The 70,081-nt window shown below is 53.2% G+C and overlaps 1 protein-coding gene and 1 non-coding gene across 5 annotated transcripts; one reads left to right on the forward strand and one right to left on the reverse strand.

The window, feature by feature from the left end:
* The first annotated feature begins 11,993 nt into the window (after positions 1–11,993).
* Cdk18 (cyclin dependent kinase 18) lies at positions 11,994–42,374 on the forward strand. Of its 4 annotated transcripts, none has more exons than XM_028876530.2 (16): positions 11,994–12,626; positions 33,675–33,865; positions 34,032–34,111; positions 34,584–34,709; positions 36,015–36,071; positions 36,548–36,662; positions 36,819–36,913; positions 37,188–37,250; positions 37,886–38,009; positions 38,167–38,287; positions 38,824–38,921; positions 39,120–39,225; positions 39,332–39,374; positions 39,874–39,964; positions 40,221–40,298; positions 41,067–42,374. In XM_028876530.2, exons 2-16 carry the CDS (start codon positions 33,700–33,702, stop codon positions 41,099–41,101), a joined length of 1,398 nt encoding a protein of 465 aa, XP_028732363.1. In that variant the 5' UTR covers positions 11,994–12,626; positions 33,675–33,699; the 3' UTR covers positions 41,102–42,374. The 4 variants fall into 4 exon arrangements, 3 of the variants coding, with proteins under 3 accessions (XP_028732363.1, XP_028732362.1, XP_028732364.1); XM_028876529.2 differs by lacking the exon at positions 11,994–12,626 and adding an exon at positions 17,794–18,117; XM_028876531.2 differs by lacking the exon at positions 11,994–12,626 and adding an exon at positions 17,796–18,117 and having other exon boundaries at positions 33,675–33,823.
* Positions 42,375–55,244: 12,870 nt separating this feature from the next.
* Positions 55,245–55,351, reverse strand: LOC114698139. Its single transcript, XR_003735305.1, has one exon. It is a non-coding gene; the product is annotated as a U6 spliceosomal RNA (small nuclear RNA).
* Between the last annotated feature and the right edge of the window lie 14,730 nt (positions 55,352–70,081).

The raw sequence follows: 70,081 nt of genomic DNA on the forward strand, positions 1-70,081 counted from the left end.
AAGCACCTTTGGGTGGGTGTAGAGGGGGACGTTGGGAAGTTTTACCAGCTTTCCTCCCAATGTGGGAGCAGGGGCACAAAGAGAAGCTTTGGAAGATGGAGTCAGTCTCCTTGGAAACTGTGGTCAGTAAGCACAGCCTTGTGCATGGCATCACTACCCCAGCTCTGAGCCCCCACACCCTAGTCTCCAGCTCAGGGTGTGAGCAAGTCACTCAGTCTCTCTGAACTCCATTTCCCTCGCCCCAGTGAAAGTATCATGTCACCTGCCCTGCGGAATCCCAGGGCCACGGGAAGCTCCGGCAAGGTGAAGGAAGAAGAGGCTTTGCAAATTGCAAGCAGACCTGTGCAGGGAGCATTTACCTGGAGGCCTCACCTCAGTCTGTTCTGCGAGGTAGAAACCGAGAAAGGGCAAGAATGAAGCCCAGCCGGCCCCAGCGGGAAGCTCTCGGCATTAGCCTGGTCCTTGGCAGGCTGTGAGAGAGCCGGAGCGGATCAAAGGGCACGGTGGTAAACAGCAGGGGAGGGCATGTCTCCCCAGGCTGGGCACCTTGCAGACCTCCGGGCAGCCAGCAGGGCCTTCCTGCCCTCTAGTGGACGAGTTGGGAAGTGAATACACCCCACAACCTTGTCAGTCGATGGTAACACCGCCAAGGCCTAAGAGAGCTGGTATCTTACAGAAGTTGCAACAAGCCTTCAAGGTCGGCACTGTCGTCCCGTAGTACGGACAGGGATCTTCAGGCTTAGAGGTCTAAAACTGCCTTCCTAGTGGTGGAGCAAGCTGTGGGAAACAGGCCCGGGAAGACCCAGGTTCATGATTACAGGAAAATTTTTATTGTGGCCAAAGCTAGAAAGGCCCGTGGGGAACCCAGCCTATGCACTGCCCCTGTGCCCTCCACCTCCATCAGAAGCCTAAGGTCCCCCTTCTTTCCCATGGCTCTTCTCCAAGGCCCACCACCCTTTCCTTCTAGGGTATAGTACTGCAAGCTTTTCGGGAGAGGGACAAATAATAAATGCTTTAAGACTGTGAGGAGGCCTGAGTTGCAACTACCCACCTCTGCTCACAGGAAGCAGTCAAGGACAAAGTCTAACTAACAGCATGGCTATGTGTCAATAAAACTTTATTTACAGACATTGAACCTTGGAGCCCCATACTATTTTTATTCATTACCAAAAAAAAAAAAAAAAAAAAAATCTCTTGTATCTTTTTCAAGCATTTTAAAAATGAAAAGTCTTGCCCAAGGCCTTGGGTGCAATCCTTAGCATTCAAAGAAAAAGAGCAACCGCTGTTAGCTTGCAGGTGTACAAAAACAGGCCGCAAGCTGTAACCCCCAACCTTTGCTCTAAGATGTGGGAGTCTCCCCCATATTCATTCTGGTTCCGCTCTGGTCTGACGGCTCCTGCTTAGGCCCTTCCCATTGTTCCATTTCTTTCCCCATCCCCCTCACCAGAACCCCTCCACGGTCCTGCTCCCACTCCGTCTTCTCTTCATGGGACCCATTCATTTCCAGTTTCCACTGATTGGGAACCCCCTCGAGCACCCCTTCAGGCCACGCCCCAGCCAAGAGCCTGTGTCCAACCACTGCAGAAAGCTTGGGCTCACATTTCCATCGCTGTGTGGTTCAGGGGTTCGTGGGTCACACAGCATGCTAGAGAAAGCAACCATTTTATCACCTCTCCGATTTGGACCTAAACCCTGCCTGGCCACCAGTCCGCACAGGGTCTGTGTCATTTCCCTCTGGGGACTCCTGGTACAGTGACTACACAGTCCCTCGGCCTGCTTTACACTCAGGGGCGTGTTACTTGGTGAGAAATTATGGGGTGCTGGAGGGTTAGAGCCTTTTGCATGGGGATATGCCAACCTGGATCTCAGAAGAGAAGGCTGCTTGGGAGTCTAAGGGTCAATAGGCCCATAGACACCGGAAACGGTCCCACAGCTATGGGGAAAGGATGATGTCACTTAGAGAAAAAGAACTCTAAAACTCCCCAAGACCAGTAGGCCAGCAGGTGGCAGCAGAGGTCACCGAGGAGGGTACTTGGAGACTGGGAAGGGATGATAGATTTACCTCCTGTGTTGGGGGACTGTGATCCACAAGGCAAGAAAGCGGGACCCTGAATCTGAGGGACGTGGTTCTCCTGGGGCTTTTCAACTAAAAACCTACTGGATAGGTGCAATGGATACATGGACAAGAGGAACTCAAAGCCGCGATCGCCGGAGCAGAGCTGGGGAGAGTGGGCTACCCACTTGGTGGTTGCCTGCGCCCAAATCCCAGCTGGATGGGGCTGTGTGGCGTTGTCCATGTTTCAGTCTCCTCTTAGAGACAAAGATTCAGACATAGTGGAGCATGAGGTTGAGGCAGGAGGATTTTGAGTTTATAGGCCAGCTTGAGCTACATATTGAGACCTTGTCTGAAATAAAGAAAATTTAAGCCGGGCGGTGGTGGCACACGCCTTTAATCCCAGCACTCGGGAGGCAGAGGCAGGCGGATCTCTGTGAGTTCGAGGCCAGCCTGGTCTACAAAGTGAGTTCCAGGAAAGGCGCAAAGCTACACAGAGAAACCCTGTCTCAAAAAAAAAAAAAAAAAAAAAAAAAAAATCCACACTCTGGGGCTGAGGAGATGACTCCCTAATTAAGAGCACTGGCTGCTCTTTCAGATGACCCAGAGCCAATTTCAAACACCCACATGGTAGCTCACAACCATCTGTAATTTCAGCCCTAAGAAATAAAACTTAAAAATATGTATGGATGTATGATAATACAAGCAATGATTGAGTACATACATGGACAATACTGATGGCATTATTTCATGGAATTGGGTGAGTGCTGGATGTACGTGGAAGTGTTTGGGACTTGGAGAATGTTTAGAGACATTTAATAACAATTACTATGGTTATTTACTTTTTTATTTTCAATTTTATTTTGAGACTTTTAAGAAAGTCTCACTCAGTTACCCAAACTGAACTGGAACTCATTCTCTAGCCCAGGCAGGCCTTGAACTTGTAATCTTCCTGCCTCAGCATCCTGAGTTGCTGGGGTTACAGGTTCGGACAATCAGGTCCACCATATGATGATTATCTTCAAGATCATTCCTGAAAGGGAGCCCTCAGGTCCCTCCTTTCCAAGAGGAGGCCCCCCGGAAATCTAAGCCTGGGACTCACCTAAGCCACGGGCAGAAGCAGCCTCACCCTACTGCCCCAGGAGCCTCGGGATTTGGATGGCACGGTGGGAAGAGCCAGCTACCGGTCTGGGGCCAGCTCTCCCTCCACCAGCACCCTCTCCCAGCATCACGATCTGTTTTTGGACCCTTAGGGATGTTCTTCGCCCAGACTCCTTCCTGTTCTGTGAATCTCCAAGTGCACAGCATCAGACATGCGCTAACACACAGAGCTGGCTGGAGGAGGGCAGGATTTAGATCCAAGAGCAGTGACTTCCTGCTCGAGGAGAATTCCCTATGTGGAAGTACTGAGATGCCTGCCCCTAGGCCTGGTGGAGTCTCCTCTCTCAGCCCACACAGTGGGGAGCACTGTGAAAAGTGAAAGCTGGCACTCCAGTGTCCCCTAGAGCTGGAAATGGGTTAAAAACGGAAAGTAGCCCAGTCCCCAGCCTCTCGGTACACCTCCCTTCTCCCCTCTTCCAGGCAGTATTGCTTCTCAGAAATCAGGAGGCTCAGACTGCCGAATTAGCAACTGCAAGGACCCCTGGGAGCAGAAATCTAAAAACAACTAAGGGGCAACACAGGAGGTCAGAGGCCTGGAGCAGAGTAAGCCGAGAAAGGCAGTGGGCTAGCCTCCTGCAGGCCTGCAGCATGGCTCCTGACCTTGTGCTTTGGCTCTGTCTGCTGTTCCTGCAGCCTCAGCTGGTGCCGAGTGGGCCACAACACCCTGGGAACAGCAGGCTCCTCACTCTGAAAGGCACTTGATCCTTAATTGAGCTGGTGGCACCTGGGGAATGTCCCTTGATGGCCAAGTACCAAGGCTCAAGCTCTGGGTGAAGTCCCTCTCCTCGGAAGCATCCTTCTGCAGGGTCCAGAAGGCCAAGGAGAGATGCAATTCGATTTCGTGTAAGTGACAGAGTATACTGGGGAGGGGCAGAGGGATACTGCCTGCACCTGGGGCATCATGGGAAGGAGAGATGGCACCTTGGTTTTGAGCTGGGTACCATAATCCTTCTGGGTTCAGGGAGCTGAACCCAAAGTGAGATCCAGGATGAGCTAGATCATTTGGGGGACCCACAGGAAAATGAAAAAAAAAAATGCAGGGTCCTTTGTTCAGTGGTATTAAGAATTTAATCAGCCTAGGCAGTGGTGGCACATGCCTTTGATCCCAGCACTTGGAAGGCAGAGGCAGGAGGATCTCTGAGTTTGAGGTCAGCCTGGTCTACAGAGTGAGTTCTGGGGCAGCTAGGAATGTTACACAGAGAAACCCTGTCTCGGGGAAGGGGGAGAGAATTTAATCAGAAAGCTGGAGTTGGTGAGCACATCTTTAGTTTTTAATCCCAACACTCTGGAGGTAGAAGCCATCAGATCTCTATGAGTTTCATGCCAGCTGAGTCTACATAACAAGTTGTAGGCCAGCCAGGGCTACACAAAGAGACCCTGTCTCAGAAACAACAAAAACAAAAAATAATTTAGCCAGGTGTGGTGGTTACATCCCTGCAATTTCATAACTCCAGAGGCTGAGTCAAGGAAGATTAAAAGTTCAAGGCCAGCCTGGGCACTCTAGAGACTCTCATGGAGTCAGCAACAGGCCACTCAGCCAGGCATGGGACCGCTGAGGGACCCTGCTGATTCAGGGTCCAGGTGACTGCAGGATGAGTCACATACTCTGAGGCTGAGGACTCTTTCTTTTCTCTTTAAAGATTTTATTTATTTTTATTGTATGTGTATGAATGTTTGCCTACATGTATGTATATGCATCACATGTGTGTCTGGTATCTGAAGAGGCCAGAAGAGGGCATTGAATCCCCTGGAATTGAGGTTGAAAAGGCTGTGAGCTGCCATGAAGGTACTGGGAACTGAACCTGGGTCCTCTTCAAGAAATTCAAGTGCTCTTGCCTACTGAGCCATCTCTCCCGCTCTGAGATTTACTTCTTTTTTGTCATTTTTGGTTTTTTGTTTTTTGAGACAGGATTTCTCTGTGTAGTCTTGGCTGTCCTGGAACTCACGACGTAGACCAGGCTGGCCTTGAACTCAGGGATCTCCTGCCTCTGCCTCCTGAAGGCTGGGATAAAAGGTGTACCACCACCTCCTGGCAAGAATTACCATTTCTTAAGCAATCTACAATGTGGTGTGTGTGTGTGTGTGTGTGTGTGTGTGTGTGCACAAGGCCAAAGGAGAATGTTGGGTGTCCTCCTCTATTACCCTCCACCTTATTCCTTTGAGACAGCGTCTCCCACTGAAACCTGGAGCTAGCCAGAATATCAAAGGGATCCCTGTCTCTGCTCCACCACATCCCGAGAACTAGGGTCAGAGGCATGTGTGTGCACAGCCACAATGGCCTTTTAATGCGACAGCAGGGTTTCAAACTCAGGTTCTCAAGGTTGCACAGCAATGGACCTGCCCCCAGCCCATGCTAGACGTTTTATAAACAATATTTCACTTAACTTTCAAAAGACCCTAGAAGGAGTCAGACCACGTTTTCTTTATGGGAAGCAAAATTTAGGGAGTCAACCCAGTGCCCAAGGCCACAGGCCATCCTGACAGTATCTAAGCCAGACTCTCCTGTGCTCAGAGAACATTTCTTTCTCTAGTGGCTCTATGGTCTATGACTCACAGTCTCAGTGGGGTTGGAGCTGCACTCTGATGTGTGGCCGAGATCCACCACACACATCCTGGAGTTGGACCTGCCCCAGACTGCCTTGCAGGGGACCTACCTTCAGCCACAGATGAAAAGCACACCTGCTCTGGATAGACACATCCGCATGAAATGAGTGACTGAGGAAGTCGCTCACCTCTGCTAGCCCCCGTCTTCACATCCCTAAAAGGAAATCATAGCACTTGTCTTACCCTCGGGTTAAATGTGACCCGCTACATAACTGCCACGTGCTCCTCTCCAGGGCATCACTCGGGCTGGTCTTTGAGTCTGCGCTGTCCAGCCTTCCTCTGAAGCCGCAAAGACCTGTTCTCTATCTGCCCGGCTTCTCCTCCAGGTGCACTGGCCAGGGGGTTCTCAGCTGCCACTCCTTAAACAGCTAACAGTGTCTCCTGGATTTCCAGGGTTGCTTACTGCACTCACACCAGGGGGAAATAAAAGGAAGTGTCAACTGTGGGGGAAATCAGCCTTTGCTGGGTTCTTACCACAGTCCTCCCTTGTGAGGAGGCAGCTGGAACACAAGGCTGCCAGCTTGTGCTCGCGGAAGGTCCTCGTTTATTCCATCACACAACAAAGGTCTCGCCCAGGTCCCTGGCTTGCCCCTTGCCTCCTCTCAGGGAAGCGAGTCCAGCCCTCTCCTGTGGGGTGCCTCCCTTTCTGGAAGCTTCCATCTGGTACCTGGTCAGGACAGTTCCGGGTGCCTTTGGTCTCAAGAGGGCAGTTTGTGTCTCTGCTGAGTCCTGCCTGGATATCCCTCATCCTCTCAGCTTTCACTCCTCTCAAGGACAAAGATCCCCTCCAGGAAGAGAAGACAAAGGGTAGATAGAAGGAAACCTCAGGTCTGAGAACCTTCTGGTACTCCAGAGAGAAGCCTGGCCCACTGACCTCCAGGCTGCCTGGATGACGCGTGTTCCTTCTCTCTCTCTCCAGGAGTAAATATTAGATTAAATTCATCTACCAGTTGTTTAATTAAGAGCAGTCAGTCATGGCTCGTGCGTGGCAGGGATCCTGGGAAGAAATGCTCAGAGATAGCTGTGTCCACGGGAGCCAACAGTAGCTCTAGGGAAGCGCAAGCCACAGATTCCTTCCTTCCCCTGGCTACGTGAGCCTCTGTCTGTTGCCACCAACTTGCGAGGCTGGGCTGGGCACTTGGAATGCAGGCCTCTGGAGGGGGTAGTTTCTTGCCAGTCCATTTGGCACCTGTCCGATTCAGGACGGCCTGGTATTTTAGGTATTGTACCTGGTCACGCCACCACTGTTTGGTCACCTGAGCATTCACCTGTCAGTGACCGCACATTCAGACGTGCCTGAATCATTCAGGTATAAGGTCCCTTGGACCAAGCTGATCACTCAGACGGGTGCCAGTGGGCCGGTCTGTCATACCACATAGTCGGGTTGTGTTCCTGGGAGACTCTCGGGGCTCACAGTACTCGGGTCACAGGGCTTGTCAGGGAGGAAACCAGATATAAAGCTATGCCCCTTCCTCTTCCTCACTCTTCAGTGTCCTGTGCCTGTCCACAGTGACTCCTGATGCTGACGTCTGCTCGCCCTTCCCTGTGCTACCAGGCCCCACGATCAATCACTCAAGCCACACCTGACTGCGCTGGGGCCCCAGGGGCTCCTAGGCTGCAGGAAAAGGGGAAGCTGGCCAGAGAGGAACTTAGGGAAACCAGCAAGCAACTGCAGACGACAATCTTCCCAGGGCTGGGTTCACCTGATGTGACTGCAAAGGACACCCTGCCGTCCCCAGGTCTAGTGCCGGGCCTGGACAGTAGCGTTCCCCCTGGCCCTCGGGACATGTCAGGCCTGGCCCGGTCCCTGTCTAAGAGCTGGGACCTTGATCAAGTGGTAAGGGGGCACAGCCTGCCTAGGCATTTCTCTGGGTTGTGCTTACCCTCAGAGGCCATGACTCATGACCGACCCCAAGGCTGTCTTCATTCACCTCTGCATCCCCACATTGGGGGGGTGGGAGGGGGGATGGAGGACAAAATCAGTATTGGCACGGTGCCAGTGAGAGCCAGACTCACCTTGGGGAGTGGCAGGACTGGGGAAGGTTCTGGACATTTCCTGGCTGTTAACAGCAGAGGCGAGGTCTTGGGCTCTGTCTGGGAGCTGAGTGCAATCAAGCATTTGGCTTTAATATAAAGCGCCAGCCGAAGTCACAACTGTCATCTCTGCTGCAGAGGCCTGGAAGCCCTGATCCTGTCTGTCCAGTAAACTCACCTTCTCCCTAGGCTGGACAGTTTTCTTTATAGCTCTGTTCTTCCCACCAAATCCCGAGCTAGCCCGTGCAACTTGGCATCATGCAAAACCAGGAGGCTCAAATGGGACCAGAGAATCCTGGGGTAAGGATGGGGAAGAGGTGCTTCCTCTCCGGGCCCAGGCCAATGACCTCCCTCTTGTCCTCCAGCCCCTACCCTCTCTCTGGGCAGCAGTGTCTGCAGAGGATTTAGAAGCTGGGGTTGTCCATTCCTCTCTTCTCTGGCTGGTGGTCACGGCTGGCTGTCTGGCAAGCCGATCACTTGGTACCTCCCCTCTGTCTGGTCAGCCCAGCACTCTGGCTCTAGGGAAGCCTCTTCAGGGAGGGACACTAGCCTGCGAATCCATTTCTCCTCCCACACTTTTACCCGCACGCAGGACGCTCTGTAGGTCTGTCAGCCAGACACAGCTCACACAGCTCTGGCTAGAAGACCCTGAGAGTATCTCAACTGATTCTGTCAGTCACCTGGCATCCACACATCCTTCACTGGAGTGTGGGGGGCGGGGTGAGGTTGTGTGTGGGTGTGCTTAACTGTTCTAGGACAAACCTCGAGGCAGGATTACTCCTGCCCCTGCTCTTCCCCTTTAAAATTTACTTTTATGTTGTGTGTGTGTGTGTGTGTGTGTGTGTGTGTGTGTGTGTGTGTGCATGCACGCGCGCGCGCGCACGCTCTGTGTATGATGGGGGATACATGCAATTGCACTTGTGTTTTTAGGTAATGTGTATATGAGTGTATGTGTATATGAGTGTGTCCTGCTGCCTTTGGCTGGGTTCTGGATATCCGTGTGACAAGACGTAGGGCTCACTCCTGTTCTACATGACCTCCCCAAGTCTCCCTCAATCCCGTAGTCATGGGAGGGGGAGGGCCAGGCTGGAAGCTCCTAATTCACACCTCGACTTTCTCTTTCCTGGAGCAGGGGAGGCGGATGGCCTCAACTTTGTTGTTTCCTGAGAAGGGGTTAGGTGTGGGTGAGGTCGGGGATTTTGAGTTTAATTATGGAGCAGGAACTTGGCGGTCAGGTGCTCCCTTAGGGCATATGGCACCTTCTCCCAGCACCCGGCTAATGAGATGGTACCAGGCAGCTGGCAGGTGGGCTCTGTAATTTAGGGACCTGATTACAGTGGGTGGTGAGTGCCTTTAACTCCATCACAGCAAAAGCCTCTCTGGCTTTTTCTGACTCAACGAAGGGGTAGGGGTTGAGTTCTGGTCTTTCTCCAACGTGTTGCAACATGGCACGCTTCTCAGTGGCACTGGGAGGTGAGTCCCAGTGGCCTTTAATTCTGAGCGGCTGTTCAGAGCAGTGTCCTGTTTGGACGCTGTTTGGCACAGGATGACGCAGAAAGGAACCTCAAGGTCCTCGACTGCACCTCAGACAAGTCCTCATCAGCACCTGCCTCAGAAGCTGCCACATTGTACGTGGGGGGTGTCTGTCACCGACTGGGGGGGGATCTTAGAACCTTCTGAGACCCCCACAAAAACTTTCTCTCTGCAAACTGACAACAGCTAACGATTCAGCTCATTAGGCTGTCACTAAAAGCTAAAATTCCTTCCCTGGGGGGAAGTGTAAACGACACCTGCTCCCTCCTCCTAATGACACACCAAAGCTCAGTCCACCACAGTTCATCCAATGAGTTTATGGGTTCACTTGTAGAGAGCCCCGGTGAGGGCTTCCTGTCAGGAGCACAGGTGAAAAGCAGCTGACTAGGTCTGCCCCCAGCACGCATGATGTTTCCCCATAGCTGCATAGACGAACCCTAGTCCCCCAATCTTTCCAGCCTAAGTCCCTCCCTGAGACCCCAAGGCTACACGTGATTGGCTGAGAGGAGTGGTTATGCTACACGTGATTGGCTGAGAGGAGTGGCTATGACCCTCCCCACCTGTCGGTGGTCCCCAGGTACAGCGGATCTCAGGGAAACGGCGGCAGTTCGGCTCAGAGGCCAGGGCCTTACATACTCCAAGAACCACACTGAGTCACACGTTCCACCCACTATCATATGACCCTGTAAGAAGGGCACTCTTCTCCCCCATTCTACAGACTAAGAGACTGAGGCACAACGTAGCGATTCATCACATAGATAGACTGGAACCCAACAGAAGGACTGCTCGAGCATGCTAATGTGCGGAGACTCTCTCTTTAGCCGAGCAAGTCCCCTGTCCCTGTATTTCATATGTCCCTCTCTCATAGTCTCCAGGATGGGTTTGTAAACTGTTTGCGGAGGAAGTCACATCTGGAGCCCTCCTGCAGCTCAGGGGTGTAACATCCCTTCCCTTGGGAGGTCAGGTGGCTGGGTCCGGGGAAGTGCTGACCGCTGAAACAAGCAGCACTCAGTGCCCTACTAAGAGAAGAGGACAGGAGGTGGGGGAGAGGGAAGCGGGGAGGCCCATCCCCGTCTCCAGGCTGGGTCATCCATACAATGCCAGGGGTGTGTGCTTGCGGAGGCTAGGGACAGATGGAGCTCAAAGCCTTCAGCAGGGCAGGCAAGTGCTCTGCTGCTGAGCCACACTCCAGCCCCCAAGTGAGACTTCAGACGACACCTTCTACGGAGAAGAGCTGCCTTAATCCAAGCAGGAACCATGGTGCCAACTGAACAGAGCCCCCAGATGCCCGCCCAGCATGTCAGGAGACTCAGGACTGCTCGTCCTCTGGGGACTAGGGCAGCGCCCGCCCGGCAGGACGAGCTGAGTGACCCAGGTAGTGGGCTGGGGGCCTGGCGTTAAGGAGGAAGCCATGAAGTGTGAACAGGATGTCCTGCCAGTGACTTTGTTTGCTTTCTCGGCAGGGAGGAAGGCAGGGGATGGCCCGGGAGGCTGGCACAACGTCAGGCCCCTCCTCCTTTAGGTACAGTGGCTTAGCATCCACAGTCTCCCCAGCCTGCCTTCCCCGCCCTCCACTCACCGCTTGGACTAGCACCCAGGCTCCTGGCCTGCTCCTGACTCCAGACCTGCCCTGGAAGAGGTCACCAGTCAGGTGATCAGGCCCATCTCACGCCAGGACTGGGCAAGTCCTGGGCAAACCAAGACAGCAGGCCGGCTCCCCAAAGCTTCCAGGTTGTCAAGTTCAATGCTGCCTTGGGGTCGTTAACAGCCCGGATCTTCGGCGCCTCCGGACTCCCCTCACTACTTCCCCTCCTCTCAGCTCTGGTCCTACCTTCTCATTTGCTCCCCCTCTTCTCCAGTTAGCTCCTGTTCTTCAGTTCCACCATCTTGGTTTTCCAGACCCTGGAGAATCCCTGTTTGTTCTGTGCTGGATACTGGGGAAAGACAGAGTCTCTGGTCTTGAGCAGCTCACGAGCCAGTAAAATAGACGTGGAGACTCCGTGCCTGGAAGATGCGCAATGAGCACTCTGTGTAGAATACAAGTGCTTCAGGATGAGGAGTGACCAAGCCTGTCTACACAGCATCAGAGACCATGTGTGTCGGGGACACAGTAACTGAGCTGGGTTTTGAAGGATGAATAGGAGTTTACTAGGCCAGAGGTGAAGGAGAAAGCCTCTCTCGTGGGTAGGAATGCGTGGGAAGCATGAGAGTGATAAGTAGAGTTGAATAAAAGGGAAATGAACGTAATTTGATGCAACTGGGTACACAGCCTAAGAGGGAGAGAGTCAAGGTGAGCATGAGGAAGGCATGGCCAGGTCACAAAGGCCCTGCCTCTATGTCACGCCTCTATGACAAAGCCCCTTGCTTGAAGAGGCCCACAGCCCCTAAACATGAAAAGGCTGTGGTACATACGTGGGTTTGATTTTAGGAAGGGGGGGATCATCAGGTTCCAAAGACACACTGGGTGACCCCCAGCCACCACTGGAAGCTACTGGGCAGAGGAACTCACTGTCAGACTCTATTTTTAGTCACAGTCTCCGGTGGCCAGCCGAAGCAGGAGTTGTAAGAGGTCAAAGCGAGGGTCAGTTTCCAAGCGCAGCCGGCGGGGTCGGCCTCCCCAGGCAGCGAGCCGTCTCCAGCTCCCAGCTCCCGGCCCACCCAATACTCTCCTGGACATGTCCACAGGTTTCCACCAGGATGTTCTCCCAGTCTGCCTGACCACATCCGAAACCAATGCCCGGCTTCTTCACGGGGTAGACAACCGAGCAGATGTTTTTCACCTGGACTTGAGGTCACTCTACGATAAACTTAACACGATGAGATTTAGGGTTTGGCGTAGGTCTTTGTAGCAGTCAATCAACTCTCGTACCCAAAAGTTTCAACTTTTTTAAGGTTTCTCCGAGAAGGAAGTCTATCGCTCCCATCCCCATCGATGAGTTGGGAAGTGACTGTATACTCAGAGTACATGCTGAAACAGAGGGACGAGCCTTCAACCCCATCCCAGGAAGGAGCAAGCCCCAGACCCAGCTCCAAGAACTGTTCCTTTGGACCCTGCCGGGAGAGCCTCTCGGTGGCCTGCCTGCCCTGGCAGCCTCACCAGCATCCTCACCAACCCCTGCTCCAGGCTTGTTGCTAAGGGACACCTTCCCATTTACTCAGGCTCTGTGGGATGGCTTTGTTGCCATGGCAATGCATCAATCTGGAGAGGGAGAGGGAGAGAGAGAACAGACTCTTGTGTGTGGTAAGTGTTGGGACTACCGCCGAATGCAGGGGTGGGGTTCTAATTCGATGATTGCCAGGGTCAACAAGACAGGTGTGTCTACCCTGTCTTAAAGCCCTCTGGGAACGAAGCTGTCATTCCAATGAAGTCTAGAGTGGTTATGCAAGGTGTGTGTGTGTGTGTGTGTGTGTGTGTGTGTGTGTGTGTGTGTGTGAGCATACACATGCCTGGGCATTTAGCACACTGGGGAAGGCAGGATAAGACACCTGGTACAGCGGTAAAACCAAAAATCCTGAACTCAGCTGAAACCACACTGGAATGACGTTTTCCTGCATATTATTCCCTATCTCTATACATCATTCAAAAACAATGACCAGGGATTAAAATGGGCTCTGTCCTGCCAGGTCCTGTTGTCCCTACTGATTATTAGACCCGAGGCCACTTGGGCTGAGGCAGGTTGGTCTAGTCTTAGGTCTCTGCAGTCCATCTCTGTCCTCCCTGCCAAGGACATACCTGTTCTCAGGGTAAGCCGCTCTGATTGTCATTTCTTACTTTGGAGACCTTCACTCGACTCCCAAGCCTCAAGCAGATGGTTTCGCTGCTCGCCCAGCCTATGGGAGTCATGCCCCTTTAAATCCTGATGCCCCAAGACACGGACATTCAGACTGTGCCATTCTGGTAAAGAGAAAAATTGAGACTGAGGTCTGGCTAGCTAGAGCACCTCCTGCATTTTCATGGAAGACTCTGGGCTCTGGTCTTCCAAGGGTCCCTGAAGTGCTTTTGGAGACCACCTACCTGTGTGTGTGTGTGTGTGTGTGTGTGTGTGTGTGTGTGTGTGTGTACGTGTGTGTGTGTGTGTACACCAGAAGAGCCTCACAGCTGGCCAAGCTCTCCCTGTTGGATGCTGTGAGCCTTTGGGGAAAGAAGTGGAACAAGCTTGAACTTTAGGTTTACAGAAATTATTCAAATGTGCTGCCCACACAGTCTGTGAGGGAGAGCAGTTTCCAGATTCCCCACACATCCCTCGGGCACCTCAGGAGGCCGTCCTATCTGCAGAGCAGTGGCATGTTGCTGGGAACAGAGAGGGAGAAGTTGGGTTGCTCCTCACCCCCATTCTGTGCTGCCCAGGTCTGCCAGAGTCAGGCCACTGCCAGGACTGCCCCGGCCTCCCAGGAACACTCCCAAGTTCTCCCAGAGAGAAGGGAGGGGAGGCTGAAGGAAAGACCCCAGGAGCAGGGGTGCTAGGAACACCCCCATTGAGAACCCTTGTCCGATCCTCTGCAAAGATGGGGGCAGATGGGCTGCAGAGATGGGAAGGAATATCGATGGGTGTAAAGTCTGGGGTGCCAACTTTACATCTCGCCGAACTCACAGCAGCTCCATGAGACAGCGACGGTTACCATCCTGTTACTGTTACTGATGGGGAGCAGGTAGGGATGGCTCAAGCTTTACATGTCGGTTCATATGCCTGGAGGGACAGGACGTGCCCACCACATACTCACGACCCAGCTGGAGCCCTGCCCACATCAGACCTCCACTCTTACCTAGCTAACCCTTCTTCCCGCGTCTTTTCCTGGGAATGTTGACGCGCTGTGTGCCATTCTCTAGGCGTCATATAGATACCCATCTGCAGCCACTGATGCCTTTATTTAGGTTTATGTGGAGAGGAGATCTCACTAAGTGGTCCCGGCTAGCCTCCAGCTCATTATCCTCTTGCCTCAGCTCCCCCAGGGTTGGGATCACAGGTGCCACCATACCCAGCTAAGACAATGTCTCTATTTTTTTTTTAAATTATTTTTTATTATTGGTACTGGGAATTGAACCTAGGGCCATATGCCTGGTCTGCAAGCACTCTGCCACTGGGTTATATACCCCGGCCCTTTGCATTATTCAGATACCCAGACTGGATTGGACTCCATATGTAGAGCAGACACCCCTTGGATTTCCCATCCTTATGCCTCTGCCTCCTGAGGAGCAGGAGCTGCAGTCATAAGCTCCTCTAAGACAACGTCTTTAAAGGGAGTGATTTCAAAATTTTGAATGCAACTCCCAAGTGGAGATGAGATGATTTGACAGTCTTGTGCCAGGTAGGTGACCTTATACTGTTTACACTGTCATCTGTCCTTTGTCAAGTTGCACTGGGGCAGAGTAAGGCTTCTGTCCTCTGCCCCAGGCAGCGTTGTCTTGACGTGTGACAGTTCCTCTGCACACCTCTCCCCACCGTGGACAGTGAGCTCCATGAGAACAGGGGCTGAGCCCAAGGACCCAGTACCTTTGGCATACAACAAGCGCTTCATAAATGTTTGTTGGGTGAACAAATGATGGTAATTATCTCTGCTGCTTATTGAGTCCTTGTGAGCCAGGCCCTGGGCTAGGCCCTTAGCATACATTACCCCTGATGCACCACAACCACACCAGATTGACTTCAGTGTCTTTGTCCTGTAGACTGCAAAATTAGGCTCAGAGAGGTTAGGTCACTTGCCCAAGATCACACAGTGATACAAGAGGGTGCTGGGTATGAGGGCACCCTTAAGAAGCCTCAAGGCATTGTCCAGCTTATCACACGGCTGCTCCCAACCTTGACTCTCTTAACACTCTCTGATCTTGCGACACACACAGACACACAGTCCTGTGACTGTTCTAACCATCTCTCGAATCGGGTCCCCTCTCTCCATGGCCGGGGCTGCCAAGTCTGAGACTGCATCACTCTTCACTAGGATTGGCCCCTGGCTGGGAAGACTTCCATCTCTGGCTTTGACCCCCCAGCATCCTTCCACTCGGCTGCTGCAGTGTCCTAAGGTGACCTGGTGAGATCTCTTCCCTGAGATGCTTGCTCTACGCAGCTCCATGTCATCCCGGCTTCAGCATCAGCCAGGATGCTGATTCTCTCTCTCCCAGTGGCCCTCAGCTCAGACGGAGCACAGGGACTATCCCTGGGCCACCGGGCGCTGACCTCTGTGCCGTGATAGTGTCACAAAGGGCCATGTTCTGAAGGCGCGGTTGCCATCCTGTGGCCACACGGCAGGCTTGGTGGTGACTGAACGTGAACCCTGAGGGGACCCGGGGACCCCAGCCCGATTCTTTTCTCTCTTTGGCTTTCAAGCCCCGAGATGAGTGACTCCGATTTTCCACCTGCTCCCAACCATGACGTACTATGCTGCCATAGTTCTGAAAGCAACAGAGTTGTTTTCTCCAAAACCATGTTTGAACCCCCCCTCTCCCCCATCTCTCTCTTTCCTCCTCCCATGTTCTCTTCATAAGCTGGCTCTCTCAGGTATTTGATACAGCAACGGAAAGTGGACTTGACCACCCCATTTGCGTCCCTACCCCACAAGCTCCTGGAGAGTACGGTCTGGGTTTTATCCTCTGTGCTCAGAGGCCTGGCTCCGGCTTGACATGCAGAAGATATCCAGAACTGTTTGTGAGCCCTTTTGACCTTACCCCCTGGCTCTCTGAAACTCTACCCTTTGGTCCCATCATCTCTAATCCCCTAGATGCTTAGCCATAGTCCAGCCCTCCAACCCTCCCTGGACTTGACATTGCCTTCCTGCTCCCTGTTACTGTTCCCCTCCTCCTCCTCCTCCTCCTCCTCCTCCTCCTCCTCCTCCTCCCCATCTTCTTGTCTTCTTGAGACCGGGTCTCACTGTGTAGCCTTGGCCAGCCTGGAACAACTCACTCTGGAGGTCAGGTTGATCTGCCTTTTCCTCCTGTGTGCAGGATTTACAGGCCTGTGCCCGACACCTACCCCATTCTTTTTTACTCACGGAGCGGGAACAGGGTGTAACCTCTGCCCCAACCCCAGGCGTCTGACGGCAGCCACTCTCTGCAGGCCAGCTTGGAGCAGCCACAGTTTTATAAAGCCCCCATGCCCAGAAAAACTCTATATGCCCTGGTAGAGAAAACAGGCCAAGAGTGGGGAGGCCCTTGTGGGAAGTCAATCACCGGTAGGTCACTCTCATGCCTAGGCCCTGTGTGGTTCTTCTTCTATCTCCAGCTGTGGTTGTGACCCACGTCTTTTAGAAAACTGTCCTGTTCCCAACATTTCAGTCTCCTCAGTCAACAGTTTGGTTCAAAGCACTCTTCTCAAGGGCACCAGATGGTGGAAGCCATAGGACATAGACCTGCGACTGAGGACATAGGCCGCCTTCACCCAGTTCCCTCAGAGCACAGGAAATAAGGCTAGAGGGGCCCTACACGAGAGCACTGTCCTTCAAGCCACCCCAGCTTTTTGCTGTTGTGCGTGCTTTTAAAAATAGTTATTATTTTTAGCTCATGTGTATGTGTGTTTTACCTGCGTCTATGTGTGTGAGAACATATGTTCTCGATGCTATGGAGACCAGAAGAAGGTGTCGGATACCCCAGAATAGGAGCTACAGACAGTTGTGAGCTCTCATATAGGGACTGGGAACTGAACCTGGCTCCTCTGCAGGAGGACCGAGTGCTCTCAACTGTTGAACCATCTCTCCAGCACCCACCACCAGCTGGGGGGCAGGGGAGGTGGTTCTTTTGACCCCTGAAGTTAGATGGTGTGGATAGACTCATCCTCGACCTGGTTCTAATCCTGACTCCCTACGCATACCCTGCAGGACTTGGGGCCTCTTCAGTCTCCTTTCTGAGCCTCAGTTTCCTCCTGTGTAAAATGAGAACCAATCAGCATTGCTGTCTGCAAACGTCTTCGGCTCAGTTGGCCAAAAGGACAGCGCTCGCTCCTCTTCACAATGGAAGAGGAATGCTGTGTGGAAGGAGTTCTTCCTCCAGGCCATGGAGAGGCAGAGCTGGGGACGGGAAGGGGGTTCAGAGAGCCATTAGCCGATACCTGACCATCTTATATTTCCTTTAGAGAAGATAGGAGAACGGCCAACTGCCCTATGCCCCGTGCTTGCACATTAGCTCTTAGGTGCTAGGCGGTGTGTGTGTGTGTGTGTGTGTGTGTGTGTGTGTGTGTGTGTGTGTAGTGGGCAAGTTGGCACTCAGCAGGTTGGGTAGGGGCATTTAGAGACCTGTCCCGGTGTGGTCCCGGCCAGAGGGCCTCACCCTGTACTCAGGGACGGCTGTGAAGAGAACAGGAAGAAGTACCGGCCCCAGTTCTCAGAGTAGGAGAAAGGGGTGACCACAAGGACAGGAGGAGAGCAGGGGATTGGCAGCGGCTGTGGGCAGGGCCGGTCCGGACAAGGGCGGAGTCAACTTGTACACGTGAAAAACTCTGGCTGGGGCCGGGCTTTTGCCTTCCTCCTCCTCCTCCTCCTCTTCCTCCTCCTCTTACCCACCCCTCCCTCCTCCCTCCTCCCGCAGCTCAGGTGGCAGCTTCTTTGGGGGGGAACTGCTCACCTTTCCAGAGCCGGGAAGAGCCAGGGTCCCGAGGAGGGACCCCGGCAGGGCGCGGGGCGCGGGGCAGGGCACCCAGCCTTGGCAGCGCGGCCGCGGCGGGCGGGAGCCGGCTCGCCGCGACCGGGACACGCGCGGACTGCGCGGCGGCCGGAGAGGGGCACCGCGCCGGGCAAGCTGAGCAAAGGTAAGCCGGGCGGCCCTTAAAGGGGCCGTCTACCTTTGCTCTGGAGCGAGAGATTCGAGCAAAATTCCCTAGCTGCTGTGGGCGATGGGCGACAGCCGGGCGCGCTTGTGTTTGGGGGGGGGGGGGAAGGATGCCCTGGGAAAGCCACTCCCAAGTTCCAGGTGCTGAGGCAGAACGCGTGCCCCGCGGGGACTCCTGATCGGGGACTCCCTTTGGCCCTGGGCTCCGTCGGAGCCCTACCAAAGCAAAAGTTCCCACCCAGGCGCAAGCCAGACGCTAAGTACCTTCCTTATGGGAAGGACAAGGGTCAAGAGTCCCGGATAACGAAGGGACCCTGGAGTGTAGGGCCCGATTGCCTCCTTGAAGGGCTTTCTGGGCTTTAGAGAACTTTCCAGCTCCACAGGCCGTGGGTGGTAGGCCAGAGACCTGGGGAAAACCGAGGACAGGTGAAGCCTGGAGATCCCAGCGTTGGCTGCCTGCGTGGTGAAGAGGGTCTCTAGGGAACGTGTCTCTTATCTCTTGGGGAAGTCCAGAGAGGCAATGACCCTCCCTACTTCATCAGCTAGGGACAGCCGCTGATAGAGTGTGGGAAAGAAGGCGGGTGGATGGCTTGGCCTCGGAAGACCTGAGCTCCAAAGTCGTAGCTTGACTGCTGCGATCGGAGGACACAAACAGGACTCTGAAAACGGGGTGTGTGTGAGGGGGACAGGCCCCTGGCTTCTGCAGGCCCTGTGGTTGTTTTTCTGTGCCGAGGGGGTCGGCACCCCTCTAGGCCCCAGTGGCCTCATTTATTTCTCTCTAAGCCTTTCACGGGAGCACGGGGTAGGACTGTGGGATAGAGGCAGTCCTCAGAATCTTCTGCGCTCTGACTGCTGCTGTCAGCCCCGCTTGCCCAGCCCAGCTCAGCCCTCAGCAACCCTCCCCAGCCTACCCAGCTGTGGTCTGTGGCCTGGGCCCTGTGGTTCACAAACACTACCAGCTGGCCCCCCACCACATCAGATGTGAGAGTCAGCGTAGACACAGAGCACACAGTGGGGTGGGGGTGGGGTGGGGGCGCCGGGGAGCCAAATCCTTGCGTCCTAGAGAACTCTTGTCTTCATCCTGCCTTGGGCCTGGGGTATCTTCTGGGGTGTGGCCAACAGGCAGCTGTGGCTGTGAGTTTGGGCTGCATCCTGAAAGACCCAGAGAGAGGTTTCTTTTGCCCCAGCCAAGCTCTGGTCCCCAGTCCCCGCTGTGTGCTAAGCGAGGTATCACAATAATCTCGTGATATTTCCTGAGCGCCGTTATCACCGTTTCACTAGCCGGGGAACAGACCTTGGAATGAATGTTCCCAAGGCGATGTAGAGCTGTGATCAGTCTGCTTCTACCCCGAGCCTGCTCTCAACCCCTGCTCCACCTGGGCAGGGCCCGGCCTGTGCTGGAATCCTCAGGAAGGAAGGATTGGGGGAGTTCTCTAAGCAATCAGGCTCCCCTGTCCTGTGCCAGGCAGATGGAACCAGGCTTTTACCAGAGGGGCAAGCTCTGAGAAGCAAGTAGATTCCTCATCTGGGGTTGTGCAGGGAGGGGGTCCCTGCCCTGGGATCCAGAGGGGATGGGGCTGTGTTTCTCTACAGACTAGATGTTCTCTGCTCCCAGCGCCTGGCTTGGTCTTCTCACCCTACCTCACTTCAGGCCCTCCTTTTGCCTCTCTTCCCTCCCTCCCCCTCCTCTGGTTCCTTCTTTCCTCCCCTAACTGAGTCTGGGACCTGAAGGGGAAGAAGGATGGCCAACCCGAAGCCATTGTTGGAACCTATGTCCTGCTCCCGTGGACGCCGTGGCTCCCAGCAAACTCCTGTGTGAAGAGGGGCTTCTGAGAGGGAGGGTTGTTGTGTGAACTGTAGATACTCTTCCGTGAGGGGGGCGTGTGTGTGTGTGTGTGTGTGTGTGTGTGTGTGTGTGTGTGTGTGTTAAGGATTGGGAATCTCTCAGGGATGCCCTGGGCTGACTCTAGGGGTCAAAGACCATGAAGCCCCATCAAGCCAAGGCCTTAGCTAGAAGTTTTGTCCCTTCTGGTTGGAGAGGAAGGTTCCCTCTAAGAGAATTGGGGGAGCTTCATGGAAACACGCCAGGAAGGGCCAGCACTCTGTGCTTGGACCGGTGGGTCAGGTAGGCATGGAACTGCCAGACTGCAGCCCTCTAGCAGGGCCCTGCCCTGGAGAGAAAGGACCCCTCACTGGCTCTTCATTATTTGCATAATCTGAAGAGTCCCCGTGCCTTGCTGCCCACGAGGGACTGGCTGGCTGAGGTCCAGACCTCCCTGCTTAGCTTCACTCCTTTGGGGATAAGTCACGTTTCTTTCCCTGGGCTCCGTGTCCCCAGTAACCCTGTCTCTCTCCTTCCCTGGACCCTCACCTTCGCTCTCTAGGCTTCTGCTGCTGAGCAGACACTTTCCCATCTCAGAGGGCGGGAACACACCGAGGTTAGCCCTGGCTCCTACAGCGGCATGTGCTTATGGGTAATCACTCCCGCACCGGGGCGCATGTTCCCAAGGCGATGTAGAGGTGGGATCGGTCTGCTTCTAGCTGACCCCAAGGCGCGCGCGCATGCACACACACACACACACACACACACACACACACACACACACACAATGTAGCTCTCGGGTGGCCAGAGGTCCAGGATCACTTAAGGGCTGGTGGCCAGGCCTGGCGGAACTAGCCTGCAGCACAGCAGCAGGAGAAGGGGGAAGGTGTGGGTGCTTTTCAGCCTAACCTACGGCCTGCAGGAAGCATCTGCTCCTGATGTTCCCAGGGCCCTGTCAGCTGAGGAGGTGGGCTTGGGAGGCAGTCGGAAGTTTGGCTTTGAGCTGGAGAAGGTCGCAAAGCTACCTGACAGCCAGCAGGACCCTGATAAGTCAGGAGACTCTGCCACGGAAGACGTTGTCCCAACGTCTTCCACGGTGAATACACACCCTCGATATACTGAATCCCCCTATTGAGACGGGGTCTCTCTGCATAGCCCTAGCTGTCCTCAAACTCACAACGTAGACCAGGCTGGCTTTAAACTCACAGAGATCGGCCTGCCTCTGCCCTCCCAAATGCTGGGACTAAAGGTGTGTGCCACCATGCCAAGCTGACCCTTCTTAAAAACAAACAAACAAGCAGTATGTGTGTTTAGGCCAGAGATTGATGTCAGGTGTCTGCCCCATCTTTTTTTTTTTTTTTTTTAATCTTTTCATTTCTTGAGCCAGAGTCTCTGGCTGGGCCTAGAGTCTCAGGCTGACTGGCCAGCCACCTGTCCTTTGAGTCACCTGTTTCTGCTGCCTGATAATGGGGTTATAAGCCTACACTGCCGAGTTTGGCTTCTCCATAGATGCTGGAGATTTGAACTCATGTCCTCCCTCTCCCCGCCATCAGCTGGAGTCTTCCCTGGAAGACAGCTGAAGTGGAAAGAATGATCCAGAAGAGGCGACTGACTTGTTCATTCACTGTTTACATGTTCATGTCTTCTGCTGGCCGCTGATGCAGGCTGAGGCTTGGTATAAAATCCACCCCTGCCGCTCAATGTCGGGTTGCCTTTGGGTAAGCAGTCTGCTCCCTGCAAGCTTCAGCCCCCTGATCCACAGTGGTTGGTGTGGTTGGGAGGATCTCAGTGACGTTATGTCTTGCGTGTGCCTCACCTTCTTGCCTTACCTGATGTCATCACGGAGGGGTGATGGTGCATGGAGTTTCTGGGCCTGCACCTGAATCTTTCCTGGTAGGGACACAAGGCTCAGTCCCCGAAGTAGGAAGAGAAATCTCTGACAGGATTCCTTCCCTCGCTTTGAACACCTGCTCTATCTTGTTATCACAGGAAATCCTGAGAGAGCTCCCGGGATTTCTGCATACACACTTTACATCACTCCCTCTTCTGTCTGGGGAGTCCCTTCGGGAACCAAGCATCCTTTCCCCTGGTGCCAGCCACCCAGAAAAGGAGATTCTTGCAGGGTGAATAGACCTAGGGGACTTAGCTACCCTTTCCATGTGCTGATGGGATGCCCTGCCTGGAAGGGGGTGTGTGGTTGGAAGGCAGGGTCCCCAGACTAGGTACGGCCAGCCAGGGGGTCTCAGAGCCTCTCCCTGATCTAACTGCTGCATTTAAGCTGGGTGCCACGTTCTGAGCAGATTCTCTCCTAAAGCTTCATCGCCGAGCAAGGCAGACATAGGGCTGCTGACTTCCTTGACAATGGTACCCAGTAGCTGTGGGGAGCAGAAAGGACATTGAAATCTATGTCACACGCTCACTTCTGGTCTCAGCTCTGCTCTGTCGCTCTGAAGAGCCTTGGACAAATAACTGTCTTGTTTGAGACATAGAAGCACAGATTTCAACACCTCGTCAAGCCCCCGTCTTATGCCGCCATCTTTTGCCGGTGAGCTGTGTTGTGAGGCCCCAGGAGGGTCTCAGCCTTGCGATCCTCCAAACTTCACAGCCCAGAAACTTCTCTCCACTGAAGTCTGGGTACCCAGTCCTTGCCGTGGCTCAGAGGGGCAAGGAAACTCGAGGAGGCCTCACCCTCCAGTCGGGTAGGAGGAGAAACGTATTCCCAAGAAGTAGATGCAGGATTCAAATGCTGCGTAGATGCTGGGTAGTCAAGGGCGGGGCTGTGAGCTACGGCCCCTTTCAAATCTCGCCTGCTTTTGAATGCTATGAACTAAGAATAGTTTTGTTTTATTTATTTTTCCTTTGAGCTGGGGGTCTTAGGTATGCCCATGCTATCCTGGAACTCACTAGCTAGCCGGGGGCAACTTGGAATTCCAGTCCTCCTTTTTCTTGGCCTGTGTGACCATTTATAGTTCATGTAGCACAGGGATTGAACCCAGGGCCTCATGCATGCTAGGCCGGAACTTTGCCCACTGAACTATATCTGTAGGCCTGTTTTGACCTTTCAAGACGGTGTCTTGCTATGTAGCCCTGGCTGACCTGGAACTTGCTGTGTAGACCAGGTTGGCCTTGAACTTGTGGCAATCCTCCTGTCTCTCATTCATGAGGCATGCACTACCACTCTAGGCCAAAGAGCAGCTTTTATATTTTTTTTAAAGTGGTTGGGAAAAACTCAAAAGAAGAGAATAATATTTTGTGGCATTTAAATCTGTAAAATTGAGATCTTAGTGTCTTTAAGTAAACGTTTCCTAAAACACAAGTACTCATCCTTCTCAAGGTTGGCATTGCAGGGCTGCAGCAGAGAGTGTCAGCCACAAGCCTGGGAATAGTGGCTGGCCGACTTTTTACAGGAAAACCTTGCTGACCCTTGCTCAGAGTAATCATACTGTTCTCTTGGCCTTGCACTAAATCATTCTGGAATCTCACGCTAAAAATACTTCTTATTTACAAAGAGGTATTGCTGTTTTCTTACTAGGTAAGCGTTAAGTGTTCAGTATGGAGATGTTATAAGATGCAGATGAGGAGAAATGAAAACCACCCACAGCTCTAGAACCCAGGTGACCACTGATGGCATTTAGACCAATTGCCTGCTTTACGTCTGCTGCGATGGTGTTTATATGTACATGGCGGGGGGGGGGGGGGGGGGGGCGGGGGGGGGCACGCATCTGTATCCTGACGTGCAGCTTCCCAGGCTGTACACAGCTGCCCTTTTTACTTGAAAATGGCTCTCAACCTGGACTCATGGGAGACATTCAGCCAGAGGTTCCTGGTAGATAGCCGGCCCTTGCGTGCTAAGGCCCAGGGCTCGGGGGTTCTGGAGCTGTGGGTCTGAGAGTCACCAGCACGGGGTTGTGGTTTCCACCCCAGGAGAGGATGAGATCACCCAGGAAATCTATTGTAGAGAGGAAGAAGAGCCAAGAGCCCAAGAGGGAACTTGGAGTGTGCTGCCATTCAGGGACAGGTGAGGAAGTGAGTTCACTAGACATGGGGGGAGGGGAAGGGAAGAAATGGAGGAGGCCCAGGAGCTGAGGGCTTGGGAGAGGGCCTGGAGCCGACCACGTGCTTGTGAGCTCAGGAAGTGGAAGGGAGCCCTGGAGGGGCATGTGCCCTGGATGGTGAGTGATACTGACAGAGATATTTAGAGAAGAGTGGACCAGCCAGGGCCACCCAGAGGCTCTCTCTATGGAGGAGCGGGAAATGGTCACCTGGGCCAGTCCCCAAGGGGAGGCTGTGTGGAGCTCAAGAAGGAGAGAGGGTTGGTGTAATTACCCAAAGCCTGGGCTAGGCAGGAGAGCCTGGTGGTGTTTGTGGGAGTGTGACACACTGTTGTTTGGGAGCAGCCACTCTTGATGGGAACAAGGGAGGTTAGAAGAGAGGGACCCATCAGAAGGTGGGTAGGGGTTAGCGGGGGCCAAGCTGGTGGGTGGGGGGTGGAGACTAAATAGGACTCTGGTTGAAAGAAGCCAGGAAATTCCCATCTACACACACTCCCTGCTCGTGGGACTACGAGGTCCCCCGAGACACGGTGTTTAAAGGCCCCTGCAGTACTGTGCTAAAGTTAGGCATGGAGACAAAGCGTGAGATGTGATGGGCCACCGAGGAAAATCAAAGGGGCCTGAACTTGACATCCTACATTCCTGCTGTTTGTTGTGGTGGTGTCTGCAGATGTGGAAGGAAGGGAAACAGATGCTCCTTTAGGATTTAAAGAAAACCCCAGATAAGGTTGCAGAATTTGGATTTGAAAAAAAAAAAAAATACACAGATTTATTTTTAGTTGTCTAATAAGAATTACTCATAGTTTGAGGACAGGGTGATGTTTTGTTACATGTATCCGTCACATAGTGATCAAATCTGGGGATTATCATTACTCCGTGGTAGGAAGGCTCCCCTGTCTTTTCTAGCTAGCTCTAGCCTCCGTCCTGTGCACGACAGCAGGATTTCCATGCCCTGTTCCAGCTCTGTCCTGCTGGCTCTCCCTTTTCCTACCGTCTGTCTGCCCCAGCCCCTGGTACCCATCATTCTGCCGTCCACTTCTACACGAGCAGCTTGCTGTTTGTGTCTGTGTCTTGTCTTATTGCACTGAAAAATGTCATGTCCACTTGGTTCTTCATGGCATAAACAGCAAGGTTTCCTTCTTAATGGTTTCAGAGCCGTCCCCATTTTAAAATCCACGCATGTGCCCCGGGCTTTCTTGGCTGTCGTTATTTCGTGGGCACTGAGAGCAATGTGTCAGTGAAGAGGTTCTTCGGGCAGGGTTCCCTTCCTGTGGGTATCTACCCTCCCGGCAGGATTGCCGAGGACCTTGAGGGTGGAGGGCCAAGAGGAGCAGGGGAGAAAAAAGGGGCCTCTGAGTGGGAGCAGAGGAGATGGGAGACGGAGCCTGGGCCTGGCCTGCCCCTGCTCCAGGCTGTGGTGTGGTCATGTACCGGCTGCTTCTCGGGGAAGTGGCACTTTCGTTGAGTTTGGGAGCGGTTTTGCCAAGGGAAAGATGGAGGAAGGCCCTGCCAGCCCAGATAGATGGTTTGTGACAGAGGAGAGGAGGCAGTTTGTCCTAACTCATCCCCGGGAAACCCAGAACCTCCTGGAAAATGACAGGTGGACCGTAACCAAGGACCCGGCCCATCCCTCTCGCACAAGGAAAAGCTATTGGATCCCGTATGTGCAGCGGTCCCTGAGCTCCAGGAAGCCAAGAGGTACAGAGGGTGGCTATCAGGAGGGCTGGTATGGTGTCCACAAGGAGGGCTAGCTAGAGGTGGAGTTGTAGCTAGGTCTGTGCCTCGTGGAGCACCTGCCCTGTGAGCCTCTGGTACACTCTGCCTGTGAGTGATGGGAATCCAAAAAGCGGCCCCAGAACAGCACCAGCCCATCCCACAGCTCTGGAAGCAGCCAGATGCGTTTGGTTCTTTTCACTGTCCGCCCACACTGGCACGCCTCCAACTCCGACGCTGTGTGACTTCCTGTGAGACTGTCTACTGGCCAGGATGCTGTCCCTTCTGCCCCATCTTCCCATATGAGGAGGGCTAGGGATAAGGGGAACCTTGAGCCTAGCCTTTGCATGTTCACCCATGGCTCTGGGCAGACCATGATCATGGGTGGTGTGATGAGTTAGCCCCACCTCCTTGTCTATGCGTGGGCAAACAAGGGAAGTGAGCGGGTTCAGGTGTCCTGCCAGGTGTGCCAAAATGATATGGCTGGGGACCCCGGAGCCCCAGGCTGGAGGAGATGTCAGAGGCATGGGGAAGGTCACACTTGATGTGCGTCTGGGGGGTGAGTAATTGGCTCTCCCCTGGTCCCTGGCCCACCCATTCACTACAATCCAGTTCCCTCTGAAGTCAAAGAGAGCCAAGGGAGAGAATCCAGTGTCGGGGGGCTGTACAGCTTGTTCTAGGGTACCCAAGGAGAGAGCAGAGCCAGACGTGCCCTCCTATGGCCCTACCAAGGGGAAGATAAACCCAGCCACAGGTCTCTGGCTGCCTGAAGAGGTAGGAAGGACGCCAGTCCCTGACCACACGTGCCAGTGGGTCCTGGAGCTCACGTTGACCAAGGTGACACCTTTGTCCTTGAGGAGTCTAGTGCTTGTGTCCATCTAAGAAGAAAGAAGCCCGAAGCTGCTGTTTACCTGGGGGCCCAGCGGCCTCCTCAGCCACTTGTGTGTAAGGCAATAGGGCCACACAGTGAGTAAGGAGGACCCTCTCCTGGTCCGGAAGGACATCAGTTCTGAGCACATGCAGGCTGTGCAGGTGGCGGCAGGAGAAAGCCTCTCGATTCACCTGGAGGCAGGTGTGCCTGTGTACAGCTTCCCCAGGCGGCGGCACCAAGGGGGGGGGATGAGGAAGAACATTCCAGAAGGGTGCTGTGTGCAGAGCAGTGGGGTGTGAGGATGGCGGGGGTGGTCAACCGAATGGGACCCTCCTGGAAGGGCGATGAGCAGACCCTCAAGAAGACAAGAGGGCTGGGTGTGGCAGCGCACACCTTTCATCTCAGCCTCGGAGGCAGAGGCAGGAGGGTCTCTGTGAGTTCAAGGCCAGGCCGGTCTACAGAGTAAGGACTCCAGGACTACATAAAAGACTCTGTCTCAAAAACACCACCAAAAGGAAAAGAGGAGGAGGAAGGGGGGGGGGGGAGAGACAAGGGATCCAGACACCAGAGTCCTGTGTGCTGGGCCCTGGAGTTTGGGCTTCCTGTGAAGGCTGGGCTCACTTGAGGGATTGTCAGCCTGTCAGGGCGTCATGTTGGAAGGAAGCATACGGAGGTGGAGCATAGGTGTCCATCACAGTTGGATTAGAGGCTAGGCATTACTTCTGCCAACAGGCATGACTACGACATGGGGTAGCTTCCAGCTCACACTGCCAGGACGTGTACATGCTTTGTCACAGACGGGGAACTTTGGTGAGTGGGGCTCACAGCATGAGGCTGCCACCATAGGATCTTTCTGGTCAGAATGAGACACTGTGCACATCTGACCACTGAGCTACATCCCAGCACCAAAGCCGGACAAAGATGCTGCAGGGCCCAGAGCCCGGCACTTAGCCTCCTGGCCGGGCTTCCTGTAGGTTTTGCCCAGCTTGGTCACAGAAGGCCTTCTCCTGCTTCCTGCATTCCAGAATCTGCAGGAATGTTCTCCGAGTTCAGTCACTGTCCACAGCATCTGTTCCTTGGCGCCGTGACTGCAGGCCTGTCTGTCCTCCTCAGCCCTGGCCCCCCTGAAGGACCCAGGCCCACAGCCTTTCTCATCCAGCTGGGATAGGGTGTCCGTGAGGCGAGTTCCGGCTGCTGCCGTTGCCCCAGGCAGCCAGGGCAGCCAGCTTCCCTGTGCCTCATCCTCCAGCAGGGTCAGGTGGCGGGCAGAGGATGATGGGATCGGCCAGCTCCCTGAAGTACAGCTCTCCCTGAAGGTGAATGTGTGTTGAGGCCCTGCTTATGATGTCTGCAGAGTTGGTCAGCTGTTGCCTGCAGTTCTAGTTCAGTGGCTGGGTGCCTGAGATACGGACAGGGCAGGGGAAGCAGAGAGCGTCGGGGACGTCCCCAGATGTTGGTTGTCTGCCTCTGGGCCTTCAGAAAGTGGGCAGCCCCTAATATCTTTCAGCCTCTGGCTGCAGGCCCAGAGACGGAGGCCAAAACAAAGCCTCGCCCCCCAAACGCCACACACGGGGAAGGTGTCCACACGTGGCTGCTGTCTGGTGCCATCAAGGCACAGGAACCACAGTGCCCTGGTGTGGGGACAAGCAGTAAAGTCAGGCCCCACTGGAGGCATGGCACCCAGCTGTCCTGGGTTGGGGTTGGCAAAACCTGAAGACCCAAAGCACCATGTGTAAAGCCCGCTGGAGGCAGAGCCCTGTGGAGCAGGGGGTGGTGAGGCGGGAAGCCCGTCAGGAAGGCCCAGATCCCGACAGTGCTTGGTGCAGGCTGGGTAACTGCCGTCCTGTCTAGGGGGAGGCCCCGGAGTGCCTGGAGCGGATTCTCGGGGCTGGCCTCTGAAGTTAAGAAGAGATGCTCACCTGACCCCTTGGCTCCTTCCCAGTGCCCTGTGTTCTGCCAGCCTCCTCATCCTCTATGTTCTCCTGGCCAGAGTCCCAAGCTCAGGACAGGGGTAGGAGGTATCTGAGGTTGTCCTGGGCCGGGGGACAACAGGCTAAGTGTACCCTCCATCTGGACCATGGGCCTCTACCGCTGGTCTGAGCGACTGCGTGGCGCTTGCCTCCTCCTAAGAGGGGTGTAAGACCCTGTCCCCTGCTTGGCATGGCCCTGTGTGACCTGCAGAGTGGTCTGAGGAGGAGGCCTGCTCCTCAAGCACCCACTCCTCAGTGTACCCAGTGTACCCAGACCTGTTGTCCCTAGGGCCTGCCCTCTTCCCTGCTGGCGTCTGGGCCAGTGGGGAGACAGTGCGGGGGCGGGGGGCGGGCACTGTGGGGCTACGCTGATATTGCCCAAGTGATGCCCGCTCACCCAGCCCTCTCCACTCAGAGGTCATCTGATATCAAAAACTTACCTGCTCCATCCAGCTCCTGGTCTTTCCACATACACCTAAGTTCCCAGGACTCCCACCGCCCAAGGGTCTCCTCCTTGCTCTAACTGCTCGCCACACGTCCTTGACCACTTTCTCGCCCCACATAAAATCTACCCCGCCCCCCCCCGTACCCCCAGCCTCTACTTCCCTCCTCCACTGCCGCCGTGTGGGGTCCAGGCCACTGTCTCTCACCTGGGTTTCTGCTGGAACCGCCTGACGGGACCCCACCCCAACCCCACCCACCACCGACTCCCTAGTACAGCTGAAAAGGCCAGCACTCAGGTCCGCCTTAGGCCTTTGCCCCTGCTGCCCCTCCCCCAACCTGCCCCCCCTGCATTCTACTCTGAACTACTTCTGAGGCTTCACCTTCTTAAGAAGCCCCTTCATTTTAATAATTTATTATTTTTATTTTCTGTGCACTGGTGTTTCGCCTGCGTGTATGTACGTCCGTGTGAGGGTGTCGGATCCCCTGGAACTGGAGTTACAGGCGGTTGGGAGCTGCCACGCTGTGAGGTGCTGGGAATCGAACCCGGGACCTCTGGAAGAGCAGCCAGTGCGCTTCACCACTGAGCCATCTTGCCAGCCCCAGGGAGCCCTTTCTGATCACCCTGTTTAAACCCACGCCTCTTCCCCTGTCTCTCCCTCCCACTTGATCTTCCTGGGTTCACTTGTGCCTCTACAACTCGGCCCATTTTCCTGGCTGTTTTATCTCTTCACCCCGTCAGAAGGCGCGAGGCCAGGCTGGAGTGTGGCTAGGCGGGAGAGTGCTTGCCTGACTGTTGACTGAGCTGGGAAGGAACAACCTAGGTCTCAGGGAGGGGACAGGACTGCGGGGATGGGGGGATTGGGGGGGACCTCAGCTGGAGGGGAGGGGGAGTGATGTGGTCACTGTCATGCGCTTGGCAACCAGGAAATCGCTGCCTCCGTTCGAGCAGGGCGGTCCCGTCTTGCAGTCTGTGGATGCTGACCAAGCACCCCCTAAGCACCTGCGCCTTCCTTGCTGGCTCCCCGCTGGCCTCCGAGTCTGGCCTTTCTCGAGATATGCAGTGGCCTCTAGCAAAGTCTTCCTTTCCTCCAGGCCCGGCTCCTCCTCCCTCCCCCTGCGACACCCTTGTCTCTGGCACCAACAGGAAGTGCTGGCAGCTGGTGTGTGCCCCGGAGACAGAGGCTTACCTGGGCAGGAAGGAGGTGGGAGGAGGGCTGGCCAGGGTCTGCCTACCCAGCCCACAGCTCCAGAGGGGCCTCTGCTGCGACCTCCCCCATGCCACCCTGCTGGGTTGGCACCCCCCCACCCCACACTTCTCTTCCCCTGGCACCAGTTGCACGGGACAGACCCAGATGGCTCTTTGGCCTGGGGGACAAAGGCCACACTGTGCCTGGCCCTGGGCGGGCCTGAGGCTGGGTCACACTGGGCCTTTCTGTCCCTAGTTGGGGACGAGGAGCAGACAGCACCAAGGTGACAGGCCCTTTTCCTGTCTCCCTTCCCCCTCGGCCCCCAGATACCAGGAGCTGATTCTCCCAAGGCGAGGGTGACAGAGCGTCTTATGTCTTGAGTCGGGGAACAACAAACCGTTCACTGCCCCGACTGTCCTGTCACACCCAAGACCCTGTTGGCTTCAATGCCCTAATTGTCCCTAGCAGAGAGAAGTGGCCACTCTGCTGTGGTCACCATTCCTGCCGCCTGCTCCATGTCACATCAGGAAGTCCATCCTCACGTCTGACCTCGATTCCTCATGCTGCAGTGACAGCCATTTCCTCTTGGCCTCTTCTCCGGCACAGAGAACAGCTGGTTGCTGTTGCTACGCGGTAGTCTGACACGCTGCTCAGGTCAAGCCTGGAGCCTAGAGCCTCGGTTCCATCCTGGAGTTCCAGCCCTTCCTCCCTCTTCTGCCCTCCACTCCATCTAGGCCAGCTCTTGGCTCTCTACTCCCCACTGAACCTAGAAAGAGCAGATGGGATTTCGGCTTGATCTTGTCTTGAAGAAATTATCTGCCCTGAACAAAAACCGGGGTGTAAATCACAGCAGCTCCCGGGAGATCCCGAGCCAGCAACCCGTCACACCATCCCATAAGCCCACACTGTAGGACGGCCTTATGGGAGAGTTGTTTTTGGACAGGGTTAGTCCGTCTTGATAGAGCTGAAACCATGAAGAGCCAAGTGTATGTGTCCTCTGAATCCCTTGAGAGCCTTGGCCATGTCCCCTCAGGAAGCCATGGTGGTGTGCGCGTGCACACACCATTCCCCTTGGCTTGCTCCTAGTCTCTATGTGTGGTCCCCAGTCATGGCCGCTCCCCTGTGGGGCTCCTGAAGCTGTGTCTGTCTCCTCCTGCATCCTCTGCAGCTCCAGCTCCAAGGGTTCCCCTCCTAGCCCAGATGGTAGATTGGAAAGGTGGGGTGACAGTCAGCCCTCACCTGAACCCCGGATACGGCCAGCCTTGTCTTCCCCTGCTGATGATTGGAAACCCTGTTTTAAATACATATCTTCTCTGCCTGTCTTTCCAAGACAGGCCTGTAATCCTAGCCCTTGAGAGACCGAGGCAGGAAGCTTGGAAATCCAAATCTAGCCACGGCTGCATCGAAATACCCATGGCCAAAGAAGAACGGGCCGGGACGGTGGCTCAGTGGTTAGGAGGGCTTGCTGCTCTTGCAGAGGACCTGAGTTCGGTTCCTAGAGCGCATTTTAGGCAGCTCACAGATGTCTGAAATTTCAACTCCAGAGGACCCCACTCCCTCTTCTGCCCTCCCTAGGGGCACGTGCATACATGTGGCATATACATACAACACACACACACACACACACACACAAACACACACAAACACACACACAACACACACACACACACACACACACCACAAAATTTTTAAAAATCCTGAAGGCGTTTTCCTTGCCTACCACTTGCAAGGTCCTGGGTTCAATCCCAAGCCCTTTCCCAGGCCCTAGTTCCAGAAGCTGGTAGTTAGAATGTGTCCGATGTCCCTGGTCACCCTAGCCTTCAGCGGGACAGCGATGGACGTGTACACAGAGTGATCGCTGCCCTCTAGTCTTGCTGGGAATGAGTTAACCAGGGAGGGTGTGTGGCGCATCTGAGCCTTTTGGTCACCGGAGCCCATCTGTCCTGTCACCACCCCAGAGCCTCTGTGGGGTCCTTTCAGCTGGCTGCCCCACACAAGGGCGTGTAGCAGGGTGACTATCCTCTGGGAGCCTTCAGAGTCCTGCAGAAGGCAGGCCTGTGACGTCATACAGGCTGAGGCCATGTGGGAATCCAGGGTGGACCCAGGTGGGCCAGGCCATCCTGAACTGACATGGTCTGCAAGCTTCTCAGCAGAGGAGGTCTCAGCTGGCAGTGCAGGCCTGGGTCAGAGAGCCCGAGGGCCTGGCTCCGTAGTGGTAGGGGCAGCCAGGAGCATGGAGTGCCAGGGAGAGGACCTTTTCCAGGCTCACAGAGGATATGATCGTTAAGCAAAGCAAACATGTTACTGACCCATAATCCTTTAAACCAGGAGGATTCAGGAGGGGCCTGGTTGCCTTGGCAACTGGGTGCTGGCCTGCCGCAGGCCTGAGCATCCTCCAGAAGTGGGTTATAAGTAGGCCTAGGGAAGAGTGCAGATGGCCCCTCCCAAACAGGGTTGGTCCTTCTGAAGCCTTCCTGGCCAGGGTGGGGAGCTAAGGGGGGCTTGTGTGGCCTCTGGTGCCTGCAGCCCATTGCAGCTGAAGGCAGTATGGAGCCTGGGAGGATGGCCGTGTGGCTGCGCACAGTGCTTTTGCAGCCTGCGGAGGGTGGGGCCCTCGGGAAAAGCATGGTGGCGCACGCCTTTAATCCCAGCACTCAGGAGGCTGAGGCAGATGGATCTCTGTGAGTTCGAGGCCCGCCTGGTCTATATTAACAAGTTCCAGGCCAGGCAGAAATACACAGTGAGACTCTGTCTCAAAATAGAGATAAAGGAGAGAGGGAGGGAAGGAGGGGGGAGGAGGGAGGGAAAAAGAGAACGGAGCATCCGTCTGTGGGAAGCAGCAGTAACATTCGTGGTGCCAGCCGGAGGTCAGAACTTAGAGGGAAATAGAACAGGGCGGCTCCCGCTCCACTGTGTCCTCAGCCCAGGGCACCCAGGCCTGCTCAGAGGACCGAGGCAAGGGAGGGGCCAACAACTCCAGCTTCCCTTTTCCTGGGCTGCCTGAGTTTCCCACGCCGCTCCTGACTGGCATGAAGCTGGAGCCGAGGTTAGGCTGGGACATGCTCTCCCTTGACCTCCTTCCTGAGGATCCAGGATGAGAGAGGGGGACATTCTGGGATCCGTGTCAGGTGTCATGGAGTTTGAAACCTATTGACAAGTGGGCACCAACCAGTTAGGCTCTTTCAGAGAGAGCCAATGGCCTGAGGGCCATCCAGTTCTGGCGTCCTGTCTCAGCGATCTCCAGACACCCCAGCTGAAGGCTGAGTGTCTGGAGTGGCGTCTTGCAAACCTGTGGCTGTACCCGTTGAGGCTGTGATGGCCGGGGAGGGAGGATTCATGGACAGAAGAGACACTGGAGGAGGAAGGAACAGGCTTAGATCCTGCCATCATAGAGCTCTGGTCGGGGTGACCTAAAGTGTGCCTGGCTCCCACGGGTCTAGAGTGGCCACATTGCCTCGTTCTCTCCTCTCTGTCCTAGGACTCACAACGGGCCCCTGCTGACCATGAACAAGATGAAGAACTTCAAGAGAAGGCTTTCCCTGTCCGTGCCCCGCCCAGAGACCATTGAGGAGTCCCTGGCTGAGTTCACTGAGCAGTTCAACCAGCTCCACACCCAGAGGAAGGAGGGTGAGGGTCAGGCCACCTCGCTCTTTCCCACCCAGACTCCCTGTGAGCCCCGCTGACTGGCTGCCCCACGACATGACAGGGTGGTGGGGTGGGGTACCCTGGGCTGCGGACAGACACCGCGGAGTGGGAGGGAGGAGCCCGACGCCTGTCCTCCTCAGACATGCTGCTCAGTCCTGTGGGCTGACACCAAGCATGCTCTCCCCCACAGATGGCGGGGACGAGCCTGGGCAGCTGTCCCCCGGCATGCAGTATCAACAACGACAGAGTCATCGCCGCTTCTCCATGGAGGTGAGGGTGCCCCTCAGGCTCCAAGGTCAGGCGCATCCTCAGCGGCAGTAGACAGAGCAGGGCGGGTCCTGTAGAGTCAGTCACCGAGGGCTCAAATTGGAGGAGGTTATGGTGGGGATTCCGTGAGAATATATGCCAAGTGCTAGAACATTCCTGGCTAGACATCGACTGTTCTTATGACCCAGTTACCTACGCCAAGTGTAGGAGAAATATGCTTACAGAATTACATTGCGAGGGTGTGAGGCGTATGTTCTACAGTCAGTGCTACTGTGGCCCAGAGAGGGGAAGGAACTTCCTAAAGGTCACACAGTAATCCCCGTAGGGTTCACATATGTACACCCTCCAGGTAGCTGTGAGCCTGAGGCCACAGCCTGTGGCTTGGCCCTGCTCTACAGGGACAGATAAATCCAGGGCGAGGGGCAAGGGCCTCCTGGGACCAACTCGGGTGTTCCCCTCCTCTCTGCCACCTCAGGACCTCAACAAGAGGCTCTCCCTGCCCATGGATATCCGCCTGCCCCAAGAATTCCTGCAGAAGCTACAGCTGGAGAACCCAGGGCTGCCCAAGCCACTCACCCGAATGTCCCGTCGTGCCTCCCTGGTGAGTCCGAGGAGGGTCAGCGTTGGCTGAGCGGGAGACACCAGTGTGGGTAGAGCACTACTGGCCTTGTTCATCCCGGCTGAGGACTAGAGTGATTTCCAGAAAGATTCCTGTGCCTTTGGCGCCCCCTGCTGGCCTCTGCGGATTCCAGTAAATCGTCTCCTTGAGTCAATGACTCACCTGAGTACCAACGGCGCTAAGTAGGCCCCAGGGTCTCCCAGGTTAAGACCAATAAACCAGTGTTGGGACTCATGTCTGTACTCCCAGCATTCCTTGGGAGGCTGATGCAGAAGGAGTTCCAAGAATTCAAGGCCAGCCTGGGCTATATAGTTCCCAGCCAGCCATGGGTACACTCCAAAACCGTGTCTCAAAAAAACCAAAACCCGAGGAACCAGATAGGGATCAGGTTGTGTTTCACTGTGTAGAGACATGGTTCGAGACTCCCCCTGGCCTCGCTGTTGTGGGCATGTGTTTCGTCATCCCCGTGTGCACCCACACGTTCACTAATGCACTAGTGGGAACCCAGACTAGAGAGTTTCCACTTGCTCACCAGTGGTCTTTGGTGGAAAGAGATAGGCACATCTCTGGGGTCAGTCACTACCGTGTGTTCAGGGGCTTGGAGCACACTGATTAGGGAAGCCTTATCCTGGCTGGTGAGAAAAACAAAAAACTCAGCCATGGTCATCTATTCCTGCTGGAAGGCCATGCATTCTTTATATAGCACACATATGTCATGGAATGCTTAATAAGAATGAAAGACCTCTCCAATAAAATAGAAAAAAAAAAAAAAAAAAAAAAGACCGACCCATCAGATCACCCATCCTCACATGCTGTCAGGTCCCAGCTTCCTGTGAGGCGCTCCTAGGAGCCTCTCTGGTGAGTGGGTCTCAGAACTCTGACGTTTTAAGACACGTCCTGTCCTGAGCCAGAAGAGATGAACTGAGGGGAGATGACCTGGGGTGGGGTCTGAAGTTAACTCCACATGGGGAGAATGGCAGGCCCGCCCCGGAGGAGTCAAGAGAGCCAGGCAGGCGGTGAGGTGGACCCTGGGAAGACAGTGTAGCTCAGTGTGTCCATCTGTGACTCATGGAGGAAGGAGCCCCCCATGGAAGGGGTCCCTCACCTCTCATGAGGATGAAGGGAGAGGAGAAAGCGAAGGCTCTGAAGTTGTCCTCCTTGGATCCTCTCTGTACGGTGGATGTATCACTTCTTCCCTCCTGAGGACGGGGAGGAAGCGTGGCCTAGAAAGATCTAGAAAGATCTGCTGGGGCGTTGACTCTCACAGCCTCCCTGTCTCCTTCCCAGTCAGATATCGGCTTTGGGAAACTGGAAACATACGTGAAACTGGATAAACTGGGGGAGGTAAGGCCGGGGTGGCTCCGTCTGGGCAGCAGGTAGGATGGTTTTGACTCTCCTTTGCCCCTCACGGCTCCGGACAGAGTCACACTGTCTTGGGCAGGCAGCCTGGCACACAGCAAGTGCCCTGTAGCTAAACTGCTTGTACATCGCCGTCAGGCTTTGTGGCCTGGAGTGGGTATAGGTTTGCGAAGAGGAAGAAGGCCCTGTCTTTCAAGAGCCCTATGACCATGACTTAGGAGCAAGGCTGAGCTATAACAACAGAGGGGCAGCCGGCATGGGAACAGAGGAGTGGGCGGTCCGTTCCAGCCGGGGAGTTGATAGGGAGATGTTAAGGAGAAGCAGACTTTGGAGCCAACAGAATTTGGACAGAGGGAGTAGGGCTTGAATCCTCACTCACGCAGAAATGCAAGGGGGTGGAGCTGGGAGGAGAGCAGGAGCAGAATACTCCCGGGGCTGACGAGGGATGCTCTCTGCCCCAGGGGACCTATGCCACCGTCTTCAAGGGGCGCAGCAAGCTGACAGAGAACCTCGTGGCCCTGAAGGAGATCCGGCTGGAGCATGAGGAAGGGGCGCCCTGTACTGCCATTCGAGAGGGTACAATGTCCGGGTCTGCACCCCGGGCCTCTGGGACGAGGGCCTCGACAACCCACACCTGGTGGGAGCCTGGGTGGGGGGCCATTGCTGTCCCCAGGAAGGGAGACTGGGAGGTGTTTGGTGGGCCTGGGGACCCAGGTGGGCCTGTCTCCCCAGTGTCTCTGCTGAAGGACCTGAAACACGCCAATATTGTGACCCTGCATGACCTCATTCACACAGATCGGTCCCTCACCCTGGTGTTTGAGTACCTGGTGAGCTGGCCTGGGGCTGGCAGCCTCTGCCCCTGTGGTGGGTGAAGTGGGGTAGTGAAGAAGAGGGAGAGAGGGACTGGGAGGGGTGGGGGGAGGGGAGGACCCAAGCCTTTGTTTGCCAGTTCAATTCCCATGCGGAAGTGGGCCAAGGGTTCGGAGCCAGGGCCTTGGGCCGCCAGCAGGCATGGACCCGACTGAAGAGGCCTTCCTCTCAGCCTGAGTCCAGACCACTGGCCAGGCAGGGGGCAAGACTGACCCTGACTGTCTGTTCCAGGACAGTGACCTGAAACAGTATCTAGACCACTGTGGAAACCTCATGAACATGCACAACGTCAAGGTGAGGGCCTCTGAGGCAGGGACCTCAGCATGGCCAGCCCAGGGCATCATCATCTGTCATCAGGCCCAGTGTGGGATGCTCCTCTCGGCACCAGCTGCTGAGGTTGCTCGGAGCCTCAAATACTGGAAGGGAGGGAAAGGCCACTCGGCTAGTCTAGAAGCCATCCTGAGCATCCCAGCCAAGAACGGACTTAGCCTCCACTCCTGACTAGCTACGGATACAGATCCGTCTCTTAACTCTGAGTGCCAAGCATGCATGAGTTACCTGCGAGAGTGAAGGGAGGGCTTCTGAGAAGCCAGGAGGATAAATGACCGGCTCTGCTGATTAATAACCAAGCACATACATCCCCACCTATGGGACCCCTACTCACTGTACTTTCATACTTCACATCTGGAGACCGCACCAGCCCCCTCACGCTCCCTGCCTCCTCTGCATACCTGGCCTCTGCCTCCATATGTGATTCCCCGGTGTGTACAGGTCCCAGGTGGCCTGCAGGGTGGGCAACGGAACCAGGGAAGCCTTCCTAGAGACTTGTGCTGATCCTCCATTCCTCTCCAGCCTGAGACAGAGGTGCAGGGTCTCCCACGCGGGACCTCATCCTGCCACGCTTCTCGTTCCTCCTCTCTCGCCTCCAGATTTTCATGTTCCAGCTGCTCCGGGGTCTAGCCTACTGCCACCGCCGCAAGATCCTGCACCGAGACCTGAAGCCCCAGAACCTGCTCATCAATGATCGGGGCGAGCTGAAGCTGGCCGACTTTGGTGAGGCTGACGCCCCGGGGTCAGGGGTCAGGGTTGGCAAGTGGGTCTCACCGCTGGGGTACACAGCCTCTTCAGGATGTAGGGATTCTGCGGGGTGCCTGAATACCTGGTTCTTCGGGACCCTTTAGCAGAGGTTCAGTGACTTGTCTGTTCCTAGGCCTGGCCCGGGCCAAATCAGTGCCTACAAAGACGTATTCCAACGAGGTGGTGACCCTCTGGTACAGGCCCCCAGATGTGCTGCTGGGATCCACAGAGTACTCCACCCCCATCGACATGTGGTGAGTGAGCAGAGCAGCAGAGGGGTGTAAGATTGTCCGTGCCTTTAGACTCTGCCCGGGAGGACCCTGACCTTGCTCAGAGTTCCACGTCTCCTTGCTGCGCTGCCGTTAGCAAATTAAGTCTGAAATGCATCAGGGTCTCCGAGCTTGTAGACCCCTCTCATGCTGTACTTCTGAAATGTTTCCCCAGGGGTAGAGGTGGGAATTGCCAGAGGGTAGATGAGTCTTCCCCCAGAACATCTTGGAAGAGACATGCTGTTTTATTGTTAAAATCGACAAATGTATGGTCTGGTGTCAAATGAAAACCAACTCTACTTGAAAGCCAGCACAGAGTGTGAGAATATGCACCTGTCTTTCCGCCTAGCAGAATTAAGGGGACCCAGGGCTCACAGAGAGGAGAGTCTCACTGTAGCGGGAGTCTGATTGGTTCTAGGAGCCTTTTTCAAGTCCCAGATGTGACCTCTCAGGCTTGTGTTAGGGTGTCATTGGAGGGGTGGTTGTGCTTCCTGGCCTCACCGTTGCCCTTGCCTCCCCAGGGGCGTGGGCTGCATACTCTATGAGATGGCCACCGGGAAGCCCCTCTTCCCAGGCTCCACCGTCAAGGAGGAATTACACCTCATCTTCCGTCTCCTGGGTTAGTTTCCGTCTGTACCCTCCACCTGGCCACCAGGGGGCGCCAGAACCCTGTCCACCCAGGAGCATGGCGGACCGGGCAGGGTGGGGAACCAGCTAGCTCTGGCTACTCCTCTTTGCTGTCTCCTTCAATGCTGCACCCTCGCCGTATTGGCCTCAGCCCTCCACTCATAACTTCCTACCGGTCCTGTGTCTCCAGGGACTCCTACAGAAGAGACGTGGCCGGGCGTGACGTCCCTCTCCGAGTTCCGAGCCTACAACTTCCCCCGGTACCTGCCGCAGCCGCTGCTCAGCCACGCTCCCAGGTAGTCCCTTGCCAGGCCCCTCGCTCCCCATTGTGGTCTCCCTCCCAGAGGTTCAGGTCCCCAGGCTGCCCCTGGCTGCGCCTGTGCCAGCGCCTCCTCCTTGCAGGTTGGATACGGACGGCATCAACCTCCTGACCAGCCTCCTCCTGGTGAGTTTCCTCCCATCCTCCCCGGGGAGAGACGACCAAAGACAGCCAGGCCGGTAGCTCAGATACCACCTGTGACTCCCAAGTCCGACAGGGACGCTAGTCTCTGGGCTTGGCCTGGTTGGGCATTTCCTGAGGACGGAAGGATTATCAGTTCGTCCTTGAGAAGATGCTGGGGATACACCGAGATTATGGGGATGGCGCAGCGCCTCCCTGGGAGCAAGCCCAGGATGAAGGGTAGTTGACTGCGAATGCGCCGATGCTCACCCCGGTGATGGTTGTCATGGCCTTGTCATGGATGCCCATCCCAAGAAGCAGTCGCTCTCCCATGAAGCCCCATTTCGGGTTTTCTCTGGTATCTGGACCCTGGTATCCTAACTGAGGCTGCCTGGTTTGGGTCAGGTGGGACCTTCTCCCACCTTGGCTCTCTAACTTAGCACGGGAGTCCCGTTTTCTAGAAGGCTCTCCTGCAGGGCCCAAGAGCCTATCCTGTGCCTTTCAGTACGAATCCAAGAGTCGCATGTCAGCGGAGGCGGCCCTAAATCACCCCTACTTCCTGTCTCTGGGAGAGCGTGTACACCAGCTTGATGACAGTGAGTGTCCCAGGGCTCAGGGTCGGCCAGAACAAGGGGAGGGGGCCGCGGACATAGGTGGGGCGATAGCAGAGGCTGGACCCTTGGGTCCAGGGGAGTGGTCTCGGACACATGGCTTCCCCTCCACAGTTCTCATTTGGAGAACTGAGTCTGGACTAGAGGGCGCCTCGGCTCTGTGGATTTAGTGAAAGTGGGGTACAGGAGCGAGCAGCGTGGCTCCACCCAGGCCCCACCCCCACCCTCTTCTCTTGCCCAGCCGCCTCCATCTTCTCCCTGAAAGAGATCCAGCTCCAAAAGGACCCAGGCTATCGTGGCCTGGCCTTCCAGCACCCAGGTAGGGCCACATGCTCTCCCTATACCTTTGTTAGAAGTAGCCAAGTAGGCCACCTTTTCCAAGAGGGGGAGTGCGGGGGGGGGGGGCGGGGGTGACGCGACATGCTCCTTTAAGAAAGAGATGGGGCGGGCGTTGGTGGCGCACGCCTTTAATCCCAGCACTCGAGAGGCAGAGCCAGGCGGATCTCTGTGAGTTCGAGGCCAGCCTGGGCTACCAAGTGAGTCCAGGAAAGGCGCAAAGCTACACAGGGAAACCCTGTCTCGAAAAAAACAAAACAAACAAAAAAAAAAAAAAAAAAACAAAGAGATGGGCCCAGCAATCTACTCTTGGGATGGGGAGTCAACACCCCACATACATACCTTATGGGAGGTTCCACCCCGACCCAGATGGAACACTGCCTTTTACAGAAGCCCTGGCAAGGGTGGGCCCTGTGCCTGGTGTGTTCTCGGTGAAGACCCTGAGCTCCTGGCCAGTCCGAACTTTGTCCTTAGCACAGCCAAGTGGCCTTGGACTGACAGTGGTCCCCATGCCTTGTCTCATACAATCTTTAAAACACCCTGTGGGGCTGGCACTCCAAATGTTCTCCGCTTCGGTAAACCGAGGCCCCTGGAAGTTAAGGCACGGTTCCACACAGCTCACCAGCAACAGAGACGAGACCTGGATCCCAGGGCCTGCCCTTGCTCACTGGATCGGAGCATGGGAAGGGCAAGTGCCCCTTTGATCCCCGTCCCCTTCCCCTGTTCCTTCCTGCCCCCCTCCGTTCTCCAGGGCGAGGGAAGAACCGGCGGCAGAGCATCTTCTGAGCTGCGTCCACCCTGCTGCAACTCACGGGGCGAGAGGCCACACAGAACATGGATTCAGGAAGTATGGGGCCTGTGTGGCCATCCGAGGGCTGAGCAATGAACGCCTGTGGCCAGTCTGGAGGACCACTCGGCAGCCCTGGTGGTAGCAGTCGCTTCCTTTCCTCGCTTGTCACACACCTCTGGGATGACCTCTGCCTGGACACCGACCCCTTTGCCGTCCACTCTGGGATGGGGCGTGAGCTACTTCCCCGGGAGGAAGGGAGGGCCGAGGAGGGACCTGGGACCCCTTCCCGTAGGAGGTGCGGGGGAAATCTGGGGACCCTGGGCTTGCCTGGCTCATCAGCTCCACAGACCCCTCTCTTATCCTCTGGACACTCGCTTTACCTTCTTCTCCTCTGAGAACAAGGAAGAGTCCAGGAACAAGGCACCGGGCCGGGAATTGTGCCAGTGTGTGTGTGCATAGCCCACCCAAAGGCAGACATCCCTAGAGCATCAAAAAAAAAAAGTATGCCCTCTTGTCTCCATCCCCAACATGCTAAGGTCCCCTCCTTGCCAGGAGCCCTGTACCCTCTGGCTTGAACCAAGGCTAAAAAGCCCAGCATGCTGCCCACGTCCAGCTGCATCTGGAGGGCATCTGGGACTCCCAGTTGTACTCCTGCCGCCTCGGCCGTCCCCCTGCCCATCCCCCAGACTGGAAAGGGCTGCCTTAAGCAGGCAGGTGGTAGAGTGTACACTGTTCTCGGAGCCCTGACCTAGCACCTCTGTCCCTTCCTCCCCAAGCCACTCCCACACGCGGGGGTTATCAGCCCCGAGGTTGTCGATAAGTCGACCCTGTCTCAGGGTCCTGAGGCTGGCACCCAGATACGCAAGGTCGCCCTGACACTGGTACCAAGGTGGCTTTGACTCTTTGGGGCTGGTGCAGCCTCTCCCCCATCCCCCACCTCCTTCCTAGCCCTGTCCACCTGACCCTGGCACCAGCCTCCAGAGAGGCTGGTCCTGAGCGTAAGTGTGCTGTTGGCATTACAGCCTAACCCGGAGAAGGCACACCCTTCCTCAGCACCCATCTCATCTTCCAGGGTCTCCCCGACACTTGGCTGAACGTGAAGGGCAAAGGCCAAGGGGAGGTCAAGCCCGTGTTTCCTCCACGGGCCCCACGCCCATCCCAACCCCTTGGAGCCTGGGTTCTCCCCAACCCCCCTCCCCCCACTGACTGTGAATGTCCTGTGACTCAGAGCAAAGACAGAGAATATATTTAATTCATGTTGTACAGAAAGCAGTGAGCAGTCTCATTCAGAAAAGGTGACTAATAGAACCATACCGAAGACAGAGGAGCTCAAGACCCAAGTGTCTGGGCTTGCCTGTGCATACATACAGACCGGTGAAGAGAGTCTGGTCTGGGTACATCTCTGAACCTGCCCTGGGCTGGAGAAGGGGGGATTTTGTAGCAGAATTACCTTCCCCACGCCATTTCACACAGTAGTCCCCATCAGAGCATCAAAGTGCAGAACATTTGAGGCCATTTCAACTCTGGTAAAGCAGAAAATGCATAGGTCTGGGCATCGGTGTTCTGTGTCCTGTCCTTGGCCCAGGGTGTGTCTATGAGGTGGGACCAGTGAGGATAGCCCAGAGAGAGCCCTGAGGAGGGCCATGGGGTCTGGCTTCCGTGGATCACTCTGCTTTGCCAACACCACGTGGCTTCTTGAGACAGAAGGGCACAGAGATAAAAAGAGAATTGGGCCAGGGGTAGTGATGTACACCTTTAGCCCCAGGACTGAGGGAGGCAGGTGGGTCTGTGTGTGTGTGTGTGTGTGTGTGTGTGTGTGTGTGAGAGAGAGAGAGAGAGAGAGAGAGAGAGAGAGAGAGAGAGAGAGAGAGAGAGAGAGAATGTGTGGTCAGTTGGTATTGAGGTAGTCACGGCCAGGGCAGTGGCAAGCGCAGCCCTTACTAGTTCTGGAACCCACTTCCTGCTGCTCTCAAATGCCCCCCTCAGATCTGGCCCTCCTTCCTGTCACACAGATCTTAAGTGCTGAGAACCCAGCTGTTTTCTAATCCACTGCTCAAATCTGCTCCAAGACCATGCAGGATGCCAAGCCCGAAGGCAGGCCTCCTGATCTTTCTGTGTCTTTGAACTTGAGGGGCTCCTGCTTCCTCACCAAAGCCATGGAAGTTGGAGTAGGCCAGGACTTGGTCCTTGGCCCCACACCATTTCCCACAGTAGTCCCCGTCAGAGCATCAAAGTGCAGAACTTCTCGGACAATAATTAACACTTCCTATAAGGGAAAGGCCTTATCCAGGCTGAGATCCAGGGAGATGACGACTAGGACAGCCCATGCACGAAGCTGCCTTCCCTGTGCCCACCAACAATGCTGGGGTCCATCTCACCGAATCTCCGCCACAATCTTCCTCCCTGATCCCACAAGCAAACACCGCAGTTCCCAGGGAGGAAGTGACTGGCCTCAGGTCACATAACAAATTAGAATCCCAAGTCTGTTAGGACCTGGGGGTGGGGCTCAGAGGCAGGGGCTCTGCCTACCACAGACAAGGTCCCTGCGTTCCAGGGGTCCCCAAGTTCCATCCTCAGCACCAGGAAAAACAAAATCGGCGAAAAACGAATCCCAGAACTCCAGGTCTGTGCACAGCCCAGCCCTCCTTGGTCTTTAAGGAGGGGAGAGAGAAAGGGATCATGTGAAGAGCGAGACCCGGAAAGCAGGTATGAGGAGGGCCCAGGAAGATGCAGCTTCCTGGAGCAGCAGTGCCGTGGAGGCCACCCTTTATCTCCCTGTGGACCCATCGTGAGCAGAAACCGCTGCGTCTTCCGGAGTCTTCCTATGCAGCTGCCCCTGTGCTGTGGCTGTGGCTGTGGCTGTGGAGATACAGGGAGGGGTGTCTGGGTCAGGGAACTTTCGCCCTAGGAAAGCCGATAATGCTGAGGGATGGGAGCTAGACCCTGCAGGTCAGGCTTAGCCAGGTTTGCACGTACCGGGAGAGATGCTGGCTCTGGAGAGGAGAGCTGGATACAGGAGCGAGGCAAGGCTGAGGGACCAGCCATGAGCGGCCAGGCCTGCTGGGCTCCAGGAGCCAGGGCTAGTGCCCTAGGGACCAGGCTCAGCCCCAGACCCTGGAGCCCTGTTTCCTGGGTATCCAGAAGTCGTTTCCTGATGATGTGCAGCTCTCCTAAACAGACGCCTTTCTGCTGGTGTTCCTGGTGAGTCATTGTCCCCTCTGGCATCACATTTACTGTCCTCATTCCTGGGTCAGGAGCGCCCAGGGCCCCATCTGACCTCCCCCCCCCCCCCAGTGCCTACTTAACAGCTGCCGTCAGCCGCTCCCACTGATGGGACCTAGGGTTGGCTCTCCCCTGCCCCACTCTTCCAGGTACCACAGGCCTCTCCTTCGGAATCCATCCCTAGACCCTGTCAGCCTTCTAAACCAGCTCCTTGGGCGTGATGATTCCTCGCAGACTCATGTCTGTGAGACTCACGTCTCTACACCCACAGCCGCACAAAAGGCAAAAGGCGGCCCCACAGGAAGGTTCTGGAAGATGCGGGGGCTTCTATACCTTGCTCTGAAGCCTGGAGCTGCAGGTCGGGCTGACGCCTGGCAAACCACCCTTGTTCACTGCTCTTGGCCTCTGTGGCCAGCCACCTGTCAGTCCTGCTATGAGACCTGGTCCCCTTCTTCAGTTCCTCGAAGTGTTTGGTTGGGCTGCTTGTGGTCCGTTTCTTTTCATCTTTGTTTGGACATTTGCTTCTGGTATGAGACTCCATGACACCCTTTGAGTCCTCTGTATGCAAAGCAAATCATCAGTATAGGCATTGGTCACAGCGTCCGTGCCCTGGCCCTGGGCTGGGCACCAGGACAGTCAACCAGGTGCACGATACTCCTCCTGGATTCCGATAACTCCGACCCGCAGGTCAAGCTGGCCTGTCTTCAGACAGATTTCTGTGCGCCAGGCGGTGTGCTTGGCTCTGGGGATAGAGCAGTTGGGCAAGCAGGGAAATGAGCTTTGCCCAGCTGGACACTGGCCAGAAGTCCAACGAGGGAAGCTGGAGCAGCAGCAGCAGCAGCAGCAGATGTGAGGGCCGGCATGCTGGTGAGGTCAAAGGCCTCCGATGGGGGCAGGGGTAGGAACGGTAAGGGGGGAAGCTGGGTGCACAGCCAGGGAGAATAGTCCAGCAGAAGTCCTGAAGAGCATGTGCTCCAGACTCAGCAAGACACCCAGGCCGAAGCGGAACCAGCCCACCAGTGGCCAGAAGTCACTGTGCCCTGCTCTATCAAGTGTCCCTACCTTCACCCGTCCCTCCCCTGGGTTCCCGGGCCCACTGCCCCTCATCCACATAAAAGGGCAGCAGGCCCTGTTCCTGTTCCAGCTGCAGTGACGCTGGCTGGTGGCACGCACCGCTGGTGGTCAGTGGCTCGCTCCAGATGAGTGTGCTGACCTTCCTCCTACGGACAGGCCAGCGTGCACTAGCACCGCAACGTGACGTGACGCCCCCAGCCACTTCCCTCCATCTCAGACGCTTGCTCTTGTCCCTTTGTGGCTGCCTTTCTCTCGCGCTCAGGGCTGCTAGGTCCCTACCCAGTGAGTGACTGTGGCACTCACAGCCTGACTCAGTTTCTTCTCCCGTTACTGTGATAAAATACGCGGACAGAGGGAAGTCAAGTTAGAGACAGCTTCAGCTCACGGTTCAGTGACACCGGCCATCATGGCAGGAAGGCCAAGGCCACGGAGCTCGAAGCAGCTGGTCACGTGGCACCTGCACTCAGGAAGCAGAGGGATGAGTGCTTGTGTGCGACCCAAGCCCACTTTTAGGGTGGCTCTCCCTCCTGCATTAACCTATCAGGCACTGCCAGGCATGCCCAGAGGCTGAATAACCCATCACAGGTGTGCCTGGAGGCTTGTCTCCCATGCGGTTCTAGATCATGCCAGGCTGACACCACCCGCCACAAGCCTCCCCTTCGTGAAGCTGACACAGACACATCACTTAACTCATAACCTTCCATAATCTCATGACTTTTATAATACAAAAAACCCCACCGCCGCCAGGCGGTGGTGGCGCACGCCTTTAATCCCAGCACTCGGGAGGCAGAGCCAGGTGGATCTCTGTGAGTTCGAGGCCAGCCTGGGCTACCAAGTGAGTTCCAGGAAAGGCGCAAAGCTACACAGAGAAACCCTGTCTCGAAAAACCAAAAAAAAAAAAAAAAAAAAAAACCCACCATTTAATTCAACTTCAAAAGCCCTCCAGTCTTTAATAATTTTAACACCTTTTAAAAGTCTAAAGTTCAAGTCTCATCTGAGGCTCAAAACAATCTCTTCCATGTGAGTTCTTATAAGAAATGTTACATACCTCTAACACATAATGGCACAGAGTCCGAATGTCTATCCAGAAAGGGAGGAACCCGGGCACAGCAAGGAATGATCGGAACAAATGCCCAAACCCAAACAACAACCTCTAAATCCTGTAGCTCCATGTCTGGCACTTGGGGCTCCTAATGAAATCAACTGGACTCCTAAAGTTGAGTAGCCCTTCACCCCTCCATCTCTCTTGAGTCAGCCCAGCTCTACACATAGGTTTCCTCGGTGGACAGCTCACATTTCACACATTTCCAGGAGCCTGTGATCTCCATGGCAACTCAGGCTTCACTTCACAGTTTCACACAGTCGACTAGCAGGAACTTTGACTCTGCCACACATCTCCTGGTCTTGGCTGCTCTCTGTAACAATGGAGCAAGATCCCACGGCTCCCCCAATCTTGTACCTTGTACGCAAGGGGCACAGTGAAGGAACTGCCGATGTGACCGTCCCATGATATGGTTAAGACTTTTATTGTAGATAAAGGGGGGGGGATATCCAGAAGTTTCTGGAGAAACCAGAGCAGAAAAGACGTAGACGGAACATGGCCGAGAGCTAGGGAAGTGGGAGAGAGTAGTGGAGATAGAGATAGCAAGAGATGGAGGCTAAAGCATAGTGAGAGAATAAGAGAGCAAGATAGGTAGGTAGATAGATAGATAGATATAGATAGATAGATAGATAGATAGATAGATAGATAGATAGATAGGTAGATAGATATAGAGAGATAGACAGACAGACAGACAGACAGATAGATAGACTAGCAAAAATAGAGACTAGCAAGGCTATAATGGCTCGGGGTAGAGAAGCCCGTGAGCTGGAGGGAGTTTAGGGTACGGGAGGAGGTAAGAAGGGCTGGGATGCTAACATGGACTTTGAAATGTGTGACAGCCGCTTGTGACTCTGAGGGAACCTGGAGGTCAGCATGAGCATTGATATTCAGAAAGGTGCCACAGCCGCCATATGTTCCTTACACCAGGGGTAAGAGAAATGCCTCCTTTCGGCAGATGGGAACTGGTTTCACAAGTTTCTGAGAAATTTTTGCTTTTATCTAACTGCCAGAGATCCTCTGGTCCATCTTGAGCTCCCTTCTGGATATATGGAGTGCCTTTTGGAGTTTGCTCTGGAATGGCACCTTTCATGCCTGCAAAAGCTGGACCATGTGGATAGTGCTACTAAGCTCGGCCATGGGCTCAGGATGGAAGCTCTGATGGGTGGGTGGGGTCTGCCCTCAGGACACCTTTTATTGTCCCAGTGCAGTACAGAAGGCTGCCCTGCAGTGGTGCTGACCTCCATGACAGCTGCTTCCCCAGCGCCCGCCTGGGAGCTCTTCTTGATGTTCTCTGCCAAACAGATTGGTCCACTATCTTTAAATTCAGTTTCACCCACATTTTCATGACACAGGTAGAAAGACACCGGATTCTGGGTCTGAATATCGAATGAGCCTCAGCTGCGCTGATACAGTCTTTGTCCCCTCAGAAACCGCAGGAGCCAAGACTCCATGGCCAGGGTTTCCGGCGCCATTCATGCCTTCCAAGCTTCCACAAGAATGACCCATAAGCTCCGCTTCCTCCACACTAGGGTCTTTTAGCTAAACTCCGAGACTGTTCCACATTCCTCCCACAAACCAGTTCCAAAGGCCTAAGAACCACATGGTCAGGCTGGTCACAGCAGTGATAATCAATCTTCTGTCCATTCCCATTGCCATGATAAGATACACACAAGCACACACCCCTGTCTCACACACAGTAGTAATAATAGTAATTAATAAGTACTTGTTTAAAGTACCCTAACAAAGGAAAATCAATGAAGAAAGGGTTTATTCCAGCTCATAGTTCAAGGACCAGTCCAACACAGCAGAAGTCACATCTCATCCATCCACAGTCACAAAGCAGAGGGTGATAAAGGCTTTTGCTTGGCTTGCTATCTCCTTTTTATACAGCCCAGGGCCTAAGCTCACTTTTGGTCTGGGTCCTCACACCTCAAGTAATCTAATCCCAGGTGTGCCTGGAGGCTTGTCTTCCCGGGTGATTCCATCACAGGGCTTCTCAGCCTTCCCAATGCTGCCACCCTTTAATACAGTTCCTCATGTGGTGGTGACCCGTCCCCAACCATAAAACTATTTCATTGCTACTCCATAACTGTAATTTTGTTACTGTTATGAATCATAATGTAAAACATCTGTGTTTTCTGATGGTCTTAAGCAACCCCTGTGGAAGGGTCAGTCGACTCCCAAAGGGGTCGCAACCCACTAGTTGAGAACCCCTGTCCTAGAGGATATCAGTATGACAACACCAGCCATAGCAAATAATGTCACCCACCTGGGTGCAGTGGCCCAGGTCACAGTGCCAACTACTTGACATGCAGAGGCAAAAGTCAGAGCCTGGACAACATAGAGCTTGTCTCTAAAATAAATAACTAGCCCAACCCAGGTTCTTCCCCAAAGAAGAAGCCAGTAGCTACACCTCTCTATCCATCCCACCTCCACTCCTAAGAAGCCCCAAATGTATCAACCCTTTCAGTACCCAGTCCACTTCCCAGTGATGTCGGCCCATGACTTAGTAGGTGTGGGCTACACAGCTAGAGCCAGGCAGGAGGACACCTGCCCCTGCTCCCTGCTGGACTGGAAGCTCCACAGACAGCCCTCCTCTTCCCCCAGCATCTCCCTAGTTCCCTGATTCTCTGTCACCACTCCCAGATCCTGCCAGGCTGTCCTCAGTACCATGGGTAAATGTCACTCTGACTTAGCCCTGCCTACTCTCAAGAGCTCTGTCGCCTGTGGCTTTGGGATGGGGTTTTTGCCTCTTCTCATGAGGTTTCAGTCCTTGAGGGATGAGGAATTGCCCATCAGTCATTGTTTGACAAGACCTGGCCTGTATATAGCTCATTGATAGGATAATTGGTAAGCATGTGTAGAGCTCTGGGTTCCATTCCCCATACCACATAAATAATACAAATAAATCGCCAAAGACTTTCTTCTTTTGATGCAAAAGAAACTTTTGGTAAAGCCTGTATGTTCCTTGAGGAGACTATAGTCCCAGCTTCCGGGTTCAGAGTTGCAAACGTAGGGTACCACAGCTTCAAACCCCTCTCCTATCCCCAATGCTGGGTCATTGTGGGATGTCACATGACCGCTCTGCGCCTTCATTGCCTTCTCTGGGAAACAGCTAATGATGGCGCTCTTCACAAAGTCCTCACAAGGGCCCCGCACCCGGAGACCTCCATGCAGCAGTGGCTTTGCTGCCTCCTTACATGCATGACTCTGCATGTCACTGCCCCTCCTTACACCGGGAACTCCAGCTTGCTCTCTTCCCAGGGGATCCCAGCCCAGGAATTACAGCTGGAAATCACGTTCATTTTTCTTTCATTCTTCACCCATGACACAATCTCAGGAAGAATGTGTTAAGTAGAACCTACTTAAAATAATCTTGTGAGGGGGGCTGGAGAGAGGGCTCAGGGGTTAAGAGCACTGGCTGCTCTTCCAGAGGTCCTGAGTTCAATTCCCAGCACCCACATGGTGGCTCACAATCATCTGTAATGAGATCTGGTGCCCTCATCTGTCCTGCATGGACACATGCAGGCAGAACACTGTATATGTAATAAATAAATCTTTTTGCCGGGCGTTGGTGGCACACGCCTTTAATCCCATCACTGAGAAGGCAGAGACAGGCAGATCTCGAGTTCTAGGCCAGCCTGGTTTATAAGGCAAGTTCCAGGACAGCCAGGGCTACACAGAGAAACCTAGTCTCAAAAGACCAACCACCACCACCACCACCCACAACAATAACAACAAAACTAAAAAAGAGATGACTCTATCTGAGTTCTTTAATTTCAATTTTATTTTATGTGTATGAGTGTTTTACCTGCACGTGTGTCTGTGCAACACTTAACATGTCAGGTGCTTGTGGAAGCCAGAAGAGGGCAATAGATCCCCTGGAACAAGAGCTGCCATGCAGGTACTAGGAGAATAATAGAAGATGCATGGTGTAAAAGTGGGAAGGGGGATTCTGGAGGTGGAATGATATAAGCCGGGAGGTGGGAAGAGGAAGTGGAGGGGGCACCCGAAACAAATCATGTATGAAAATGCCATGGGGGCTGGAGAGATGGCTCAGCAGTGAAGAGCACCAGCTACTCTTCCAGAGGACCTAGGTTTGATTCCCAGCACCCACATGGCCGCTCCCAACTGTCTCTAACTCCAGTTCCTGGGGATCTGATGCCCTCTTCTGGCCTCTGCAGGAACTGCATGCACATGTTCCACAGACATCCAGACACATGAAACAAAAATAATAATCTTAGAAAGTGCCTTAGGGGCTTGAGAGGTGGCCCAGTCAGTAAGCTGCCTGTGGCATACGCCTGAAGGCCTGAGTTGGGTTCTCCCACTCAGGTAAAAAGCCAGGATCAGCACTGGGTGGGGTGCACAGCAGGGTAAGGGACACCCACAACCACAGGCAGAATCTCATCCCTAGTTTATTGGCCAGCCAGTGTAGCCAATCACAGAGCTCCACATCCAGTGAGAGACCCTGCTCTTCAAAAAACAAGGTGAGAGCAATTGAGACAAAGGTGATGTTGATATCTGGTAAACACACGTGTGCCATACACAAACAAATACCTGTACATACATACACCGCACGCACGCGCACACACACACACACACGCACGCACACACGCACACGCACACACACGAAAAGAATGTCATAAGGACATCTGTTACTTTGCATGCTAATTAAAAATTAAGTTAAAAGCATTAAAGTGGGGCAGGCAATGTAGCTCGGCAGTAGAATACTTGTCTAGCATGTGCAAATCCCTGGGGTAGTGCCCAGTGTAGGGATAGGTTGGCAAGCTATTCAAGACAGGGAGGGCGTTCTGAAGGCACCTGGAGCCCATCTTCAGGAACCGAGGTTGTATATTAGTGGTAGAGCACACGCTCGGCATGCGTGAGTTCCATCCGCAGCACTTCCGGGACAATGAGGCATCTAGGGCCCATTTTCATGATTGGGATGGGAGCACTGAGTCCCAGCGCATGCAAGGGGCCTGACCAAGGCTCACTGGGATAGAGGTGCTGCAGAGGGGTAGGAAGGGCATCCAGGCGAGAGGTGCAAAGGCTCGGAGAAGGTGGCCCCTTCCTGGTACGTGGACCTTGGATTAGTGAGACCGCAGAGCGTGCAAAAGGGAGCAGGACAAGGCGCCTTACCGAGGAGTGGGCACAGCCCCTTCCTGATGCTAACCGGCCAGCCAGCAGCATGTGCTGAAGCTCCCCAGAGCCTCTCTGTGACTAGGAACACCTGCGGGCATAGAGCAGGGAACAAGAAAACACACTGAAGTCTAAAGAGGTTGAGCTCAAGGGAGTGGGGCCCCTGGGGGCAGGGCTTGGCAGAGCTGGTGGGTTCCCGTGTGGGGCCCCAGCATGCTGCTCGGAAAGGGGGGCCTGGCAGGGTAGGTGGGTTCCAACAGGTTCCCGGTATAGCAGATGCTTCCTGTTTATGGTAATCCATTTAGACTTTCAGACACCTTTGAGCCTGGAGGTGGAAGTCGCGTTCAGTTCAGGAGACTGGAAACACCTGCAGCGGCGGCTGCAGCGGCTACCGCGGCACTGTTGCAGTCTCCTGCAACAGGGCTCCCCCTGTTTATGTCTGCTCAAGTCTGTGAAACGCAGATGCAACGCCCACTTGGAGCCGTGCTTGTCATTTCTGAAACAGTTGCTTTCTTCTTGATCGGACTAGAAGGAAAGATTTCTGTACTTACTTTTTAACTTCTAGTGTTTTACCACGCTGGGCTCTAAAAAAAATTTTCTAACACTCTTGTTTTCGTAAAAATGATTTTGAGCAGGTGTTGGGGCACACACCTTCAATCCAGCATCGAGGCGGCAGAGGCAGGTGGATGTGTGTGAGCTCCGTAGTTCTAGCATGTAGGAGGCGCAGGCCTGTTGCTGGCAGATCCAGACTGGCTGGGACTCTGGCCACTGGTTTCCGTCAGCAATGGCAGGTGACTGAAGGTGGCCACTTGAGGATGTCTGCCTGAGGCAGGAAGAAAGAGCAGGTCTTTCTTCTCGCTCCTCCCTGGCAGCCTCCTGCTCTCATACACTCTGGCTTCAGGAATCCCAGAACCTCAGATTAATCCGTGGTCCTCAAAGGGCATCTGGTTGAAAGCCAACGGCTGGCTGCATCCTGAAGTCCAGGGAGGAGGGACTTGGAAAAGCACAAAAAGCTCCCCAGATATCCCTCCCCAGGCTCTGGAGACTGTCTTACTAGAGAAATCCTAGAAACTATCTAAACCAGCCAGGTATGCCTGGCTGCCCCGTGTAGCAAATGGGAGAAGTTTAAGGAACAGGGTCAGGCCAGGCATGGTGCTGCACACTTTTGACCTCAGTACTCAAGAGACTGAGGGATGGATCTCTATGAGTTCAAGGCCAGCCAAGGCTACATGGTGAGACTCTGTCTCAAAACGAAGGGGGGTGGGTGGGGAACAGAATCAAACCAGAAGTGGACCTGGCTGCCTTCCCCAGGAACCTGTTGTGACCTGTCGGAGTGAGTGATGTCCCCCAAACTGTCCATCTTCTCACCAGTCCCCCAGTCTGCTTAATGCCTTTAGGGATGGAGCACTCCTGCCCTCAGAAGGTAGCCAGGCTGCACTGAGTAACCCGTGAGCCAATGCTTTTTGTCATGAACTCTCTTCCTTTGTTTACTTCAGACACATTTAAAGCTCCGGGAAAACAATGCAAAACAAACAAATAAACACCCAAAGCTTAGCTCAGTGGTTAAGGTCACTGGCTGCCCTTTGTAGTGGGTAGCCATTCCAGCTTGGATCTGGAAGTTCCAACCCCCATTGAGACTCTGGCAACTGTCACGCCTACTGAGCGGCGAAGCGGCACCGAGAGCTGGATGGTCAGCACTCATGGCGCTCTCTGTTTTAGTTTTAGTTTTAGTTTTAGTTTTAGTTTTTAGTTTTGTTGTTGTTGTTGTGGGTGGTGGTGGTGGTTGATCTTTTGAGACAAGGTTTCTCTGTGTAGCCCTGGCTGTCCTGGAACTTGCCTTATAGACCAGGCTGGCCTAGAACTCACAGAGATCTGTGTGCCTCTGCCTTCTCAGCGATGGGATTAAAGGAGTGTGTCACTACTGCTCATCTCTAAAGTCATTTTTTGAAGCCTCACAAGATTTTTTTAAAAGATTTATTTATTACATATACAGTGTTCTGCCTGCATGTATCCCTGCAGGCCAGAAGAGGGCACCAGATGTCATTACAGATGGTTGTGAGCCACCATGTGGGGGCTGGGAATTGAACTCAGGACCTCTGGAAGAGCAGCCAGTGCTCTTAACCCCTGAGCCCTCTCTCCAGGCCCCTCACAAGATTATTTTAAGTAGATTCTACTTAACACATTCTTCCTGAGATTGTGTCACGGATGAAGAATGAAAGAAAAATGAACGTGATTTCCGGTTTTAATTCCTAGGCTGGGATCCCCTGGGAAGAGAGCAAGCTGGAGTTCCCGGTGTAAGGAGGGGCAGTGACATGCAGAGTCATGCATGTAAGGAGGCAGCAAAGCCACTGCTGCATGGAGGTCTCCGTGTGCGGGGCCCTTGTGAGGACTTTGTGAAGAGCGTCATCATTAGCTGTTTCCCAGAGAAGGCAATGAAGGCACAGAGCAGTCATGTGACATGCCCCCAGTGAACCAGCATTGGGGAGAGGAGAGGGGTTTGAAGCTGTGGTACCCTACGTTTGCAACTCTGAACCTGGAAGCTGGGACTAGTAGGTCCTCCTCAAAGGAACATACAGGCTTTACCAAAAGTCTCTTTTGCATCAAAAGAAGAAAGTCTTTGGCGATTTATTTGTATTATTTATGTGGTGTGGGGGAATGGAACCCAGGGCTCTACACATGCTTACCAATTATCCTACAATGAGCTATATACAGGCCAAGAACTTGTCAAACAATGACTAATGGGCAATTCCTCATCCCTCAAGGACTGAAACCTCATGAGAAGAGGCAAAAACCCCATCCCAAAGCCGACAGAGCTCTTGAGAATAGGCAGAGCTAAGTCAGAGTGATGTTTACCCGTGGTACTGAGGACAGCCTGGCAGGATCTGGGAGTGGTGATAGAGAATCAGGGAACTGGGGAGATGCTGGGGGAAGAGGAAGGCTGTCTGTGGAGCTTCCAGTCCAGCAGGGAGCAGGGGCAGGTGTCCTCCTGCCTGGCTCTAGCTGTGTAGCCCACACCTACTAAGTCATGGGCTGACATCACTGGGAAGTGGACTGGGTACTGAAAGGGTTGATACATTTGGGGCTTCTTAGGATTGGAGGTGGGATGGATAGAGAGGTGTAGCTATTGGCTTCTTCTTTGGGGAAGAACCTGGGTTGGGCTAGTTATTTATTTTAGAGACAAGCTCTATGTTGTCCAGGCTCTGACTTTTGCCTCTGCATGTCAAGTAGTTGGCACTGTGACCTGGGCCACTGCACCCAGGTGGGTGACATTATTTGCTATGGCTGGTGTTGTCATACTGATACCCTCTAGGACAGTGGTTCTCAACCAGTGGGTTGCGACCCCTTTGGGAGTCGACTGACCCTTCCACAGGGGTTGCTTAAGACCATCAGAAAACACAGATGTTTACATTATGATTCATAACAGTAACAAAATTACAGTTATGGAGTAGCAATGAAATAGTTTTATGGTTGGGGACGGGTCACCACCACATGAGGAACCGTATTAAAGCCTCCCCCCTCCAACCCTTCATGGGTCCCTTTCAGTTTCATGACATCTGCTTACACTCACTTCCACATAAATATGCACATAGAGAAAATTAGAAGAAAACGCGGAACGCTTCGTGAGTCTGTGTGTCACCCTTGCATGGGGGCCATGTTAATCTTCCCCATCTGGTTCCGTTTTCATTCCGTGCGCTGCCTAAGGGAGCGCTCTGGTGTCTCATGAGCTGTCCCCCCCCCTCCAGCGCATCTGCAGCTCCCCTCCACCAGGAAGCCCTCTGGTGTTACATCCTCCAGCAATGCCGACACCAAGGGCCATGGGACTCGCCCACCGTGACAAAGGCCACCCAAATACACACCATTTAAACACAATTTAAAGATACAGCGTTGCTAGCCCTTGAATCCAGATGATCTCGAAATTCTGTATCTCGTGTGGTCTGCCCTGGTCCCCAGGGTTTCAGCGCCTGTTGGTGTTCTCTTGGACTGATCTACCTGTGCTGCAGAGGGCATGCGCTCTACTTGGCTGTGCTCTTCCTCAGGAGAGCCTTTCCCCTGAGGACCAAGTAACTCCTTTTAAGTACTGAGGCATTTCATGCACAGTAGCTCAGTTTTGCTTCAAAACCTTTCCAAGGGTGGAGAAGGCAAATGGAATGACTCCTTTCGATGACTGTGGAAACATCTGGTGCATTAGCTCCCTGTACATGGTGAATTAAGCAAGCCCACCTGCTGAGCCCTGATTTCCTCAGTCATGTCCTTGGGACTGTTCTGTGTGCCTCCGCCGCCGGCTTAGGTTTTAATCCCGTCCAGGGTCGGGGCTGTGAGCAGTGCTCCTGGGCCTGGCAGGGGAGACAGGATAAGCAGATTTGACTTCTAATCTGACTCACACATCTGCTCAGAGTGCTGTCAAGCTGGGAAAGTTTAGCTGTGCATCCAGCCTGCGCCGCCCCTGCTGGTGGCCACAGCTGGCCTCTAGCCTCAGGGTGCACCCCTCCCTCCTCTGGGAGCCCCAAGTTGGCTGAGGGGTGAGGGGTATCCCAGGAGGACGACAGCCCATGGGCAGGCGACAGGCGGATGTTTTCTCTCCTCGACATTGTTCTGACCCCAGTCTATTGTGTGTGCCAAGAGCGGCCGTCACCGAGTCTCCTGGCAGGCTCTCAGCGGAGTTGGGGAACATTTCCGGAGAGGAGTGGCCCATTTTGAATGCCGAGGCTTTCAAAACCTCTGCCATTTCTTTGGGTTGGCTGGGCTGCAAGAGTCTAGAAGGACAACAATGGAGACTCCGGAATCCCTGGAGGCCAGCTTCGGAGTTGAAGGTCCTTGACAGGCTGAGGGTTTGCCCAGGAGGTCTCCCAGGCTGGGCCTGAAGCCCATGGGGGGCTTGGGAATGGGAAGTGGGGGAGATCTGGCAGGGAGTTGGCGGCAGACAGACGCACAGCTGGGGACATCGGGAGAGCCAGAATTGCTTTGTATTTTATTCACAGTTCCTGACCCCTGACCCCAGCTGGCTCCCACCTGAGGATGGGAAAGGACCTGGTCACCTTCAAAAACTCCACTGAATCCACATCCCAGAGGAACCGGGAACTCAGAACTGTTTTGGAGCAGCTCCGTGTTTACCAGGAGATGACTGCTGTTAACGGACTCACAGCTGCTCCCCCCAGAGAAAGTGTTTATGTCTGTGCCTCTCTTCATCAGGGTGTGTGTGTGTGTGTGTGTGTGTGTGTGTGTGTGTGTGTGTGAGAGAGAGAGAGAGAGAGAGAGAGAGAGAGAGAGAGAGAGGAGCGAGAGAGAGAGAGAGATTAGTCCCTCTGTGAGGATTAACTCAAAAAATCTGGGAAGTACGTATTTCATATAGATGTGGAAATAGAGTCCCACAGAGGTTAAGAATTGACTCAGACCACTTGCCTACTTTGTGGCAGAGCCGGGATTAGAACCCAAGTCTATGACACTCCAAAGTACATGTCCTAAGCAAAGTCACTCAAAGTTCCGGTGCATAATCTGAAGTGGCTGTATCACAGGTGACGAAACCACTTTGAGGCTCTGCTTTAGGACCTCAGCAGGAAGCACAGCCTGGCCAGAGAACTTGAGGACCCCAGACTGCTGCTGGCCCTCAGGACCTTCCCCTAGAGAGGGTGACCCAGGTCCTGAGGGCACCTATTGGTCCTCCAGGCCAGTGGGTTTTTTTTCTTTTTTCTTTTTTTGTCAATTTGACACAAACCTAGGCATATCTTGAAACAGGAAATCTCAACTGAAGAAATGTGCCCCCCCTCCACCCCCACATCAGATGGGCTTCCAGGAGATGGATTGACATGGAAGGGTCCAGCCCACTGTGTTGACGCCATGCCCCGGCAGGTTGTCCTGGGGTGTATAAGAAAGAAAACTGAGCAAGCCAGTGAGGTTTCTTGTAGTTCCTGCCTTGGCTCCTGCCCTGACTTCCCTCAGCGCTGGCGTGGGACCTAAGATGGAATAAACCCTTTCCTCTCCGAGTTCCTTTTGGTCACACCAGCACAAGCCCTAATTCAGACATTCTCAGTAGAAAAATGGGGCTGACCATTTCAGCACACACACACACACACACACACACACACACACACACACAAGAGAGACACACCTATACAACGAAATCAAGACTAAAGAGTCCTTCACTCGTGGGGAGACTTCTGTTGTACTGACCGACTCCCTGCCATGAGGGAGGGCTCCGGGGCCTGGGAACAGATTCCTCAGAACCAGGGGGTGCAAGACCCTCCTGCTTCACAGTGTCTGAGGGTGCGCTGGGAATAGACAGCCCTGGGGCCCACCTTCGGGGGGAGGGGAGGGGTGATTCTCCTTTAAGATTTCTCCCCTGCAATCCCAACACAAATGGAAGCTTGAGGAGAAAAAGTGGGAATGGAAGCAGCTTTGGGGGCCTGAGGAGTGAGTATCTCCACAGACCCCAAAGCTACTGCACCTCCGGCGTAGCATGCAACTGTGGATTTATCAAAAAAGCCAGCGTATGACAGGAGAGCTCTGTGTTCGAGTCCTGCTTGGACACTCTGCGGTTTTGGATGACTGCACCTCACTGGGCCCCAGTCCTTCACACCTCTGAGGAGATAAGCTCGCCCCTCATCACCATCACTGTGGCACTCTGCAAAGTAGGCGTGCAGCGGTCTCTGGGTGAACTAGAGGACCTTCTCACATGTTTCAGGAAACACCACCCGAGGGATCCCAGTGGGCTCCATATGGCTCATGCCCACCTTACCCTGTTGGGGAGATGAGAGCTGGGTGTGAGGGAGCAGTCAGGTCCCAGAATCATGACCTAGGTGCCACTGAGCAGAGGGTCAAGTGTCAGGTTATATTTGTAGGACTCCGAAGTGGACACCATGACCCTGGCCGGACAACTTCACGGGTTAAGGGCATAGGGCTCGTGTCCTCACTGGACACCTTGCTAAGTGAGCCAGCCTGGGCCACTTAAGTCTGCCTCTCTGTACCTCAGTATCCTATGTGTAAACTATAATAAATGTATCCAGTTCCTAACCCAGACAAAGCACTCAAGACATGCTTGACACATACATATTAAGGAATATTAAATATTATTAGTCATGACTGCCTACTAATGGAAAGATTTTGAATGGAGGGGAGTCTGTTTTTGTTTTTGTTTTTTGGAGACAGGGTTTCTCTGTGTAGCTTTGCGCCTTTCCTGGAACTCACTTGGTAGCCCAGGCTGGCCTCGAACTCACAGAGATACGCCTGGCTCTGCCTCCCGAGTGCTGGGATTAAAGGTGTGCGCCACCACCGCCCGGCTTGGAGGGGAGTCTGTAAGAGTCTTGAGTTTCTGCTTGTGTCCTGCCCACATCTCAGGTTAGCCTCGGCTGCCCTGGCTGCCCGTGATGATGAAAACAACACTAGGAATCGAGTTCTCAGGCTGAGCCTTCTCCTCTTGGTAAATCTCCCTGTGACTAAGAGTCAGGAATAGGGAGGCAGCACCGGCTGGGTTAGCCGGAATCATCACCCGGGTCTCTTAAGCCAGGCTTCTCCTTCCTTAGGCTCAGCTCCCAGGGCTTAGGGTGGCACATGGGAAGGGGACAGGCAGGGCAGATTGTGAATCCCTGGATCTTCGCACCTGAGAAACTAGAGAAGGAATGGGATTCTCGGCCAGCTCTGTCCTGCCTGAGTCCAGGGGACAGCAACAGTCACCTTCCCCCACAGAGGAGCGCCATTCGGCTGAGGCCCTACCCAGGCCTTCTCCTCTGCTCTATTACCCACTGAGTGGGGCTGGGGAGGTTCTCGGGAGGTATATGGAAGTCTCTGGGGCAAACACAACTTAGTCTTCTAGAAGGCGGCGTACCCCTGCTCTCAGGCGGGCCAGCCATTCTTGGAGAGCCCTTCCCCCCAGCACAGGCCACAGGGAGAAGAGTGGTACCCACGGTAGGTATGAGGATACCAGCTGCTTAAAGGATGCTGTGAAGGGCTTGGGTGTGGCTCAGTGGAGTGCGAAAGGACCTGCTATTCATGCTCAGAAGAAAGAGGGTGGGAAGGAGGGATGGGTGGAAGAAGGAGAGAAGGCGGGAGAGGGGAAGGGAGGAGAAAGTGGGAGGGAGAGGGAGGGAGACAGGCAGCTAGGTGTAAGCACGTGTAAATCCCAGTACTTGGGAGGTGGAAGTATGAGGATTAGGAGTTCAAGGCAGCCTAGGCTACAAGAAACCCTGGAGAGAGGAAGGAAGAAGGGAAGGGAAGAGAAAAAGGCTTTCTTTGTTAAGTCAGTATTTATAGGGAGGAGTCGGGTAACTCGAGGTAGAGGACATGCTTCCCATACAAAAGGTCTTAGGTTCGCTCCCCTCGGTGACTAGGTAGAGAGCCCCAGCAATCAATCGGTGAATACGGACTGCAGCCGTATCAGGCAGAACACCAAGACTGCACCCGAGACACCATCAGAAAGGAGCCATGGGAGTGATAGGAGGATCTGAGCTAGCTCCACTCTGCCGACCTCGCCCATCTGCCAGGAGATGGAGGAAGCGGTAGGGTCTGGCCCCACGCCCGCCCGCTGTGGGAACGCTCATCCTCATTCTGAGCCAGGGCCTGGCCTGCCCCTGGCAGCACAGTGACTCACACTACCAGGTCCGCACACCAGAGGAATCCAGACCAGCAGGAAACAGGTGGCTGCCCTGTCACAGGGAGACACTGACTCTGTCGGAGGGTGGTAACATTTGAGCCAGACCCTAAGGCTGAGCGCATTTCTGTAGAGCCTGGGAGAACCGCCAAAGTCCCAAGAATTTTAAGACCTCCCTTGTGGGGAGCCTAGGAGATGAAGGGGGGGCAAGCAGGGTCTCCCACTACACGTGGTAGAGGCCCTGTTAGCAGGACAGGCCGAGGGGGGTATTATCATTACCTACTGACTGTTAGAAGCAACATATGTTTGTCATTAAAAAAAAAAAAAAAATGAGCAAACAGAAGTGCACCAGTGGAGAGGCAGCACTGAGCATAACTGTTTGACGCACGCTCACAACAACACACAAACAACAACAACACACACATCTGCTGTCACAAAGCAACAACTTAAAAAAAGAAGAAACATCTCAATAGAAAAAAAGCCTGTACAGAGCTGTCAGGTGGGCAAGAAGCAACGCTACTTTCAAATCCCCAAAATGCCATACACGGATGTTTGTTTTTTACAGAGCCAGGTGGTCTACATGTGAATGAAGCATTAGGACTTAGTGGGTAAAGAGAAAGAGAAGAGAAAAAAAAAAAAAAAAAAAAAAAAAAAAAAAAAAAAAAAAAAAAAAAAAAAAAAAAAAAAAAAGAAAAAAACAAAGAGAAACCCTGTCTCGAAGAAAAACAACAACAACAACAAAAACAAAAAGTGTACAGGCACTGGAGAGATGGCTCAGTGGTTAAGAGCACTGCTCCTATTCCAGAAAGGACAAAACACAAAAAAAAAAAAAAAAAAAAAAAAAAAAAAAAAAAAAACATTCTCCCAAAGGAAACAAATTTAGTTCCCAGTACTCACATCAGATGGCTCATAGCCACCTATAACTCTAGGTCTAGGAAAGCTGATAATATTTGGGTACTGCATGCACAGGGTACGCATACATATACTCAGGTACACATACACATAAAATAAACAAATAAAACTTTAAAAATATGTATAAAGGGGGATGGAGAGATTTATCAGTCCATAAAACTTGGAGGCCTGAATTTGGATCCCTAGCACCCATGTAGAAGGCCAACATAGTGGTACATACCGGGAAAGCCAGCCTAGTTGAATCAGTTAGCTACAGGCTCAAGGAGAGACATGCCTCAAAAACGAAGACGAAGAACAACAGAGGATGACATGCAGTCTTGACCTCTGACCTCCACAACATGCTTACACAGCATATCCAAATGCAGTTGCACACAAACACTAAGACACATATAACTCATACACACACGAAATACATACTGATAAGTGTAATAATGCCAACCTGGAGACCCAGTGACTCCAGGGGCTGAGAAGGCATGAAACAAAAGTCTCTCAAGTTCCATGTCACCCTATATAACTCAGTGGTATATTTCTTAGCATGTCACAGGCCCTGGGTTTATCCCTAATACCACATACAAAATTATAGATCATAATACGTACTGTAGGAGGCCAGGGAGATGGCTCCATGGGTAGCAACACCTGCTGTGCGAGCATACAGACTTGAGTTCAAAAGGACCCATGTAGGAATACAGGCATGGCTGTGTGTCTATAACCCCAGCAATGGGAAGAAGGACAGGTGGATCCTGGGAGCTCAGTGGTACCAGCCTACTTGAAAAGGCAAGTTTCCAGTCTAGTAAGAGGCCCTGTCTCAAGGCAATGAGGTTGGGAGCAATAGAGGAATTCATGGGACATGCTTTTATAGCCTCTTGATGCATGTGCACAGATTGTGCAGGTATGTACATCCACAGACAACACACACACACACACACACACAGACAAAAAAGAGAGAGAGAGAGAGAGAAGAGAGAGAGAGAAAGAGAGAAAGAGAGAGAGAGACAGAGACAGACAGACAGACAGACAGACAGAATTAGAACAATATGTACTGTATGGGCGTATGTATTTTCATTTGTTTTGTTTTGCAGTGCTGGTGATGAACCCAGGACCTCCCACATGAGAGTCCAGTGCTCTATCACTGAACTGTAACCCCTGATCCTCTAGGCATATTAGTGTAGCAAAATTCATGTTTCATAATCAAGATCGTGCTCTACCAGTTGAGCATCCCTAAACTGAAGATGCAAAATACTCCAGAATCTGGACCTTTGGGAGCGCTGGCGGACATCACAAGTAGAGTCCACACTTGCCCTCATGTGCCAGCCAGGTTGCAGTTAAAACACAGGCGCACTAAAATGTTGTCAAGATTACCTCCAGGCAAGGAATACAGCTCAGTGGTGAGTGTGTGCTCAGCGTGTGCAATGCTCTGGGTTCACTTTCCAGCACAATGATGATGATGATGATGATGATAGCGATAATAGAAAGAAGAGGACGAGAAACAGCAGCAGCCGTCGCTGCCACTGACTTCAGGTCATGTGTGTAAAGTGTACATTAAACATAAGTAAGCTACGACCTCATCCACAAGACATCTCCTTAGATATGAAAGTTGATATTCCAAAGTCTAAAAAAAGCTTAAACTTGAAACTCTTCAGGTTCCAAGCATTACCTCTAAGGCATATTCAACCTTTATTAAAATAGTTTCTGAATTCAGAGTGTATGTAGATTAACATATAAATTGTTTAAAAATAATATACTTAGCCAAATACTGTGCTTCTAAATAGTAACTTCGGAAGGGCTGGAGAGGCGGTTCTCATGTTAAGCACACTGACTCCTCTTCCAGAAGACCCAGGTTCAGTTCCCGGCACCCACATGGTGACTCACAACTATCTATAACTCCAGTTCCAGGGGATCTATATTCTCTTCTGGTCCCCTCAGGCACTGCATGCAGATGGTGTTCAGACATGCATGCAGGCAAAAATACTCATGGACACATTTAAAAAAAAAAAGAATCAGCAACTTGGTCTCAGGATTCTCATTAGAAAAGGCCAGAACAATGCCTTCAGCATGTTATGAAAGCAGCTGTTTTAGACCAAAGCATTCAGCTTACCATTCCAGTTGGGTATGGCGACACACACCTATCATCAGCACTGTAGAAGCTGAGCCGGGAGGATGGAGACTTGGAGGCCAGCCAGGGTCCATGTGGTGTGGATGGTCAGAAATAAAAATTAAATTAAAAAAAAATTACCATTTTGGTCTGAGGGTAGAGTAACAGCACTTTGAGACAGAAGGGACTCAGAAAACCTGCAGACTGCCTACCCTGAAGATGGTTGGACAAAAAAATGAACAAGGTGAAGAACAGAGAAAAGAAGACGTCACAGAGTGTGTGTGTGTGTGTGGGGGGGGGTGTCTCAGCCAAAGCAGAGGGCAAAAAAGCACTGAGCCTAAAGGCAAGCAGAAGTGTGGGGCTCTGTGTGACAGACAGGTCAGGAGAGAAGGGCCCTCTCAGAGCTGGGCTTGACTAGGTGGGGCCTCTCAGAAGTCGGTAGAGCTTAGCTCTTGAGGAGATTAATCCAATCATTGAATAATGGATTAAGAGATTTTCTTAGTCACAGACACCATGACCAAGGCAACCCTTATGAAAGAACACATTTGATGGGAGGTTGGCTTACAGTTTCAGTGGTTTAGTCCATTATCATGGCGGGGAGCATGGCATGTGCTGGAGCAGTAGCTGAGAGCCACATCCTGATTCACAGGCAGAGAGCAAAACTCAAAGCCCACCGCTAGTGACACACTTCCTCCAACAAGGCCACGCCTCCTAATCTTTCTAATCCTATCAACAGCTCCACTCCCTGGTGACTAAAGTTTCAAATATATGAGCCTATGGGGGCGGTTCTCATTCAGACCTCCATGGGGATTAATGGGTTAACAGGACGTCTGGAGATAAAGTCTCCTATAAAAGCCTGGTCACTTGCTCTTGCCTTACCACATTCTGTACCAAGCTACCTGAGGACTCTGCCAATAGACGACAAACAGATGCAGCCCTGACCTTGGGCCAGAACTATGAGCCAAGGCAATCTCCTCTATTTTATAACTCACCAGCCTGGTAGTCTGTTATTAGAAATAAAATTACCCTAAGACACTGAGGAAATGGCCAAGGTACGTACTAAAGAAGAAGAGAAAGGGACGGGGAAGAGTGATGGTTTGAGACTATGAAACATTCGGGAAGTGGATGATAGGCTACTGGGTGGCTCTGCCATACTCAACATTTACACAAATATTCACAAAAATGTAAACCATGTACTGCATTTACTCTTCTAGAACCAATCCATTAGCAAAGCATGGAAGACCTGATTATGGTTAGACAATTAAAATACAAATACTATTTTTTTTAAAAAAAAGTACAGGGTAGGTGAGATGGCTCCATGGGTATAGGAACTTAGGAACTTGCCATCCAAGCCTGACAGCCTGGACAGATCCCAGTGGGGTCTAGGGAACCCAAAAATGAGAACTGACTCCCAAAGTTCTCTCTCTCTCTCTCTCTCTCTCTCTCTCTCTCTCTCTCTCTCTCTCTCTCTGTGTGTGTGTGTGTGTGTGTGTGTGTGTGTGTGTGTCTGTCTGTCTGTCTCTCTCTTTCTCTCTCTATATGTATGTATTATGTATATATATGTATATATATATATATATATATATATATATATATATATATATAAATTTAAAGTGTAAAACCTTTAGGAGTGATAGTGTACATCTGTAATCCCAGAATTTAAAGGGGGAGGCAGGAGAATGGCAAGTTTAGGGTCATCCTCAGCTACATAGTGAATTTGAGGCCAGCATGGGCTGTTAGACCCTGTCTCAGAGAGAGAGAGAGAGAGAGAGAGAGAGAGAGAGAGAGAGGCTCAAGTGTGTTGCCTGAAGTGATAAAGATAATTAACAGATTTATTTTAATTTTATTTAGAGGGACTAAATAAAAACAGCTATCTAGTCACATCGGGAGTGGGGGCTGCTGTTTGGATGATACATATGAGCTCAGCCTTCAGTTTTCCTAGTCACAAATCAATGCAGGATGCTTAAACATGAGAATCCATGCAACGGCAGCATGGGCATGTTTTGGAGACCTGCAAGTTGTCCCTAGAACAGAGGTTCTCAATCTTCCTAACGCTGTGACTCTAATACAGTTCCCCATGTTGTGGTGACCCCAAACATAAAATTATTTTCATTTCTGCTTCATAACTGGAATCCTGCTACTGTTCTGCATCATAATGTAAATATCTGTGTTTTCTGATGGTCTTAGGCGACCCCTGTGAAAGGGTCCTTTGACTCCCCCCCAGGGGTCCGGACCCACAGGTTGAGAACCACTGCCCTAGAGTAAGCCCTGAGAACTGAGAGCAGTTGGGAAACAGAGGGTGGGCAGGATGGGCAGGACTTGCTTTGTGAGCTCTTCTGTTCTGATATATTTTTAACCATGTGCACACACACACACACACACGACGTTGATGTTAACATGAAGGAACACTATGAGACAGAGGAGAAGGCGGGGGTGAGAGCTTGGGGCTGTTGGCTGAGCCCAGGGGGCTGGGTTCGGATGAATCACACACCACACTCGGGAAAGACCAGGTCAGGCGGAAAGGCAGCTCAGGAGGACACCAGCCAAGCAAAAACGCTCTGATGAGGACACTGGGTGAGCAAATGCTCCGGTTTTTACAGGGAGACAGAAGATATTTCTGGAAACTGTAGACCAAGTGGCTCAATATAGAATCCTGGCAAAATTCTTGCACAGATTATTAAACAGATGGTTTGGGAGTGTTGGGGGTTTATTTTTATTTATATTCTGCCTCATTCCAAAAGAGGCTTTTGCAGTAGCCTATAGAGATATGCACAGTACAACAAGAGAGAAAAATTAGTGAGCACAGGGTCTCAAAAAAGCTAAACACGTGCCTTTGATGACAACACTGGTACTTAAGGCAGGAGCATAGCCATGACTTCGAATGTGGCCTGGGCTATATAGGGAGAACTTGTTTCAGAGAAGAGAGGAAGGAGGAAGGAGGGAGGAAGGAGGGGAGGAGGGAGGGGGGGGGGGGGGGGGGGGGGGGGGGAGGGGAGGAAGGAGGGGGGAGGGAGGGAGGGGGAGGGAGGGAGGGAGGGAGGGAGGGAGGAGGGAGGGTGGCCAAGTGTAGAGCTGCATGCCTATAACCTGGACTACACAAGACCCTATTTCCAAAAGTAAAAAAAAAAAAAATGAGGGTTGTAGATTCGTGCTATAACATGGAGGAAACTTGAAAACATTATGCAGAGCAAGATAAACTGGGTCATTAAAAGCTGCATGTTATTCGGTTCCATTTATGTGAACTTCTCAGATCAGGGACTGGGCAGGTGGTTCAGTCAGTCAAATGATCTCACCTCAAGCAGGAGGACCTGAGTTCAGATCCCCAGCGCCCCTGTGAAAGGCCAGATGCTGTAATGCATCCCTGTAATGCCAGCACTGGGGAGGAAGAGCCCGGAGGATCCCTGGACGTACTGGCCGGCCTAGCCGAATAGGAAACCCTAGGTGTAGAGAGAGGCTGTACCTCAAAAAACAATGTGGTAAGTTACTGAACTGAAGAATACACCCAACATCAACCTGTGGTCTACACACACACACACACACACACACACACACACACACACACACACTCCAAAACCATGCAAATCCATAGAGACAGAAAATAAGGCTAGGCAATGGTAATGGATCACACAATCTTGCAAATAAAACTCACTACACTAGACACTTTAAAAGGCAAATTTTGTGGTATGTGAATTATCTGGCACCAAAACAAACAAACAAATAAAAATAAACAAATGAACAAACAAATCTACCACTACAATGGAGGGGTGGGGAGGGAAGAAAATAAAAGAGAACTAAATTGATATGCAGCACATATATCATAAAATTCTAGGCAAATGATAAAGATGGTCCGTAACTTTGACCATGAGCAGTTACTACAAGCTTGGAAGAGAGCATGAGTTAAGTGAGTCCCAGAATCCTTTAGTTAAACACCAACTGGTTGCTCAGGGAACCACAGCTCTCTCTGGTCCTGATGCCCAACAGACATCTTACTATGTGCTTTCATAAAGAGAATCCATTAGAGTGACAGTCCTAGAACTCCAGAAGTTGCACAGCTCTGTCCTGGGGACACTCAAGTGAGACATAAATTCCAGGGGTAATTCACTGAAGACATTTAAGGAGGGGCCTCAATGGTAGGAGAGCCACAAACAGGTCTCTCGACACAACTGTGCACATGCAACTTAGGTCTCTGACCCTGGCAGGAATGTCTCCTACCAGTGGTTCTCAACCTGTGGGTCGTGCCCCCTTTGGGGTTGAGTGCCCCATTCATCAGGGCCACCTAAGACCATTGGAAATATCAGATATTTACATTACAATTCATAACCGTAGCAAAAATCATAGTTATGAGGTGGTAATGAGAATAATTTTACGGTTGGGGGGTCACCACAACATGAGAAACTGTATTAAAGGGTTGCAGCATTAGGAAAGTTGGGGACCACTGGATCTAGACAGTGCGAAGGAGCGCTCAAAGGCCCCCAAAGTAACACCCAAGGGGTTTCTGCTGCCCTTCACAGTGGAGAGGGAAAGGTGAGTTAGGGTCACTTACTCAGTCTTGGACACGTTCGGGTGAAGTCCTGGTGTCATACACAGCAGAGGAGCCACGCTGGACCTGAGACACACAGCTCTAACAACCACACGAGCTGTCCACAAAGGATCTATTCAGAACCGGGAGGACAGCTGACAAATTCCTGCAGCTTTCGGCCACACCTGTGCCTCCTCAACCTGCAGTCACAAGAAGTCCTGGTTCTGAGCGTCCCCAGCTCCTCCAGAACGCATCCGACAGGCAGGGTGAGTGTATTGCCAGGACGCCATTTTGTTGTACATTCATGCACATAGATCTCTGAGCCAAGATTTGGCTTCTTATGGGGGGGGGGGATCTACCTATGGGATAAAATCGCCAATGTCTGTGTTCCAGTCACTAAATGTTGTTTGTTTTGAACTACAGACTATCTGGTGTCCTCTCAAACCTTGTACGTTGGAGTTGCTCAAAGCCAGTCACCGTTGTGACGATCTCTAGGTGCATCAATCAAGTCAAGGCCAGACGCCAGGTCCTGGGCTCCATAATCAAGGCTCTAACACAAGGCCCAAACAGTCCAGCAGCCAGATGGTCTCCCTCACACACACAGAGCTTTGTGTAGTTTCCTGTCAGACTGGATACTTGTCTACACTCCGCTCTATGGTTTATAATACTTTTCCTTATTCTAGGATTAATTAAACCTCTGCCCTCTCTCGAAATTGTTGTTTTTATATAAACACCAGTGAAGCAATAAAACAAGGAACCTATAGGCGCTTACGAATACAACTTAACCCTAAGACAAGGGTAAGCCGCCCCACCCGAGTGCGCTGGAGCCAGAGAGACAATCAGCTCCCCTGTCTGGGCCAGCTTCACCAACTGCAACACTGAAAGCCTCAGCTGAGGTCCGTGAAGGAAATGAACCAACAATGCCATCAGTCACTGGCTGACCTAAGGCTCATGAAGTCCCTTGGCCCATGTCTAATTTCATTGACAAAGCAGGGAAGGTCTGTCTGTTCCTTTTAACCCGCACCTGTTATGACTGGCTGAAGACCCCAGGCAGGCAAAGGTTAAAACTAAGGGGAGATCCAGAAGCCAAAAATCAGTGTGCAGATAACCAAGATGGATGCCGCAGAAGACTTGCTCCAAACATTGCTCAAATTCTCGTTGCTTCCACCGCTGTGGGAGGCATTAGTCTCTCTAACTGTTGTTGGTTTGTTCATGTGTGGTGTATGTGTTTACATGGGTTAGTGTGCACATGTGCATGTGTATGTGTGTGGCAGGGGGTGGGGGGGTGTCTGTGTATGTCAATGTGGAGGGGGGGGGGTGTCTGTGTATGTCGATGTGGAGGCCAGGGGTGTTTCCTTTTTGCTTTTTAAGACAAGGCCTCACACTGTAGTCCAGGCTGGCCTAGAACTCACTGTGTGGCCTCAAACTTGTCAATCCCCCTGCCTCCGCCTCCTGAGTTGCAGGGATTGTGTAAGCCACAACGCTCGCCCTCTCTGAGCGCTTCAAATGCTTCTAAGTTTCATGTCTTCCTGACTCCACAGTTCCAAATGTAGCTAATGTTCACTGGGGGGTTTGCAACGCATTTCAGAGACCCAAAGCCACCAATTTTGTCCCTAGCACATCAAGAAAAAAAAAAAAAAAAACTACTGCCTCCAAGGACAGATATGGGCAATATCCATATATTAGTCATAAACAGGCATAAAAGGCAAGAGACCTTTGCTTCTTCGTACCCCTTAAGATTAAGGAGGAAGAACCCTGAGGTGTGAACGAAGGGACAAAGAGACAGTTCTAGTTTGCATTCTGCTTCTGTAACAAACACCAGGACCAGAGTCGGTGTGGGGAGGAAAGGGTTTATTACACCTTGCAGTTTTAGAGTCCACCACTGAGGGAAACTGAGGCAAGAACTGAAATAGTGACCACGAAGGAATGCTGCTTTCTGGCCTGCTTCCTCTGGCTCGCTCAGCTTGCCTACACAGCCCAGGCCCACCTGCCTAGGTATGGCACCATCCACAGTGTGCTGGGTCCTCCTACATCCATTAGCAATGAAGAAAGTGCCCTCCAGACATGCCCATAGGCCAGTCTGATGGAGGCAATTCCTCACTTCCCAGATGGGTAAAGTTGACAACCAAGATTAGCCATCATGGGTACCTCTGAGCTCTTAATTCATGTTCTATGAAAGGAAGATATGTCCCCTCCCTCTCCTGTTGACAGTGTATGTATGAAATATGCTTTTCCTAGACTCCTGCTCTTTATCTTGAAGACTAAAGTCTTCCAGAAGCAGGATGATGTCATTAGGTCCTTAAAGAAATAACCACTGGTCTGTATCTTACACAAG

The sequence above is a fragment of the Peromyscus leucopus genome, chromosome 15 (assembly GCF_004664715.2).
Source record: "Peromyscus leucopus breed LL Stock chromosome 15, UCI_PerLeu_2.1, whole genome shotgun sequence".
NCBI classification, from domain to species: domain Eukaryota; kingdom Metazoa; phylum Chordata; class Mammalia; order Rodentia; family Cricetidae; genus Peromyscus; species Peromyscus leucopus.

Coding starts and splice junctions, on each gene's coding strand:
- Cdk18 (XM_028876530.2), top strand. CDS start 33,700: ATGAACAAGATGAAGAACTTCAAGAGAAGGCTTTCCCTGTCCGTGCCC. Junction 36,072..36,547: donor AACTGGATAAACTGGGGGAG/GTAAGGCCGGGG, acceptor TCTCTGCCCCAG/GGGACCTATGCCACCGTCTT. Junction 40,299..41,066: donor CCTGGCCTTCCAGCACCCAG/GTAGGGCCACAT, acceptor TCCGTTCTCCAG/GGCGAGGGAAGAACCGGCGG.